Genomic DNA, 72,089 nt, shown 5'->3' on the forward strand with positions numbered 1-72,089 from the left:
AATATGATCCAGCAATTCCACTTCTGGGTATATACCCAAAGGAATGAAATCAGGATCTAAAAAGGTAGATCTCCCATGTTCATTGCAGCACTATTCCCAATAGCCAAGAAATGGAAGCAGCCTAAATGTCCCTTGATGAACAAACTGATAAAGAAAATGTGGTATATACATACAGTGGAATATTATTCACCTTTAAAAAGAAGGAATTCCTGCCATTTGCAACAATATGGATGAACCTAGAGAACATTATGGTAAATGAAATAAGTCAGATACAGGTGGATAAATACTATGTGATACCACTTATATGAGAAATCTAAATAGTCAAACTGATAAAAGCACAGAGTAGAATGATGGTTGCCAGGTGCTGGGGAGAGGGGAAATGGGGAGGTATTAGTCAAGGAGCACAAGTTTCAGTTATGAAAGATGACTCAGCCCTAGAGATCTACTGTAAAATATAGTGCTTATAGTAAACAGTACTGTAGTGTATATTAAAAATTCACTGAGAGTAGTACTTATATTAGGTGTTCTTATCAAAAAAATAATAACGATGATAAATAAAGAGGGCAAGAGTGAGATATTGGAGGTAATGGATATATTTCTGATTGTGGAGGTCTTTTCACAAATGTATACTCATGTCCAAACTTATCCAGTTGTATACATTAAATATGGACAGCTTTATGTATGTCAATCACACCTCAATAAAGTGGTTTAAAAAACATATTTTAACTGCCCAATTTTGTTTCTACTTGAACGGATAATATTGGTTCACTGTCATATGGGAGGACTAAATGATATGAACTCACTAATCTGATAATAATTTCAGAGGACAGGAAAAAACAAAACTGGTAATATGACCATGGTCCTGTTCTGACAGGTGAGTAGTAGAAAGAGGGAAGAAAGGAATTAAAGCCCAACTACAAATTACATTTCTTATCTTCGCTATCTTTGTTATCCTCAGTAAAGTGAGTCATGTCATTTTTGGCATCTTTTCTCCAATCTGTTATTAACAATTCCACAAAGCCAAATGCAGACACCCCCAAGATAATCTAGCTTGCTGCAAACACTTTGAAATTGAACAGGGACCAATCTAGCTTGAGGCTGTCAGGGTCAGAAAATTGTTTCCTGGAGAAATTGAATAGTCAAAGGAAATTTAAAAACCTCTAGATTTTTGGGATACCTGAAAGAAAAAAATTCAGTTTCAACCCATTAACCCTACAGTGAGGCACACCAATCAACAAGGTCTGCTGCTGAAATCTGCTATTTTACTGCCTCTGGCATATATATAAATAGGCTATCTAAGGATCACCAGACACCTAAGGCAGGTATCAGACAAGAGAGACAAAAACAAACAAAAGAAAAGCAAAACTTGGAAAAAAAAGACACATTGCTGAAAAAAATAGGAAAAAAAATCCAAACCTATAATTAATATCCTCTGAGACATAAAAATCAATTTATAAAACAAGAATACAAAACTACAAGAAAGAGTATTTGGGGTGGTGGGCAGGAGTTGAAAACATAATAGCAAAAGTTTTAAATTAAGTTTGGGTATGAAAGATAAATTGAGAAAAATCTCTCAGAAATTTTAACAAACAAAAAATACCAAGAAGGAAAATAGGGAAGAAAAGGTATGAGAGGGTAGAGGGGAAGGAAAAGGGAGAGAATTGAAAGAGAAAGGTGAATTTGAACACCCTATTAGGAAGGGAATTCTGGTTTACTTTGGATGTTGTCAAAAGTTCAGAAATAACAGAAGTAAAACCAATTAATCACCAAAGTAGTAAAAGTTTTCTGTGCACACACCAGAAAGACAGTTTGAGAATTGGGAACACTCAAATTAAATGTTGAATGAGCCTCTGGGTAAATTATTAAAAGTAATGACTATTTTTTCTTCACAGTGATTGGTTATAACCTTAGAATTTTCTTAAATAATAGAGAATTGGTTAGTGGCTACCTCATATCCATTTTGGGAACCAGTTTAAGTTGTGCTTATGATTCCCAGACGCATAAGCAAGAAACGACCCAAGTCAATATCACAAACAAGCTAAATTAAGCTTTGTTTGTATGACTAAACTGATTTTTGTCTGCTCAGGGAATTTTCAAGGCTGCTTGTCAATTTGTGTTTGATTTTAACACCATTAAAATGAGAAGTTATATGTGCAACCAGTGTTGGACTCACTGAGACACCAGGCTTCTCTGGTCCAGAGGAAACAAACCTAGGAGGTCGTTTTTTATTTTGCAAGAATGGAGGAAGGATAGAGGGAAGGGGATAATTGAAGCACGTCTACTGAATCTCTATGTTCAGTTTCACAGGTCCTGAGTACTCTTCTGTAGAAAAAATGGTCCATCTCTGCTATGAAGAATTACAGACAATTTGTGAGATAGTCCTGTCAGTATTATTTGCAAACTATGGCTCAGCTCTAATTATAAATGGAGATAACGCTCTTATTTTGAGAGATCTCTCTGTATCCCAAAGTAACTGAACCAACTCTATGGTTATTCCAGGCCTCAAAACTTCTCTAAAGAATGGATTCTGAATTTTCACAAACTCTAATCCAAAACAGGTCTCTTCATAACACACCATACTGAGACCTATTCATATCATTTGTAGCTAGAGCAGACCTGTATTTTTTAATTTTCTATGAGCCCAAGGATAATACCAAATAAACAAGCACCTTTCTTCCAAATCTCAAAGCTTAAAGTATTTTTTTATAGGCACAACAGATGATAAAGTTTAATTTGATTGATCTCTGAGAATTTGGCCTCTCAGTGAGGGAGTTAGCCTTGCAGAACTTCTGAGAGAGTGCTGAGGTGGGGATCAAGACTGGTCCACATGATAAATCAGCTGCAGCTACTTGATTTGGACTCCCTTATGATACCCAACCACGGCAGAGGAATAAGTGGTGCTTCCTCAGCCAAGATGAGTGAGAAAAGGAATAGGGCTGACTGCCAAGGATATGACACATCTCACTGCCGTCAGCATTAGATTATATTCAGGAATGACAATCAAATGTGTAACTGGGATGGCATGAGACCAACGTAATCAGAATAGTAGCTGGGATAGATTGTAAGGATTTCTCCCCCAGTTTTCCATTCCCTGCTTAGTTGATCAAACACTTATCTAGGTACAGCTGTGAAAGTTATTAAGGTTGCTAATCAGCTGACCTTAAGATAGGGATAGTCTCTTGGGTTATCCAGGTGGGCCCAATGCAATCACACGAGCATAAAAAGCAAAAGAGGAAGATAGAAGACGCCGCACGAAAGATGCAGCAGAGATGGAGATCGGACAGATTTTAAGCATGAGGAAGATTCAACACACAATTGCTGGTTCTGTGATGTAGGGACCCATGTGGAGCTAAGGGTAGGCCCTAAGCTGACAGCCAACAAGGAAATGAGGACCACACTCTACAACCACAATGAAAGGGATTCTGCCAACAACCTGAATGAGTTTGCAAGTGGATTCGTTCCAGAGCTTCCAGTTAAGAGCCCTTGATTCAGCCTTTGAGACCCAGATCAGAGAACCCAGTGAAGCCAACCCAGACTTCTGACCTACAGAACTGTGAAATGACAAAATTGTGTTATTTTAAGCTATTAAATTTGTGGTAATTTGTTACAGCAGCAATAAAAATCTAATATAAATGCCCAACCTATCAGTAGAACTTGCACACAGGCTACACACAGTAACTGCTAACTACCAGCCCTGGCTATGCCATGTAATGTTTTACCTGAAACTAGTGTTGCTGCCTATCTAACTACTGAAATACAAAATGTTTGTTGCTGCATATTTCCTCCTACATTCTATTTACAGTCAAATAATGCATAAATTAAATACATGAATATTCATTATCCACGTACACTAGTCCCATTTGTACAGGTATTTAGTGGCAAGGGCCAATAGTACTGATACCTGTAATAGTAATGATTTCATACCTAGGATTACCTGTAATAGTAATGATTTCATACCTAGGATTCTAATCCATTTAAAACATTCTAGAGGCTCACAGGTTTCATGTAGGAGACTGTTCACAGCATTTTATATAACAATAAAGAATAAATAAAATACATCATGGCACAATTATTACATGAACTATTATGTAACCCTTGAATAGATTTTTGAAGGAAATAATCTCCAGATGCTAAATGAAAGCAGGATACTAAATTGTATCAACTGTCTGAGTCTAATTTTATTAAAATTACAAATACAGGGCTTCCCTGGTGGCGCAGTGGTTGAGAGTCTGCCTGCCAATGCAGGGGACATGGGTTCGAGCCCTGGTCTGGGAAGATCCCACATGCCGCGGAGCAACTAGGCCCGTGAGCCACAACTGCTGAGCCTGCGCATCTGGAGCCTGTGCTCTGCAACAAGAGAGGCCGCGATAGTGAGAGGCCCGCGCACCGCGATGAAGAGTGGCCCCCACTTGCCACAACTAGAGAAAGCCCTTGCACAGAAATGAAGACCCAACACAGCCAAAAATAAATAAATAAAATTAGACCTACTAGAGAATGGACTTGAGGATATGGGGAGGGGGTGGGGTGAGATGTGACAGGGTAAGAGAGTGTCATGGACATAGATACACTACCAAATGTAAAATAGATAACTAGTGGGAAGCAGCCGCATAGCACAGGGAGATCAGCTCGGTGCTTTGTGACCACCTAGAGGGGTGGGATGGGGAGGGTGGGAGGGAGGGAGATGCAAGAGGGAAGAGAAATGGGAACATATTATATATGTATAACTGATTCACTTTGTTATAAAGCAGAAGCTAAGACACCATTGTAAGGCAATTATACTTCAATAAAGATGTTAAAAAAAAAAATTGCAAATACACTTGCACACACAATGAAGACTGGAAAGAAATACATTATGTTATAGTGGTCATTAATATGTGGTAGGTGATTAGTAATTGTTACATATTTTATTTGTATATTTTATCAAATTTTTATATATTATTACTTTGCAATTTGATATTTTTTTTAAAAACACTGAATATTAATCTGTAGAATTAGTTTGCTACTTATACATATGGCACTAATTCTATATACTACTTTGCCAAATTGACCTTTTAGCACATTGGTTCCCTCATCTTCAAAAATAAATTGACCCAAAGGACCTAACATCTCTTTGAACACAAAAATTCTAAGAATATCTAAATATAGAAGTGTCACGAAAACCCTAGGTTTACAATGTATAGCCCTGGAATCATCACTTGGTCTTTGGCACTTTGCTGTTTTTCTCCTTCATGTCATCGTTGCATAGGTCCTTTATGAGCATTTTTTGAACTCTGAACATGAATCATCTCTTAAACCACAATAAATGATCTTCTTATCATCCTATCACTACATGAGTTTTGAAGACAGTTAAGAAAGTACAAACAAGAGCACAAACTATTGGGAAATTGCTATCTTAATTTTCCTTTATATTTTTTTAAGTAATATTCTTACATAAATGACAACTACATAGAATTATTTGTGATTTTCCTTTTCAAAATATTTATGCTCTTATCATTGCCTTATATTAACATTATGCATACCAAAATAAGGTTTGCATATATGTTTGTTTTTAAGAGTTTTTAATTGAATTCATTATTTTAAAAATTATCAAAACTATTTTGTATCATTAAAATTATTTTAGCCATCTAGTTTAAAACTTAATAAACACTATGCATATCTGTTTTCATTTTTAAAAAAATCCTGTCTTTCGTATATTTCATTCTATATGTAGGAGTATAAATAAAATTTCAGGTGGAAGCAAATTTGGTACAATTCTTTTGGAAAGCATTTTAGCAAGATACACAAAGAGAATTAAAATGATTAAGCAATCTGACCTAAAAATCCACCTGGAAATTTATCCTTATGAAATGATTCAAAAGAAATAAAAGATCAATGATGGATATTTACTTCCATTTTAAAAACTTTCATTCAGTTATGAGCTTAAAAAATCTATTAGCATTCATCTTGAATTGTTTGAATTTCTCATCTACAGAACCCAGATTAAACCTAATTTCTTAATGTACTAATTTGCATTAACCCTCTAAGCCTAAAGAATGCATTAGAAATTCGGTACTCAGTGAAGGAATGGTTTGGAATCTATTTACCAGACTAATAAGTGCAAATAACATTCCTTGGAATATCACTACATTTAAGTTATTACAAATGGTTATGAAACTTTTTTCTTCACTATTATCTCTTCACAGATGAATATAAGACCAAATAAATAAATGCAATTCCTGTTCTGGTATGAATTTAAATGATATTACTTTGCAAACGAATTCAGTTCACCATCTGAGTTTGCAAATATGTGCTGTCAGTACCAAGCAGTTTCTTTCTTGTACCACAAAACAAAACAAACAAAAACAAACAAAATAAAACAAAACAAACATAACAACATCATTATTGGAAAGATCAAGACTAAAGTTTTCTTTGTTAAAAAATGTAGATAAAATGTTGAATTACTAAACTGGTGAAAGAAGAGCTAACATTTAACAGAACCATGATTAGTTGTTGCCGTATGTTGTGGTTTGTTTTCAATGTTGATTCCACTGGTAACTTGATTGTAGGTGATACAAACAAGCAAAAACGTGATCAGAGGAGAAAGCAAGCAAAGGGCAAACATGATAAAGTGTAATTAAGTAACTGAGATTTTTATCTATTGACCTTATATAATACACTATCTATACTGAGCTCAGATTGACATATGACATTCTTAATATAATGACTTACTGAGGAGATGAAAGAATTATTGACCTGCTGTGGGGTTTTGTTTGTAATGACTTTGTTTTGTTTAAATTTGGCATTCATAAAGGAGTATGACACTCAAACTCACCCTCTGACTCAGTAACCAGATATTTGTACTTCATAAGCATGAACCCTTATAATCTGAATATGAGTTCCGCAGTTAACAGGGTTTCAAATTGTTCTTAGAGTTTTATTAAAGTGTCTCTTCTCTTGTTTTCGCTTGTGATACATCCAAGAAAGTTAATGTTTTCAGTTAACAAAGGGTTAGTCCAATGAACTTGATCCCCTTTAGGGTTTTTCATTACATCTTCATGGTTAGTAATCTTACAATTGTTTATAATTACTTTTAAGTAAGCTTAATTAGCAGTCATTTTACTTACTTTAAAAAAAAATCCTAAAGTCGTCTATATTTCATTGCCTTCCTTTTTATTCTGTAAACCACTGAAATATGGTTTCCATTCCCACCATTCCAATAAAATTGTCCTTGCTAAGACTGGTAATGGCCTTTTTACTTGTTATACCATCTGGAAACTGTTAAATCTTTAACTGACAGCCAGGACAAATGTATATTAAAATATCTCTTTTGTGCTCTGATTTCTTGGATTTTTTTTTAACCTAATAATTATCTCTTTAGATGGTTATTTGATATTGGCTAAATAAGTAGAAAATTTAGGCCCCAGATTTAACTATTTTGTTTTGCTGGTTTGGATTTGGGGTAAGTGAAAATTGTTTGACTTGTGCAAAGTGAAGAATCAAAACAGATAAGCTCATCTGATGGTGACTGATAAAGCTATAGCTACAACTTTAAACCTCAGGAAAAGATTCAGCCCTGCACCTCCTCACAGGGCAGCCTGGTGCAGCGTCCTGGCCACTCCCACCCTGCTCACTGAAACACAGCTCTCTATCTCTGTCTCTGTCTAAAAGAAAATGGGAACTAGTACATCACAGGGACCTGAAACTATAGAGCGAAATCCTACTGTCTTTCCACTCTGCTCATATCTACTTACTAGGGTTCCGATTGTGGATAAGATCGTGGGATATATTTTCTGTTTAGTGACTTCCCTTCCCTTCTAGAACTGGGGGAGTGGAGGGCACAATAAGTTAGGCATTGCGTTTAACCAGAAGGTCTCTGTTCCTTGTCATCGTGTGCAAAAATAGGACATGATCTTATGACCTAAGTGCAAGACTCAGCCACCGCAACAACTTCTCTTTTTTCTTGCAGTTGTGACACCATTAAAAGTTTCATTAAAATTTAAATTTTAAAATTTAAAAATTTAATAATGACACCATTAAATTTTCCTCATTAAAAGTCTCTTCCGGAGCTTCCCTGGTGGCGCAGTGGTTGAGAGTCTGCCTGCCAATGCAGGGGACATGGGTTCGAGCCCTGGTCTGGGAAGATCCCACGTGCCGCGGAGCAACTAGGCCCGTGAGCCACAACTACTGAGCCTGCGCGTCTGGAGCCTGTGCCTCGCAACAAGAGAGGCCGCGATAGTGAGAGGCCCGCGCACCGCGATGAAGAGTGGCCCCTGCTCGCCGCAATTAGAGAGGGCCCACGCACAGAAATGAAAACCCTACACAGCCAAAAATAAATTAATTAATTAATTAAAAAAGGAAAAAAAGTCTCTTCCTCCTTAGTTTCAGGAACATTACACTTCTGCTTTACACGGCGCTCTTTGTCCTTCCTCCCTTTCAGTTTCTTTAAGGGAAGGATACAGTACCCACACTCATTAAATACCGCAGGTGTCTCTCATTTCCATGCTTGACCCATTCTTCATGCTGCAAATTCAATGGTGTGAGTCTGTTTCTATAACATCAATTACTGTGCATATTTCAAGTTCTTTCAACAGGTAGGTAGGAATATCTTAACTATCTACCTTAACTACCTACCCATTGTCTCTACTTTGATGTCCCACAGGCATCTCACACTCAACAAATCTAGCTAAACTCTACTCCTATTCTCATTCTGTGATGTCTATATGTATGCACTAGCATCTATCCAATTGTTCAAAATGGAGACATACCCCATTCCCTCAAAGGGAAGGGGAAATAATCCCCTTCCCTTTCTCGCCCCAAAATCTGTAGTCACCAAGCAGCACCTGTCCTTTTTTTTCCCATCCTTGGAATTCATCTCCTCCTTTCTAACTTCACTAAACACCATCTCACTATTTTTTTCAGGATAGTATCTTTGTCACTAAAATGATCTCCTTTCTTCTCCTACTCTACAAAACATTCTTCTCCCACTCTACAAATCATTCTTCTCCCTGTCACAATTCAGTCTTTCTAAAACAAGAGCCTAATAGTGTCTTTTTCATACATAAAATGATATCATACTTCAATCCAGTCCCCAAGATCAAACCCAATCTCTTCAGCACAGTGTATGACCTTTTACTTATGGCTCCTGCCCAACCTTTCCAGAATTGATTAGTTTGGATGATGATAGCTCCTATAACAAATTTTAATGGCTTTTATTAATACAACTTTCTTTTTCTTTCCCATAACTATCAAGGTGAGAGTTTCTAGTCTCTGGGCAGCTTTCGTTCACACAGTGTTTCAGGGCCACAAAAGCCTCTGTTTTGTAGTTCCGTCATCCCTTAGGGTCTCAGCATCTTCTGCATCAAGCCAATGGGAAGGAAACAGTATGGTGAAGGCTCACTTAGTGCTCAAGATTCTTAGCTTGGAAGTAATACCTTTGTTTCTTCTCACACTCTGTTGGCTGAAATTCAGTCATATGGCCAAATGGTAGCTGGCCACTTGTCAGCAGTAGTTCTATACCAAGGAAGAAGGAACACAAATTTTGGCAAACAGTTCATTTTCTCTGTGTTAACATCAAAAGTCTCCTTCTGTTCCCTATCTTGCTCCCTCTTGCGTGGCAGCCATACTTAACCCTCATACTCCTGAAATACGCTATGGCATCCCTTGGCATATGTTGCTGCTTTCTGCTCATCTTTAAAAATGCAGCTGAGAAATCTTTTTGTGTAGAAAGCCATTACAGAACTCTTATTTCTGGATTAATATCCTCCCTATGTGTTCTATATTTTTTTGTTGCAATAGGTGCTTGGAAGATCTTGATAGACTCAGTTATGTACATTATAAGTTCAAAAATGTCCATCTCTCTTCTCAGTGGGACCTGAAAAATATGAGCGTTGAAAATGAAACCTGACTCATTTGGAGTGATTCTTATTACAAATTTATGAAAATATTTTTGGTAAAGTAAAAGGATTTATGATTTTATACATAGCTGTTATCATACAACTGGTAATATACAATTTGCTAAACAGGAGCTTTTTGTGTGTTTTTAATCTTAAGTGAAAACCTGTAGAAGATGGTATAAAAATCTTTCGCTTAATAACACTCACTTCCTTATTTTTCTGAAGAGACACCAGACAGCATCTCTCAGCTTCCTTTGCAGTTAGGTGTGGCCATACAATTGAGTTCTGACCAAGGGAATGTGGACAGAAATGATGTGTCTCAATTTCAGATCTGGCCCATAAAAACCTCTCATATGCAACCAACTTCTTTCCCCTGCAGACTTAGTGTCAAAGCCCAGAAAAATCTCGAAAGCCATATGTTAAAGATGTCAGTGTTTCCATGAGCCTGGGTCCTTGAGTGGTGCTGTAAAGCAGAGCCCCCAGCCTACCAAAAGGGAACACTTCCATTTGGCTGTTATGTCGTGAAAAAAAAAAACCCAAAAACAAATTTTATTATGTTATGTCATTGAAGTTTTGAGGTTGATAATGCCACCAGCATTATTCCAAATTATACAGCCCGGTGTTGATGACTAAAGAATTCATGTTTGGTGATCTCCTGGAAAATTAAAAATCTTTGCTAACATTAATATTTCAAAATAGATAAATTTGCCTGACCAATGGTGAACCTGAGGCACTCAGATGTCAGGACCTTCTCCTGCTGCTTCCCACGAAACCCTATTGTACCAATTTCACCTCGGGGATGTGGGACTCTCTTGGAGCTATCAGCTACAGCAGTTGGCCTAAACAAGAAAACAAAGAGCAAAAAAGAGGATTTTGGAAAGAATATATTAAGAGTCTCGGCGGTACAATGCTAAGATTATTTTAAAAATAACTTTAAATAGCTTAAACAAAAAGAAAGAATCAGAAAGAGCTATAACCATGGTGTAAAATTATAAAGACATAAACCCCACCATGCAGAAAAGGACAGCAATACAGAATCCTGTTTATTTTTAGTATGAAATCAGATGAAAGACAAAAATAAATACTCTTGGTGAGTCCATAACCACAAGCCAACTTACACATAACAAGTCATCTGGAACTATGTAAGTCAGGGTCAGTGCTGAGGCTCAAAGGGGTCATTATGTTCTTGAGATCGTTCCACAATTCCTATATGTATGTGTGTGTGCATGTGTGTGTAAGTGTGTATACATGTATGTGTGTAGGTACGTACATTTGTATGTGTGTATATACAGAAATATATATATATACACATACATATATAAAATTAGGCAGGAATGCTTTTCTCGAAGTCCTCAAGAAGATTTTTCCTCAGCCAAATCTGAGAAATATGCCCACGTGTGCACCAATCACAGGCAAAGGAGACAGGCCGGTGTCAATACAATTGTCTACCAATGAAAATTCATACTTCAGGTCAGGACCCTTGTTCCATGAACACATTGCTCCCCAATACGTAACCAAAATAGGATTCCTTTACCAAGTGGTTCTCAAAGTGAAGTCCATGGACCAACATTATCAGCACCACATGTGAACTTATCAGAAAAGCACATTCTCAGGCTCCATCCCAAACCTACTGATTCAGAAAAATTGAAGATAGGGCTTCACAAATTGAGTTTTAACAAGAGTTTCTGGTGCTTCTGATGCACATTAAAATTTGAGACCCACTACTTTACCATATAAAAGCAGATACTGAGTTTTGGGTAGGCAACTTACGGTTTATGCTATGCCTAGATATTTTCTAATTAAAGATATTTTCTAATTAAAGGTACTTTTCTTTAGAGATCATAATAAAATGAAAGCAAATACAGTTAAAACAAAACAAACAAAAAACCAAAGATATAAAAAGCAAAAGAAGAACAAGAAAATGTTAATGTACAGAGGGGAATAAAATCTTAACATGTTTGAGAAAATGGAAAGAGGCAGATGTGGTAACTATTTTATAACAGGAAGTTATAACGTGTGTATAGACGAATGTAAGAATAAAGAGATCCAACTTACTACCACAGAATCCCAGAGAGACTGAGGACTTAGTGACTTCAAATAAAAGGGAGAATAAAGTTGAAAATTAAAGATCAAAATGAGAAATGCTTGAAAGTCTATATTCACAGGTCTATTCACCAACCCTCATTCACTATCGCCATGGAGAGACTGTGGCAATGGTATATACCACCCTAAGCAAGGTGTAGGAACCTTCTTCTGTTTAAAGGATAACAGAAACGTCTAGAGATTCAAAAACAATATTCATGGAGGAGGAGAGGTTGAAAAAAAAACATTGAAAATGGAAGGTACTGGATCTCTACAGTTTTCCTATTCCTTCTGCAGCAGATATCAGCAGTCAGAAAGCTAAACGGCAAGGTACATATCACTTCTTTTCTCCATATCCAGCTTTGTTTGGAAGATCATGTGTTACTTTGGTAAATAAAAATTTTACTAGAAAAACAACAACAATGAATCCTTCAGTTCAACAAATATTTTCTTACTGCGCCAGTTTGCCAGTAGGGGCGCTGGAAACAGTAAACATTCTAAACACATCTGGTTGATTGCACTCTTCAAAGGGGTTAACATCGTTTAGTGGAAAGAGAGAGACAGAGAGCGAGCGAGAGAGAAACAGAAAAGACACCATAAAGAAAAACAAGTTTGACTCGCCCTCATTTGTACTCTGTACCGCCCCCTGCTCCCTGGCTTGAAAGCAACGGAAATCTAAGGGACCGAAGTCGGTCAAGGCCCAGGTAAAGGAAGTTCTCCTGCTAGAGGAGCAGCCAGAGTCCACCCCGGAGGCGGCCACTCCCCTGCTAATGACCAAGTTCCAGCTGGTTTCGATCTCCCAGTTCCTCGAGGCCCTGAACCTCAGAACCAACGTTTTTGGAGCCTCTCCAGGGGTCAGAAAGGGAGCTGACAGTCTCTCCGCGCCGCAGCGGGGCGGCGGCCCCGCCTCCAGGTCTCAAGCCTCCGGCAGCGACGCGGAAGCGCCAGCCCGGGAATGAGGGCGGGAAGCCCCTTTGTAACTCAGGATCTAGGAAACGAAACAAGAAGCGACGGGTTTCGTCACCGAGGTCTCTCGGAGGCCTCTTTCCTGGTACCTTCAGGGAAGGTTGTGTAAGGAGGACTCTCGACCGCCAAGCGTCGGAAGCCGAGCATCGGCCCCGCGCCCGGGTTCCCCGAGCTCGTCTCACCGCAGGCAGCGCCGGAGCTGCGGCGGCCACAGGTGGGTGGGCGGCGTGTTCGGCCTCCTCCCGCGGGGGCCGGGCGCGGGGCTGGCGCGGGTTCCCAGGCCGGGCGGGGGGCACTGGGGACTACTTGGGAGCGAGGGGCGCGAGGGCCGGCGGGTTGCGTTTGCGCTGAGGTTGGAGGTTGGGGGCAGAGGGGGCGGGGGGGGGGCTTGGGCCCCAGCGGCCTCGGGAAGCGACCGCAGAAGCCGACCGGGGACTCAGCAGGGGGCCCGGCTGACCTAGTCCTATCCCGGCCCATCCCAGGACCTTTCCAAGGCCAAGGTGTTTTCTGCCTGAAACCGCCTTGTAGGTTCGAATGCGCTTAGTCCATCTCTTAATAGCGCGGAGCTGCGCTGGATCATGGCCAGAACCTGGGCTCAGCGGTATCTGCGAGCATTTAGGGGTATTCAGAGGGACGATTAATAAATAGACCCTGCTAGCTGTCGTTGAACAGTCAGTATTAATGAGGAGTGTGGCTGGAGCCAAAACTATGCTAGGCACCCTGGGACACCAGAAGAATTGGGAAGACAGGTGGTTTATCACATAGAGGCTAAAAGCCATTAGCTCAGGAGTCCACCTGCCTGACTTGAACCTGCCTCTACTACTTAATATCTGTGGACTCCCAGGCAGTTTCTTCCTACATGTGCCTTCCTTGGCTCATCTCTGAAACTGGGTAACGATCAAAAGTTACAAGAGTTAGAGTGTGACATATAACTTTGTCTGGCACTGCAGAGTGTACTCAGTAAACGTTAGATTTATAACTTTAAATATTTGAGCAAGTCCCTGCTCCTCCAAGCTCACCGTCTGGTTCCCATGTGGTTTTATTTAGACAGCTATTCCAGCAAGTCCTGGAATGGCCACTTCCCAGTTCCAGGAACAGGCAGTCAGTGTTTCTCCTAGTTGAGCAATTTGAGATACATGGTTAGTGCAAGTGTCACTTGCTTAGTGTGAAGTATCAGGAGATTCAGGGTCCTCCTTGTTCTTCCTGGAGCTTTCTTAACAACGGAACTTTCTCTTAATACCACCCGGGCAAGTATGACAATTGTAGGCCCTTGAACACTGAACAAACACAAGGAAATGAAAAATAAATGAAAAGGGAAATGAGTGGGTTTCTGCAGTTGGATAGAAGTGTCACACGAAGCAGCTGAGTCACAGATTAGCCAGCCTTCACGTCTGTAAGGTAACTGTCCTTTCTGACTGAAGGGAGTGAAATAATACTGTACACAACTATTGAATCAGCAAGCACCAATTAAGTGTCTTGTCCTGACAGGCCATGCTCTGGCCTTTGAGAGCTTAGACAGGAAACCTGTAAGAACTGTTCCCTGTTCACCTCTCCATCCTCTGGTCCAGTGATCTCTCTCTCCTTCTGTGCTCTGTATCCCACAGATCTTTATTCCCTTGAATGAGCCACGCTCCCTCCCTCCAGCCTCAGGACTGCTACCTATGCAGTTCCCCCTGCCTCTAATGCCTCACCCCGTCCAAATACACACCTCTGTAGCCTGGTTGATTTTAAACTGCCTTTGGCTCTCAGGTCTGACTTTCTGACAACCCCACTACACTATCTCAATTAGTGCCTCCATAACTCTTTTTATAGAACCATTATTTTTATTCATAGCACTAGTATTTGTAATAATATATTGTTAAGTGTCTGCCATTTTGTTCTAGTGATTGTTATAGTGCCTTACATGCTCTATGCCTTCAAGCAATATTCCTTGGAAAGAGGCACAAACTTTATAGTGAGTCACTATTTACAGACATACTTATATATATATATGTGCATTTATATATGTATACATGAGTGTGTATACTCTATTGCATTTTCTTTAATAGTGCTAAATTTTAAAAAACCAAAGCATTGTAGTTAAGCAGTGCTAACTATTGTGCTTTACATTTTTCAAATTTTGAAAATACTAAGAAGTACTTAGTACAAAAAACTCTTGCCTGGCCTAGTAAAAAACAAATAGCCAGGAGTAAATCTGAAATTCCTGCTCTCTGCCTCACATAAGAAAGACACCATAAAGATAGTCTCTTAACAAATTTCACTGAAAATTGGTGATTTGGGATAATGTCTTTTTTTTTTTTTTTTTTTCCCCAGTGAATCAAGGACATGACTGCAAAGGAAATGAATCGTGAATCATTCATATGAGCTAGTTAGTGAGCTGTATAACATTAAGTAACCATTAACCTCTCTGGCCATAGTTTCCTCATTTTTAAGGAGGAAAGGAAACAACACAAATTTGTGAGGGAGCTCTGAGTTGTCAGGAAAGGCTTTTCAGGAGTAATAAAGCAACCAAACTAGGATAGCTGACATAAAGATTAGTTTATGTGTCTTTGGTCTCTTTGGTTTAGTTGCTAGTTTTGTACAACACTTGACCACCTCTCTCTCAGTTGGCCCCAGTTGATGAAATGTCTACATTGTTCTTCAAGGTTTACTATGAAATGCTATCCCAATGTGGTTCTGAGCATATTCGTTTTGATTTCTTGAATCTAAAATACAGAAGTGGTATTTTATAGGCAGAGTCTCTCTTATCAGGTTCGTTGCACTGATGATGGCCTCAGCCACCCACTTCCGTCCCCTGTCTTGGACATACGTGTACTGGTATACTCAAATCCTCACCAACATCTTGGCCACCTACTTGTGTGAACCCATCTGTTCTTGCTCTGCATGTCTTTTACCAAAACCACAGTTCAACAGATGAAGTGCTTTTGACCTTAGGTGTTAACCTTTCTAAATGCATAAAATTTACATACAAACGTAAGCTGAACAACATGGAAATTGCTTGATTTGTGACTTAACCTCTGCAAGGGTTGGGTTCTCAGCTAGCTCTGTCTAATTCCTCCCCTCCCCCTAGTCTAGTATCTCATTTTCATTTATTCATAGGAAGTTAGGGATATAGAATTCTGGGATTGTGTTTAGAGCAGTAATGTTTTGTTAAAATAATTAAGGACACGTATCTCCATCTTGTGACTCTGAGAAAAATGTTAACTGGCTTGGTTTTTGGCAATTAAGAAGTAAAATTGGATAAGTAATCCAAATCTAGTTTATGCCTAGTTCATAAGCTTAGTAGTTTCAGGATCTTTCAGAATTAGGGATGTTTCCCCTTTGGGTTGCAGGTTATACTTTAATCTTTTTGACGAAATAAGATAGAAATTTCAGGACCCCAAGAGACGGGTCAAAGGGTTTCCTGTAATATGAATTGTGGAGCCATAACTGGATATCACGTGCACTATTTCTCCTTCTCCCGGGTGGTAGAGGTTTATGATTATCTAGTATCCCATAGCACCAATAGAATAGGTCTTAATGGTGTCTGATAGAATATATTTAACAGATATATGCTTACATGTATATAGTATATGATGCCTTAATTTCCTCAAAAGCTCTCATTTAACAAGTTAGGATAAGTGTGTAGTAATCAGATTATAATTTGGAATTCTGTATTTGTCCTGAAGTAATTATGATTCCAGTGGTACAGTGTATAATATGACTTCATTAGAGATCTTTTTCTTTTAGTACAGGATAAATATGATTTTCTTGCAAGTCTTTCTGTGCTTTGTTTCTTACTAGGAGTAGTGGAAGACATTATTTAAAAGTTATCATATTAAATTAATTAACTAATAAATTAATTCATCCAGGACACACAGCCCGATCATTCCCAAAACTGAGTGATGTTATGTCTTGTAATAGAACCATTAAGTTTGAGAAAACCAAAACATCCTTAAAACAGCAAAGGAGAGAGGACAGGGATGAACACGGGGGATGTCTTTAGTCCACAAGTGCGTTATTCTACCTGGCACACATACAGGTTCAACTGTCACTTCACATTTTGCACCAGAGCTTATGACGTAACCTTTTTCATGCTTGAGATATTAGGAACTTGTGAAAATTCTAAAACCTACAGGAAAATGAGGACCTAGATTATATTCTACAGTAGTTTTGCCAACAGGTACTCATCCTCACAAAGCTATAGTTTAAGACTCAAAATAACGTGACCAAGTAGGAAGGAAAGAGTAAATATGAACAAATGAGCTCTGTTTTGAGTCTGTTTCATTTCCTTTCCTTCGATTTCTGTGCAAGGAGAGAATTGTCTCTGGCTTCATGAAAAGTACTCTTATATTCGTAGTTGGTACTCATTCTGCAAGGACTTGGGAACTTATTGCTCCAATGCTTAAGAACCTCCCCCTGTTCCTAATGTGATGCATAGTATCGGTATATGAATTCCCTCTCTTTATAGCACATTTTAAATTTCTGACTGGCACTGAATTTCCCAGGCTCAAACAGCTAAATGCTAAGAAGAAATATATTTTAAATTAAAACTAAATTTTTTTTCCATCTCAGATGTATAGACTTGCCCTCCAGAAACTATGGAATTTTTTTGCCGATTCAGTGATTTGTTCATGAAAATAAATTGTTTAATTCTAAAAATTAGACCTCCAGGTATTATTTAGGATTTTTCCTTGAACTGAGTGCCCTTCTGACATTTTAGGCAAGGCAGGAATGACTGAAACAGTAGTCCCTTAAAATTGCTAAGTTGGTTGAAGGGCCATATAACATTTTTTAGAAAAACTAATCATATTATGAAGTGATCCCATGAGAAACAGTAGTTAAGTAAAAACTTGAGCTGTTTAGTCCAGTTTGTTAACTAAGGGATACTACCCATTTCTTCTCCAGAAATGGAGTAGTTTTTAAATGTTTTATGTATGTTAGGGTACTGAAGAGGATGGGTATGAATTTTAATATACAGTCTGATCACAGAACTGCGTGTTGACAAAAGTAATCATGGCCTATTGTATATAAGAATTTAGTCTCCTTTCTTAGTTGTCCTTCATATGATAGAACATAAAACACAATAATGGCCTTTGAAAACTTTTGGTATGCTTTTGTTACATGGGTTTATTAGCTTATTGTTCACCTTCTTGAATAATTGCAGAAAAACATAAATTTTCATCTTTTCGTACTTTTGTCCTGAGGAGATCCACAGCACTTGGGTTCTGACCAGTTAATGCTAACAGGGGGTAGTATTGTACTAAGAAAATCCGGGAAGTCAACTCTGTAACAAAAAACATATTTTTAAATTTATTCCAGGGCCAAGAAAACCCATTACTGAACTCCTTGAGTATATATAATTAAGAGGTGACTGTAATTGGAATAGTCTTAAAAGTTTTACTATGTGATTAAATTTTATGCTTATAACAGGCAATGATAAATCGATAACTTAGAGAAGGAGAAGAGGGATATGGTTTCCTCTTGGGAACACCAGATTTTAGTTAAGGATATGGAAGGATCAGTTGACTTTTATTTACCATTTAGGATAACACAGTAGAAGGAGCTAGTAAAGGGGGAGCAAAAACTGGAGAGGGCCTGGGAAGGGCAGAGCCAATTCATATTAGTGTGTGGGTCCCAGATAAAACAACTGAGTAGCAAGTTTTTGCCTAATGGGTTAATTGTAGTTAACAGGCAGATAGGGGTTGGGATTTAAAGTGGAGAGATTGGAAAAGTAGTGACTGGATAATTGTGGGAAAGACTAGGATGGGATCAAGGCAGTAGAAGGCAGAAGTATTGAGTATAATGTTTCTTATCATTATTTTTCTGTAGAAATAAGCAAGACAAAGTTTCAGTTGGATTATCGTGGTGTTACAGCTACCATAACCCCTGAGTATATGTTTTTAGGCTAAAATCATGTATTGATACACAAACAGGGGGTCAGGCCTTCTCAAATTTGTTGTTGAAGCTGGGCAGAACATGTCCTCAGGACCTGGAATTTCCAGAGATACTTACAGCAGTGTGACCTGATAGCTAACCTTTCTCCTTCTCCTGCTGGATCATGCCTGCAGCCCAGCCCTGCAGCTGGATGCTCGATTTCATGCTCCCTGTAGATTGTGTAGGTTGGAAGGCTCCAGTTTTTAACTGGAGGGCCTTGGGCTCACAGTGTTTCTGTCTTTCTCCCTCATTGAATCCTCTCTTCCCAAGATTTTTAGAAATTGTTCACCATCCTGGACTGACCTACAACTTGTAAAATCCTACTCAGAAACATAGCAGCAGGGAATACGGTCAAGACTGAAGGGTTTAAATGACCAGATTCTGGAAGACTAGATGAATAGAGGAATATCTCATGTGTATATAGTTTCAGAGTATCTTGTTTCAACTGTCATATTTGAATTATATATTTATATCAGGTCTTCTTTTTCAGAACTGTTTAAATCATGGACAAACAAAGTAAGTAATTTAAGTGTTTACTTTCCACCTATAATGTTAAATCTCTTGTTAACGTGTTATTTGTCATAATGTTCTATTCAGTTTCTGAAAGGATATAATTTGCTTTGTGTTGTTTATGTTCCAGAATCCTAAGTCTGGGCCAGTGTTTTGGCTATGGAGAAGATGTACACAAATATCCATGACCACTAATTTTTCCTTTAAAAATAAAAGAGCCTTAGATAAACCTAAGAAATTTTAGGCTTACTGGGAAATATGTTATATAATTTATATTACATTTCATCTGAATCAAGTTTCCCTTTTCTATGTGCATTTTATATACAAAAAGACTGTTCCAATCATATTGTTTAACAATGACTTTAATATGCCAGGACATTGTAATAAAATGCTCAGATACATCCCCAATATATATCTCATAAAATACACATGTGAATAGGTTTAAATAAATACAAATCTTTATTTTATGGCTTTTTTTTTTCAAGAAAATTCTAAATAAGATGAGTATTAACCAAACATGTAATAAAAGCCTTTGTCTTTTAAAAACTCCAAGTTTCTGAGGAGAAAAAAAAAAATCCTATGGGAAAAATAGGGAAAACAAAATCCTGTTTTCTGAAGGATCTCTATTCTCTATGTTTGTTTAGATAGCCAAAGAGATGTTTATGTCTACCACAATGCCAGCCTTGTTACATATACTAGATACTCTTTAGGACCAGAAACCTTGACTTTCATTCACGAAGTTTCATGATTTTTCTTAATGCTTGCTATACTAATTTAATTTTATTAACAATACTTACTTTACTTTTTAAACGTAAATTTATATAGTATTAAGCTATTTTCTTTGCTACAAAAATAGGATGCTTCAGATCACTTAAAAAAAATTATTGGGTCCTGGTGACAATTACCTTTTAACTCTTCAGCTTCCTATATACAAATGCATGTGTTTGTATGTATATGTGTGCATAAATAGAAATAGAATGTATGTATGTATATAAATATATATATAGAGAGAAATAACAATAACTTGTTGACAATATGAAAGTCCTATGATTTTTGTAAGTTATTCTAAGTTGCATTTCACAAATGCAGAAATCCATCCATAAGTCATATGCTCTCTGATCTATGTGAGCACTTGCACATGCATTTATTTTCTCTTTGTATAAATTCCCCTGGAATTCCCGAAACCAGGATCATTGCTCTGGTACCAAAACCCCAGGGATTATGAGCTCCTAATTTCTTGAATCTGTCAACTCCTTGATATGTGTGTGTATTTATTTACTATTGTTTAAACAGTGGTACCTGTTAAGAGGTGCCAAAATGTGACATATCATTTAAGAATGGGTCTTTAAGTCACACTTGCAGTGTGTTTCCTTGGGATCTGTTGAGTCTGATCCTGTTGCTTTCAACTCAGGTTGGGAGTGGGGGCCGTGGATATAGAGCCTCGAGAGCTAGAGAACTAGGAGCTCGGCCACTCACCTGAAGGGATGGTTGGGATGGAATGACTTGTGATATAGCAGAGATGTGTGACAATTCGGGGTATGCTGTGGTGTCTGTACGGGGAAAAGCCCTGACTCAAGTAGAGGGTTCTGTGTTGCCTGAATTTGCAGTGTCCATGGACTCCATTCTGCTGAAGTTATTATGAAGCCAATAATGGAGAAGAAAGGGGGTGGAGGTGGGCACAACCCAGCCTTCCTGCTGAGATCATATGACTTGAGTTGTCTTTCAAGACCCATGATACATACAGGAAATGTGTCAGATTGAAAGTTTGGTCAACTTTTTCTTCTACACTGTTGCCATGTCCCCATTATTCAAAAATAAACTATTTTGAATTTACAGTTAATAAGCCATCGGGAAGAGAGGAGAATATGGTGTAAGTGTAGTGTCCACTAGACCATAAATTCCATGAAGGCAGAGCCAGTGTAGCCAGAGAGCCTAACTGAGGGGTGACACAGGAGATGCTAGTACTAAATATTTATTTTCTGGCCAGGGTGGTTGCTAAAGGAATGATTAGAGAAACACGAATATGAAGAACTAGGAAACTGAACCATTTGTACATACATATTAAAGATTATTCAAACTACATTGATTAGCAGATAACAAAAGTTAATATGTTTATTTATTGTAACTAAGTCAGTTATGATTTTTATAGTTCAAAATCAGTCAAATACTGGGAATTTCCTATAGTTCAAACTTAATGGGGTAGTTCCAGAATAAGCATAAAAAGGATATTTAAATACTGAATTGCATGTATTATTTTAAATATTTAAAACATAATTCTTATAGCAACAATTATAGATATCTTTAAAATCACCTGTTATCCTTCCATTATCAAACCTACATCCAACTAGGTTCATTTATCTCCTTCTTCACAGTCTATGTAGTTTTTTGTTTTTGTTTTTTTAACATCTTTATTGGAGTATAATTGCTTTACAATGGTGTGTTAGTTTCCGCTTTATAACAAATTGAATCAGTTATACATATACATATGTCCCCATATCTCTTCCCTCTTGAGTCTCCCTCTCTCCCACCCTCCCTATCCCTGAGAAGACCATAATTCAAAAAGAGTCTATGTAGTTTTGAAACAATCTATTTTTCCTAGTAACAACAAAATCAGTGTATGGGAGAGAACACTCATCAGGCATATTTGAAAACTAGAAACTCAGCCCCAGTAATTAGCTGCCTATTTTATCAGAAGGGAATTTGTTTGAAACAGGATTCTACTGTAGATTAACTCTGATAACAGGCATAGCTTTTGTTAAGTGAAGAATTCACTTTGTTTCAATACAACACAGGAGCATATAAATGAAATTATCTAAGAACAATGCATTTTTTTTCTGATATGTATTTTTTTAAGAAGATATATGTTTACCTCTCCTTGAATTGCAGATGTGCAAATGAATGATCCTCACCCAGGAACACAGTTGCCAGGTGGGTATCCCTCTGAATATCCTCCGGCAGCTTTCCCAGGTAAAACACTGGCTTAAAGAATAAAAAACCAAAATTTATCAGTTATTGATATTCTCCAAAGGGTGTGTGTGTGGGTGTGTGTGTGTGTGGGTGTGTGTGTGTGTGTGTCTGTCTCTGTGTGTATTTTAGTAGTGTCTTTTACTAAAAGTTCAATAATGAAATTTGCAGCCTAGTTCTGGATTTTTTTCTTTGACTATATGTTATCATAAATATCATTAAAATATTTTTTATTTATACAGAATAGCAAAAGTGTTGTGTTAATAAAAACAGTAATGAATTGACATTTAGCAAATAAGATATAAGGTTGCACATAAATTAAACCCCAAAATACACATATTAAGTAACAGATTTTATCGATTCTCCATTCATTCTGAAAATTATGGTCATGCAGTCACATTTAGGAGATTTATCTCTGGGTGTTTTTGAGTCATTTATTGTCTGGGGTTAATTATGTTCAGTGATTGTCATGCAAAAGAGATGACTGCTTAAGCCTGGAAGCTTCAAGCAATAGAAACATAGCTACCTGGGATAATTCTCATTTTTATTTTGTAACATACAAAAATGTGAAAGCTTTGCTTTTATATACATGCTCAGTCATGCCTTGCCTTTCTAAGAAAAGTAACTGAGTCATATCGCTACATACCAAGTAATATATTATTTCTTTTGAACCACTGCATAGAAGACTTCAGAGATTTTCATTTAGACAAATGCAGTTATCAACATTACCAGCACTTGGGCTTCCCTGGTGGCTCAGTGGTTAAGAATCCTCCTGCCAATTCAGGGGACACGGGTTCGAGCCCTGGTCCGGGAAGATCCCACATGCCGCGGAGCAACTAAGCCCGTGCCCCACAACTACTGCGCCTGCGCTCTAGAACCCGTGAGCCACAACTACTGAGCCCGTGCGCCAAAACTACTGAAGCCCGCACGCCTAGAGCCCGTGCTCCACAACAAGAGAAGCCACCACAGTGAGAAGCCCGCGCACCGCAACAGAGAGTAGCCCCCGCTCTCCGCAACTAGAGAAAAGCCCGCGCGCAGCAACAAAGACCCAACGCAGCCAGAAATAAAATAAAATAAAATAAAAAACGTTACCAGAACTTTACCAAATGGCAGAGTTCATGGTGCACCTACATTTGCAAGTAGGCAGGCTACCCACATCTTGAGAGACCATCCTGAGGACTTCGGATCAAAAGGAGTCTTGTTTGGCCAGAGGGTGTATGCATTTTTATTCTACTCTGAGCAAACAAATCTGTTCAGGAGGTGAACGGCTTGTTTAGTTGTCTAGCCAGAAACCTCTCAGTGGAGCCTGGATCTCATCCAGATGTTTGCATTTAAACGAATGCGAGGTAGAAAGACTCCCAAGGCTCTAAGATGATAGTTCTCAAAGGGGCCTATACTTAAGTATTACTTGTAAACTGCTGAAAACACTAGTACCAGGGCACTATCCCAGGAAAACTGAAACAGAAGCTCTGGTTGTGGGACCCCAGGATTGGTAATTTTTTAATTTTGCAAGTGATTCTAATGTGCAGCCAGGGCTGAGAACTGCTGCTCTCAATTTTTAAATGGTTGGTGTTTGAAGAATTATTAGCAAGTCTATAGTATGCACCCAAGGCACTTGGAGGATATTTTAATCCACCCATGGCTAAATAATAGTAGGCGATACATAATTAAGTTATAATCGGACTTGAGAGTTTGTGAGAAAAATAGCTCAAATTTATTTCTCAAGTCGAAGGCCAATATAGCACAGGTTTTTTATGACAATGATGCTAACAATAATGATAGATTAAAACTGAGAGTTTATTGTGCCTAATGTGAATTAACTCATTTAATTCTCAGACAATATTACGGGGTAAATACTATTAATTATCCCCATTATGCAAGTGGGAAAACCGGCATAGAGAGGCTGGATCAGGCTTCAAGTTCTGGCTTCTGTACTTAATAGTTGTGTTGTGGTTTTAAGCAAGTTGCTGTACCTCCAAGCCTCAGTTCTTATCTATAAAATGGGCATAATATTTTCTAATTCAAGCGTTTTGGAGATTAAATGAGAGTATGTGTAAAGCAACTAGCACAATGCTTTACAATTAATAAATGACAAATATTTGCTGACTATTATATTAATAATATATTAAATCAATTGGACTTTAGGTAAATGAAATATTACCTAAATTTCAGGTAATTCTATATGCTTAATCCATTGATTTGGGAAATAATTATCCTCTCCAAGAATCTCGTGAAGGTTTAATAATGCTAATAATGTAAACAATTAATTCACATCTCCTCCCCCTCACTGGCTTGCCTATGGTTTCATCTTTGCACTGTAGTCAGTGATGTTTAAAAATAGTTATCTGTTAATATTACAGACAGTACCCAATGGGTACATCATTGGCTTCCTTTTGCTTTCAGGATAAAGACCAAAATGCTTAGTTTGGTCCACCAAACCCAAGGGGCTCCCCTGCCTTCTCCTTGTCTGTCTCTTAAGACTGTCTCTCCTGTTCAGGTAGACTGGCCTTTTTGCAGATTTTTAAATGCCCTGTGTTTGTTACTATCCCAGGGCTTCTTTCTGAAATATTCATTCCCTGCCACCCACCTACTCAACTCCTTTGTATCCCTCAGATCTCAGCTGAGGGTGGTCCTCAGGGAGGCTGTCCCAACTCCCTCCCTCTGTCTCTCCCCATCTAAACACCTTCCTTTGGCACATAAAACCCTGGTCCCTCCCTTCAAAGCGCTTGTCTCTGATTTTAGTTAATCACTTACTGACACTGGTGTTGTAGATCCCTAGAATAAGGGTGAGTGTAAAATTCTCTCTCCCATTAGGCAATGAGGGCAGGGGTTGCATTTGCATTTCCCATTTTAAATCCCAGTGCTTGGTACTCCTAAAAACTTTGCAAGATATCACACAGATCATGGAACTCAGTCTTCTGTTTAAAATCCCTAAAGCCTGTCAGTCACACTTGGAATAAAATCCAAACTCCTTATTAAGGGGCTCTCAAGATGAATTGATCCTATTTCTTTACTGACAGCTGTTTCTGTTCTTCCTCTCCTTTATAATGTCCCTCTCTTTCTCAAACATGTCAGATTTATTCCTAAAGTCAGAGATTTTGTATTTGGTATTCCTGCCTCCTGGAATATTTCTTACCATATCTTCACACACACTTTTTCCCTTCTCAACTTTTAGGTGTCAACTGTAAATTTTATCTATCTAAAGTAACTGGTTGATAACTTGCCCTCTTCCCCATGTATTTTCTCCATCAGGTCAATCTGAAATCTTTTTTTAAAATTTATTTTCTGTCTCCTCTAAGCTCCCTGAGAGCAGGTTGCCTTGTTGATAGCTATATCCTCTGATTCCATCCTCTGATTCTAGACCCAATCACATTATAGATCGTCTGTAAATATTTATTCATTTAAGAGGGAATAAATTATAAAACTATATTTAAAAGACACTGCTATGAGGTTTAGTCTGTCTTCCGAGTCTTACTTTTTATTGGTGTATGTATTTTGTTGTCAGTATTCCACTTAAAAGTATTCACAATTTTCCTGCTCTAAGTGTTAAACTTTGCATAGCCTTAACTGTTAAAACGTTGTGGGACACAGTTCTTTGCAACTACATCCTCCATTCCTATGGAACAGCTACTCTGCAGACTATTCATTTAAGTTGTAAAGTTATGAAGCGTCATATTTGTAATCACAAATTCATGTGGAATAGAGTATATACTCATTTCTTCCTCTACTGTGCTTAATAAGTACTTGAGACAATTTTGCCTACTATAAGGTTTTACCTTCCTTGGTTCTCAAACTGTATTTTCCAGAGAGCTTAGGGTGCCAAACCGTGAAATTTACATTTGTAACCTAATATCATAACTTAACTTTTTTTTTTTTTTCATGTGGAGGGTTTTAGGAATGGAATACACCATGAGTTAAAACTTCAGGTAAATTGTTAACCCAGAGGAGTATCTGGGCAGTACTGGAAGGAATGACATACGCTTACCGCTATACTAGGGTTTCTCAACAAAGGCACTACAATATTTCAGGATGGATAATTCTTTTTTTTTTCAGGGCACTGTTCTGGTCCTTGTAGGATTTTTTTTTTTTTTTTTTTAAATTCACCAGTTTTGTTTTTTTTTTTAATTAATTAATTAATTAATTAATTTATGGCTGTGTTGGGTCTTCGTTTCTGTGCGAGGGCTTTCTCTAGTTGTGGCAAGTGGGGGCCACTCTTCATCGCGGTGCGCGGGCCTCTCACTATCGTGGCCTCTCTTGTTGCGGAGCACAGGCTCCAGACGCGCAGGCTCAGTAGTTGTGGCTCACGGGCCTAGTTGCTCCGCGGCATGTGGGATCTTCCCGGACCAGGGCTCGAACCCGTGTCCCCTGCATTGGCAGGCAGATTCTCAACCACTGCGCCACCAGGGAAGCCCGGTCCTTGTAGGGTATTTAGCAGCATCCCTGGCTTCTACCCACCAGATGCCAGTATCCCCCTCCCTTCAATTATGACAGCCAGAAGGGTCTCCAGACCTTGCCAAATATGCCATGAGGGGACAAAACCACTAGCAGTTCTATACAGATAAGAAATGTCACTTGTTGGAATTCTAGAATTATCATTTTTTACAGGGTGGTTTGGTCCTAGAAATGCTGACTCAAAGCCTTTATTTTGGGCTTTCTACTCAATGCCATCCCTCTTTTCCAGGAAGCCATTTTTTTTTTTGTACCTGACTCTAGATCGTCGTTGACTTTCTTTCACTTTATTAGATTTCAAGCATATTTTCACCTGAGTTTTGAATGATAAGGGTAAGGCTGTGGGGCAACTCCAAACACAGCCTAAAACCCTCAAAATAGGAGTGGACCTGAAACCACAGGTATTTCATTGAAAAATCACTGAGAGAGAAAAACACAAACCTTAAGCTTCTTAGAAACAGGATTTCTAAGTAGAAATTGTAGTTTGTAGATAGCTGGGGTGATCCTAAAAGAGTTGAAGTTTGCATTTTTCTCTGCAGTTACACATAATTTCACATGTTCATATTTCAGGACCTCCAGGATATACCGGCTATCCTGGCACCCAGGCTGGCTATCCAGTCCCGTCAGCTGGCTATTCAGGTGCTGGCCCAGTCGGCTTTCCTGTCCCATACCAACCAGTGACTAGTCAGCCAGGCGTGCCTGCAGGGGTACCATGGATGCCAGCACCACCACCTCCATTAAACTGTCCACCCGGATTGGAATATTTGACTCAGGTAATTCAATGCATAAAAGACTCATTAAAAACAAAACTGTGCTTCCAGTTTACTTAGTGAGATTAACAATTGGCCAATTCACAAAAGCCTGAAATGGTAAAACAACCTGTTTTGCTTACAGATTACTCTAATTCTTCTAGGTCAGGTTTACTTTTAAAGCAAAATGAAAATGTCTTAGGAAATTGTATTTTCTATGATCTTGAATATAATCTGCAATGATAGCTAATAGCAAACCTTTATTAAGCTTCCAGGCTTTGTTCCTAAGTATAATTCCTAATATAATTCTTTTTAAAAAATTCTGTGATATACAAGTGCTATAATTATCACCATTTTACAGAAGAAGAAACTAAGGTCCAGAGAAGTTACATAATTCGCCTAACATCAAAATGCAGAGGAACTGGGAATGGCTTTTTACTTCTGGAACCTTAGTTCTGGATCCTGTGCCCTTTAATCCCAATACTGAATAATTTCCTAGGAGTTGGAAAGAACCATCAAACTCGATTTAGTGTTGATTTTCCATAAGTGGTACCAAGAAAGGGGTTATTGATTTGTGTATAATATGACCTACCTTTCATTATAATTAAGAAAATTACATTTTTATGTTCCTTTTGTTCTTTAGAAGACCCAATTTTATTAATGCTACCAATAAGAAAAAATAAATTCCTGGATTTTAATGAACTACATGATAGCTTATCTCAGCAATGTGAGATTTAGTATTTGTCTGCCATTAGAAATCTGGTAGATTAGTTTTCAGTAAATGAATTGTCTCTCTTGCACTCTCTGCACTAATTTAATTTACCACAATGCACTTGGGCAGCCTATAAGAATTTTGCACTGTTGGTGGGAATGTAAATTGATACAGCCACTATGGAGAACAGTATGGAGGTTCCTTAAAAAACTAAAAATAGAACTACCATACGACCCAGCAATCCCACTACTGGGCATATACCCTGAGAAAACCATAATTCAAAAAGAGTCATGTACCACAATGTTCATTGCAGCTGTATTTACAATAGCCAGGACATGGAAGCAACCTAAGTGTCCATCGACAGATGAATGGATAAAGAAGATGTGGCACATATATACAATGGAATATTACTCAGCCATAAAAAGAAATGAAATTGAGTTATTTGTAGTGAGGTGGATGGACCTAGAGTCTGTCATACAAAGTAAGTCAGAAAGAGAAAAACAAATAGCGTATGCTAACACATATATATGGAATCTAAAAAAAAAAAAAAAATGGTTCTGACGAACCTAGGGGTAGGACAGGATAAAGACGCAGATGTAGAGAACGGACTTGAGGACACAGGGAGGGGGAAGGGTAAGCTGGGACGAAGTGAGAGAGTGGCATTGACATATATATGCTACCAAATGTAAAATAGCTAGCTAGTGGGAAGCAGCTGCATAGCACAGGGAGATCAGCTTGGTGCTTTGTGACCACCTAGAGGGGTGGGACAGGGAGGGTGAGAGGGAGACGCAAGAGGGAGGGGATATGGGGATATATGTATACATATGGCTGCTTCAGTTTGTTATATAGCAGAAACTAACACAACATTGTAAAGCAATTATACTCCAATAAAGATGTTAAGAAAAAAAAGAATTCTGGTAGTTCCTAAATTCTCTAAGAAATACCCTAAGCAGATTTTTTTTTTTTTTAAATTAGGCCCTTACAAAATGTTCGGGGAAGTTATCACCTACTACAAATGATATCAAAAGAAAGAAAAAGAAAATGTTTAGATTTGTAGAAAAAAGCTCTTTAAATGGCTGAAAAGGTCTTAATATTTCTTAGGCCCTTCTGGAAGGTACATTTTTTTCTAATTTTTATAGGGATTCCAGTGTAAGTCCATTTTGTTTGACCTGAATTTGCCCACATTAATAGTGAACACGTTCAATATTTTTTTTTTCAGTTAAAAATATATTAACTTTAATTTTATATCTAGAAGTAATATAAACAATTATTAAATATCGATAATATTGATAAATGTTGATAATTGATTATATACATTCTTTTAAAATATAAGAACACTCATGTTAATTTGTTTGGCTTAATAACATATGATACATAGTTACAGCTTAATTTTTTTTTATTATAATAGATAGATCAACTATTGATTCATCAGCAAATTGAACTTCTGGAAGGTATGTATTCATTGTATTTATCATATTTCTAGGAAGAGAGGACATTTATGCAGATAAAGGCATATCACCAACCACAGATATAACACCTTCAGTGATGCTGGATATTAAAACTGGTTATTTACAAATGTCTCTCTTTGTGATAATGAATTGATAAGGATTATCAGCAGCTCATTTCTTGAAATTAGGAGTCAAGCGGTAAAATACTATTATGCTGGACATCTCTCCTCTTGATACAGACCCTAACTTAGAAGGAAACCAGTCAAAACTTACTGTTGGGCTTCCCTGGTGGCACAGTGGTTGAGAATCTGCCTGCCAATGCAGGGCACACGGGTTCGAGCCCTGGTCTGGGAGGATCCCACATGCCGCGGAGCAACTGGGCCCGTGAACCACAACTACTGAGCCTGAGCGTCTGGAGCCTGTGCTCCGCAACGAGAGAGGCCGCGACAGTGAGAGGCCCGCGCACCGTGATGAAGAGTGGCCCCCGCTTGCCACAACTAGAGAAAGCCCTCGCACAGAAACGAAGACCCAACACAGCCAAAAATAAATAAATAAATAAATAAAAATGTAAAATAATACAGACATACCCTTTATTAAAAAAAACAAAACAAAAACAACTTACTGTTGTTCCCCCTTCTCTCTAGAAATCATTTCAGTGAGTCTGTCACTTTGCCTAACCTCTATCCCTTCAACTGTTTTTTCCCCAGTTTGTGATGTCCTTGCAGTTGTCACAGAGCCACATGCAGTAGTTCAGTTACCTTAGTAAATACATTTCCAAAGCAAGTGAACTCTGAATTTGGATGGATGGGGATGTTTTGGAAAATCACATTACTGCCCACAGTTTCTCTTGGGAGTTCAGAGGAACCCTATAAAACCCTTTGTTCCACGGGCTGTGGATTATCATCTTGGGCACACGGACACTGCACTGGAGGGTGTTGACCAGCCGGCCGAGAGGCCTGACTTCCTAGAACGCCACTGGTGCTCCTATGGATGGGGCCTGACTCCTACAGCTGTTTCCTTAGGTCCAGTGCTCGTCACGTGCAAAGTAAACTTAAGAAGCCACTAGATGTTTCAGGACTGCTGCCAGGGGAAAGGCAATCTGGGTAGATTCATGCACTACAGTATCCTCCTTATAGGTATAAAGAGTTCAGTGAAAACTCTAATAGATTTTAGAATATATCTATTAACTCTTTCTTCACATCTTTGCAAAGTTCTTTTCCACTGATAGAAATTATAATGTGAATTGTACTACTGTAGAAATATGGTTGGTATTTGGTTAGAATATATAATTGTTGCTTATTACACTTAAATTACTTGTAATGTACACTTCGATATTTAGGATGTTCTCATTTTTATTAGTTTGTTTACATTACATTTTCTCTGGAAAGGAACTCTTCATAGTATGATAATTTATATTCTCAACTTTTTTAATGATTCATTTTAGGGAATTTATTTTTGACATTATAAAAACCAAAAAACCAGACACTACACATTATATAGCACTCCATTTATAGTTTTAAGATTTATAAGTTTTATGTATATATTTGGAAATATATATGTATTAATCATGAAATATAAATTTCAAATTTAGTAGTTATAAATTCTTGAGTTTTTTAAAGGAAGTCTAATTTTCTTTTCTTTTTGTCTCCAACTGAAGGTTTATATTTTAACGTTACGAGCAGTATAAAGAAATAAAGATTACTCAGTTCATTTTTAGCACCTGAGACTATGACAGGCACTTAACATTTCCCAATTCAAAACTTAATAGACAATAAAGACATAACCATAGAATTCTCTTGTTTTATTTGTTTTCCTTTTTTCAGTAACTAGAAGGAAGCTTAGATTGTGTAAGCCCACTGATCTCATTACACAGATAAACAAGCTGAAGAATTTTCAGATTAAGCTACTTAATGAAACAGTTAGGTAATAGATCCCATTTCATGAATCAGTTTAATTTTTTCACATGAAATATTTGACTGGCTGATATTGAGGTAAAGGGTGGTTCTTTTAAAGGCAGGGTCAGGGCCTGAGTCGGAGCAAAGATACTTAAGGGAGGTCATGGCGATAAAATATGTGAAGAACATCTCTATCTGACTAAAAGTCCATCCACACCAATATTAGAGAGTGATTTTTGTCTCTCTGTTTCTTTTAATTGCTCATTATGTTGGTGGCTTCTAATACCCTATGACCCATGTTAATGAGGGCTGTGGACAAGTGACACCATGAATTGCTCCCTCCTGGCTTTAAGCAAGGAGAGGTTTCCAAAGTGTGGTTCAATGTGGGAAGCCCTTTGGTAAGATACCACGTGGGTGTCAGTATTTAGCACATCTCTGTTTCCCCTGTGAAGAGATTAGCCCCTGCTAAGGTACAGAGTTCACTTAGGATGCCAGTGGTCTGGCATCCTCCGACTTGCAGCCTTGGTTGCCAAGCATCTTTCCCCTTGTCTAATACCCATTTCCCACTTCTGAACAACCACTGCTGAGCTAAACAAGGGTGCCCTGGGCCCAGGGTGACGTCCTACCTCACCTTCCATTTTCACTCTCTCCCTCTTCACATGTGTGCATTGAGAGAAAGCCCTCTCACACCTTCTTCACACAGCGCAGAAAGAGAAGCCATGACTGTGGTTTATAAAACTATATCTCAAGCCAATTTACTTAATATAATACTATATGGTGCATAAACATAGCAATCATCCTATATTCCCCTCCATAGCTGAATACGTGACAAGTAGACATTTTCTGCATTCACCTAGCACGACTGTGACCATCGACAGCACGGCACCATCCCTCACAGCAAAGTCTCCCTTTCTGACACGGGTCCATGGAATTGGGAAGATACGAGTTGTTGTCTCTTGCATGTCTCATACAGGAATTCCTAATTTCTTTGTACTTTAATACCCTCTCCTCCATTCCCTTTGCCTTTTTTTCTCTGTTTAGACCATCTCTAAACATCTTTCCTTTTCTTCCTCCTGTGTTATATGAAGTATCATCTTAAAATGGTATAACTAGATATTGTAGTATCTTAGGATAGATTGATTATTCTTTTAACACAATAGTCATAGTGATTCTCTCTTTTATGTTTTTAGTCTTAACAGGTTTTGAAACTTGTAACAAATATGAAATTAAGAACAGCCTTGGACAGAGGATTTACTTTGCAGCAGAGGATACTGATTGCTGTACCCGAAACTGCTGTGGGCCTTCTAGGCCTTTTACAATAAGGATTCTTGATAATACGGGCCGAGAAGTCATAACTCTGGAGAGACCACTAAGGTGTAGCAGCTGTTGTTTTCCCTGCTGCCTGCAGGAGGTCAGTGAGCAATTACCAGGGTAATTTTTACAAATACTTTGCAAAGTAGTTCTGCAAGAATTTTCACCTTATTGGTGAATTTATATAATCAAATGAGATTTAAAGGAAAAGTGGTCCACCAGCTATTGGTTTATGCTTGAGTGTAAATTGTAGGAAGGAAGGCAGGTGGAAAAGAGTGAGCAGTTTGCCCCATGTCCCTGAGCAGTGTGCCCCCCGGGGGTGAAATCAGAGATCTCAGAGACCAGACTTCTTGATCTTCAGAGAGAGCTGAGAACATAGGTCACCTCGGTCAAGTCCCTCACCTGAAATGACCATGAGGGCCTGGCCAAAGCCAGAGGAGGGCCCCATAGAGAATATCCTCGAATGCCATGCCAGAGGCAAGTGGACAGAAGAGTGAGGAAAAGAACACATATGTTCATCTCATTATTTTAGCCAACCTACAAGGAGCAAACCTAGGAGAGGCCCCCTCTGAGAAATGTCAACTCCTGTGTTTTTCAGTTCTCCATTTGAAAAAAAAAAAGTAATATATTTGAGTCCCTGTAATAGGGGTATACAAATTGTGAGCACCGTCAGCTCCATAAAGACCAGGTGTCTCTTTCATAGTACTTGACAGCCCTCTGATAGAGAACACGGATCTCAGGGGAGACGCCAGGGCACAGAGTGTTTATAGGAAGTTGGCCTTTGCCTGTATCTCCATTGGCCTGAAACCAGAGCTGCCTGGGTCACTCAGTCATCCATACGGGTAGCTGTGAGAGCAGGGCACACAGAGATACAAGCACGTAGAGATTTGATGTCTAATACTGCTCTTATTTTGAAAGGATAACTGAAGTTGTTCATACTGAATTATTTTGTTTTCCATGTCAATTAGTTTAGATGTAATAATATTCATCGGAATAGCTGAGGGAAAACTGAGAGTTTGATGGAATATGCTCGACAATTTATAGAGCACATTAGCATACATTATACAATTGGTCTTAATAAAGAGATCTAGGAAGTCCTCAGTTACAGATAAACATGTTGAGATGCTCTCAAAGTCACCCAGCTAATGTTCAGAGCCAAGATTCCAGGTCCCATTTTCTTTCCATGCTAGCACTATTGCCACTCATATTTGAAAACTGCCCCAGTGATCAGCGCTCTGTCCATACACTTAAACCACTGTTTTTAAAGGAATTTGAGGAAATAGCTATTAATAATTTAGACATTTTTTGTAAGTATGGAAATATTAAAATATACAAGACCAGTAGAGCAGTGCTTCAGAATGGAGACAGTGCATGCAGCCTCCCCGAGTTTGTGTCTCATCTCTTCCACTTTGCAGCTGGGGAATCTGATACAAGTTAATTAACCTCTCTGTTCCTCAGTTACTTCCTGTATAAACAGGGATAATAGTACCAACTTGGTAAGGATGTGGAGTGAGTTAAGTGGTGCTTAGAACAGTGTCTGACACTTAGAAAGTATTCAGTAAATGAGAGTTCTTATTAGACATTGTCATGATTACAATTTATATATTCTTTTTGCTTTTGTAGATAGAAATCCAAGCTCCTCCTGGTGTACCAGTAGGTTATGTTACTCAGACCTGGCACCCATGCCTGCCAAAGTTTACACTTCAAAATGAGAGGAGAGAGGATGTACTAAGAATTACCGGTCCATGTATTGTCTGCAGCTGTTGTGCAGATGTTGATTTTGAGGTAAGAGGTGTGATAACGTTTATGGGTTTTGCTTTCCTAGTATAAGAATAACATAAGCTGGGAGGATGTTACAGATGTATTAAATGAATACGTATGTCCTGATATCTCAAGAGGGACTCAGTGTCCCTCATATTTATCTTTGGTCAGAGAGATGGTTATTGCTCTGATTAAGCATCAGTGTTGATTGTGCTAAATGGAAAAAAGAGAAGCAGAGATTTGTAGTCAAATAAATATAAACAAAGCATCTAACATTGGTGGTTTCTGTATAGAGGTACCGTATGTTATACATTTTAAGTGGAACATTAACCTTGTCATCAAAGTCTGATTGCCGAAGCATATGGTTCTTCCTTAGCATGAAACACAGGCTGCCAGTGCTCTAGGCCCTCTTCAAAATCTCTGACATCTTTGAGTTCCTACAAAAAGCCCAATTATGCAAAGAGAATTTTAACAAATATATGACGTACTACCTAATCATGCTTCTCTGTGATCTCTCCTTTATCTTTGTATTAAATTCATTTATTAGAAATCACAATATATCTGTGTATTTACTACCTGGAGGAATTTCATCACAGCAGGTTTTCAACAAATGGGGCCCAGACTTATGGCCCAAATTGTTTAGTTGCAAATGCTTAAAAGTCGAGAGATTATAAAACTTAATCTTGATACCATGATTCTCTTGTATAAGCATAAAATCTGGTAAGCTGGACAATTTCCACAGAAGGGACAAAAATCTAAAACTGAGCAGGACTGCCCCCTTATGATAAATAAGTGGGGACTCTGCCACTGCCCCTGACTTGCCAAGGTTTTCCACTATCCAGCTTCATTCTTTTATATTATCTGCCTGGCTTTGCTAGTCATATGATTTTTAATTCCTCTGTTTATATATATAAAGATGGATCACTCCTCTCACTGACTTCAGTGTCTAATGAGGCAGACAGGCAATCCTAAGAAAAGTCCATATGATGTAATTAGAGACTTTATAAAGACTCTTACAAAGAATGCATAGTATGTGGGGGGGATATAAACTATGTATGTTTAAAGATTTTATAGGTTTATGTATAATAATAGTTCTCTATGTAGGGGTTATCATACCCATAAAAGATCCAGAGGATTGAAAGGTAATTGTTGTTTCAGGGAATATTAATGGAAGTTTTGCTGACATATATTTTATCTATGTAAAATAAGTAAAAATACTGGTGAAGTAAGTCATACTGGAGTGTGAAACCCTTATATTTAATGATAAGAAAGTTGGAAATCATTCAGCAACCCTCCTCAGTGGATACCTTAAAGCATCTATTATAGGCAATGAATTAACTTCTCTCCTGTGCATCTAGAATGGTGCTAACTAGATAACATCTTTGAGGGAATTGAGAAAATAGTACCTTGAATCATTTTCTATATACTAGATAATAGAAATTTTGAAAGCAGGAATTATCAGTATGAGGGACCACTATGGAACATGGAGAAGAGTCATTCTAAAGGGAAAAATAATTCAGAGACATTTATAAGTGTACCCAGTGGTACTGATTCATAGATTTGATGTCAGTGGAGGAAGAAAGAAAATTGAGACATGATTCTAAAGTCTTATTGGTCTGATGTCTGATGTTTAAGAAGCTGAATGATGATGCCATTGACCAGGGTAAGAATCTTGAAGGAGAAACAGTTGATTTGTGGGAAGCTAATGATTTGTTTTTGAGTCATGTTGGTTTTTAGGTGTGTAAGGGAAAATGTTAGAGTTTTCGGCATACGGATGGTAGGTGAAGCCATGAGATTATCCCACGGGTGAGTAGAAGAAGGACAAGTAGACTTTGTATCCCTTAGAGATAATGAGGGAATCTGTCTTATTCCAGGACTATTAGGAGTAGGAAAAAATATGCCTACATGAAACTGATATCCCAATCTAGCCCCCTCTATGATTTTGAGGTCTGAATTCATAACACCAGTATGATTCATGAATCTTAAGACATAGAAACTGATCTTGAGTGGTGATACAGATGGGAGAATTGAATGCAAAAACATACTAGATGGAGACTGATCACCAAGGTCACCCTCTATCACTACAGAACAAACCTATCTCCACATAAGCAGATTAAAAAATTAGTATACTGTTCTAGGAACTAATCTACCAAAACCAAACTGCATATAATAGAACAGTGTGTAATCAATCATACAAGAAATACCTAAATAGACATTAAAGAGCCTAAGAAAGAAACAAAAAGGGTCATAAGGGGAGGATGAAACAATTAATAAAGGCCAGGAGGATATAAAAACAAGCCAAATAGAACCTCCAGAAATGAGGAACAGTCATTGATAAAACCTCATTTGAAAGGATGAGCTATAGATTAGACACAGGTGAAGAGAGAGTTAGTGAACTGGATCACCCATATTAAGACTATAAAGAGGAGGTGGGGAAAAGATATAAATTTGAAGGGACATGGAAGCTAGAATAAACTATTGCATATGCCAAAGAGGAGTTACAAAAAAAGAGGAGACAGAATGTTTTGATATAATATTCAAAGAGATACATAGCTAAGAATCTTGCAGACTTGATGCCATTCTGGTAAGAAAAAGAAATGACACCCAGATACAGCTTAGATAAATTGCAAACTGCAAACTAAAATAGGAAATCTATAATCATCAAGTGGGAGTGGGGAAGATTATTTCTAATACGTAATTCTCTGACCATTAGGGATTATGAACATTTCTCTAAGTTTACTAGCTACTTGTATTTGCTCTTTGAATTATCTTTTAATATCCGTTGCCTGTATTTTCTATTGGGTTGTTTATTTTTTTCTTGTCAATTCATAAATGTAGTTTGTGTGTTGAAGACATTGACCCTGCATCTGTATTTCTGTCCTCTGATCTGCAAATATTTTCCACAAATCTACCCCTTTTGTACATTGTTTTATAAATATATATCTCAGTTGGCTGGACAACTGTGTCATCATAATTTATTAAGTAAACTATTCATTTCCTCCTAAGTTGAAATGACATACATTAAATTTCCACAAGCAATTTCTAGATTCATTCTTCTATTGCATTGCTACCACTTTTCTTACAGTAGTGCCTTATAATTCAGTTATGGTAACAATGATGTATCCTATATTTAGTCATAGCCACACAGTCACTGATCATTCTATTTTATCATATTTTCTTGCTATTGTCAGATGTTTCCTTTCATGTGAACCTTAAGATCATTTCATTAAATTTTTCAGAAGTTAGAATCCAATTAGTATTGTATTGTCTGTTTATGATTTTTTTTTAATTAATATATTTATGATGCTAAACCTGTCTCATCCCAAAAGTGTAATGTATTTTAATTCATTTATATCTAATTTTGTATTCTTCATAAGACCATATAGAACTTCTATCTCTTTTGTTGAATTTGTCCTAAGTAATTTACAGGCATTATCACTACTAATCAGGAATATTTCTATTTGTAGGTACTTATTGTTAATATTGAGAAAAGCTATTTATTTTTGTTTACCTCTTATTCAGCCTTGTGACTATATTCTAGTGTTTAATTTGGAAGGCACTTTTGCTATATTTACTTGGTTTATCTAGGTATAAAATCACATAGCAAATGAAATCATGGAAACTCTTCTAATTTGCCAATTAGCTTATTTTCTTTTCCAGCCTACTTCTTACAGCAAAACTGAATAATATTTGCCAATTTTGTGTACACCTACTAAGTTGATGATTTCAATTGAAATAGCAGCAAATGTTTCATAATTTAGAAAGATACTGGCTATTTTTCATAGTATTTTACTATTCCTGTTTTATCTAGAGCAAGAATCAGCATACTTTTTTTTTTTCTTTTTTTTTTGGTAAAGGAAGAGATAGAAAACATTTTAGAGTTTTGGGCCATATGGTCATTGTTACAACTACTCAGGTCTGCCATTTTAGCATGAAAGTAGTCATACACAATACACAAATACTGGGTGTAACTGTGTCCAAATAAAACTTACAAAAACAGGGTGCAGACTAAATTTGCTGCAGACTCATTGACCCTTGCTTGCTGACCCTGACCTAGATTTTTATTACGAATTGATACTTAACTTTCTAAACAGCAGAGCATCATAACAGTCATGAATACAGACTCTGGAGAAGAACACCTGGGTTTGAAATCCATTTCCATGACTTCTTATCTGTGTGAACTTAGACAAGTGACTCACCTCTCTTTGCTTTGATTTTTTCATATGAAAATTGTGTGTAATAATACTATATATATCCTATAGAGAAATTATGAGGAAAAAATTACATAAGACTTGTAAAGCATTTATATACCTAGCATATACTAAATGTTATATAAATGCTTAATAAAATAAATAAATAAAATACCTTTTCAGGACCTATGGATACACTCATGTTTTTGAATTATATGATTTTTTTTTAGTATTTTATACTTTATTATAGTATTTTTTATACTGGGCTCTATGTGCTAATGTACTATTTGGATTTTTGTATTTATATTTATGTTGTGAGATGAACCTATAGATTTCTTTTTAGAACACCTTTATCAATTATTTGTATTAAATTTATAGGTTTATAAATTTAATAGTAATATAATACCAGTTTATTGCTTCCAGAAGTTGAAAGCATTTTATTATGTAGATTTTCTGTTTTTAAAATATTTTCTAGAATTTAGCTAAAAATTATCTAGTCCTGTTGACTTTTCAGTTGTAGATCCTTATTCACTTTTCTGTTCCTTTCCTTTAAAAAATTATATGTCTACCTCTTACATAAAGTTTTGGTGAATTTTAAAATTTCTTGCTATAGTAATCAAAAAGGGGAAGGGTTAATATCTGGTAAGTGTAGTAGTAGGATTATGATGGCTGATTATCTTTTGTATATTTTGTTAAAAAAATTTTTTCAAAAATTAAAAATAATTGAATTAAAAAATAAAATGTAAGGTTTTATTACCAGCTTCAAATCCTTACATGACAGCTATGAGCAGATAAAACATGAAGGTGTGCAATAGGGAATTTGTATTAGTTTGTTTTGCCACAAGAGCGTAACAAATAATCCCTAAAGCTCAGTGGCTTAAGAAAACAGGAATTTATTCTCATCCTTATGGGTCTGAAGGTCAACTGATATACCTCGGCTCAGATGGCTCTGACTTAGGCTGCCAGTTGGTCTCAGGTCTGCTCCAGGTATGTTCATCCTGGAGCTTCAGCAACAGAAGCTCCCTGGATCATGCTTTCTAGTGGCTGATCACTGGAGAGCAAGACCAAGGCAAAACCACTCAGCCATGTTTAAGGTCTCTGCTGGTGTCACATCCACTAACACTCCACTGGTCAAACAAGGCACAAGGCCAAGCCTAATTTCAATGTGCAGGAAAGTATACTGGGCTTACAGAGGGAGGGGACTGAAATGACTATTTGATGAACAGTAATCCATGCTATCACAGTTTTTTCATATTAGAAGTTTATTTCAAGTTTTTAAAGAACTTAACCACCCACATCCAAATAAAATGAGTCAACTGTTTCTAGTTTGCCCACATTTATGTAGCTGGTCCCAACCTAAGCTAGGTCTTCAAAGGTTGTTGCCAGCACGTGTGGTACCTTGCACACATCTGAAAAGGACACTTCTCTTCGTGGTTGACACAACTCTGCCTATACATACCCTGGCAAGTGTGGACTACGTTCAGCCTCCACATGCCCACTTGGTGAGGTGCATTTCTCTGGCTATAAGCTGTTCAACTCTTTATCATGGCCCTTGGCCTTCCTCAGGCAGAACGGTAAAATTAGAAAAACTTTACTTTGGAGCCTTTTTTTTCATACGCATTTCCTCTTTCGTTGTTCATCCTCCTCCTATTGTCGAGTCGTACCCCAACCTTTGACCTGAGGCATCTCATCAAGTTACTATTGGTTACTTACCTTCACTCAAAACTGCCAGTCCTCTTTTCCAGGCTCTTGGCATTTCATGTTTTCCTACTGACAGTGGGTGATAATGGGGCCTCCCATCACCTTTAAAACTCTGCCTATATCAACTCTCTGTGCTTGTGTTAAAGCAGAAGTCAGATAGGAGTTTCACTTACTACCTTCCTGATGGCTTCTAGAAATTTCATCACAGAAATATTTCCTGCTTAAATTTTATTTTGGCTCGATTCAACTAACTTATTACTGTATGTCTTAATGGAGAATAGAAAATGTTAAATATTTCAGCTAAACTACTTTCATATTAGTTCTCTGTACCAAAGAAACAGTTTTTTTTAAATGAATCTATAAATGGATATGGGAATCTACATGCATGTAATAAGTGATATAATGTTCATAGATATGAATGGCATATAATTTTAATATAATATTTGTTTTATTTTACTCCTACTTGGAAAGCAGCTTTATTATTAGTTTTCTAGAATTCTTTGTCTTTTTTTAAAATTAGATTAAATCTCTTGATGATAAATATGTGGTTGGCAAGATTTCCAAGCAGTGGACTGGCTTTGTGAGAGAGTTATTTACAGATGTCGATAACTTTGGCATCCAGTTCCCGTTAGACCTTGATGTGAAAATGAAAGCTGTGATGCTCGGCGCATGTTTCCTCATTGTAAGTTTATTCTTGCTAATCTGGGGTATAGTTGGTTTCTCTAGGATCATTCTGAAATAATTTGGTAAATTTTACATTTTTAAATGATCTTAAATTTGTAGGTTTTATTGAAAGTGGTCCTATTTAATTTTAGCTCTGAAATTCCATTTTCTTCTGCTACTCTGGGTTCACAGATGACTAGCTTCTCCCTGGAGGGTCTATGCAGTTTCACGTTGTAACAAGAGGATCTTATATATTAAGGAGAGGCTCTGGTTTTAGTAAAAAAAAAAAAATTGGTGCTTTGGAAAAGAATCTGAATCTTCCAATGTGTTTAAATGGAATAAGTCTCAGTGAAACAAAGAGATTTCTGCCTGATTCATTATTAAATTAAATCATCTAATACAGAAATACAAACTGGAATAAGAATCTACATTCAATCAAGCCTTAGACAGAACTACCAATTAAGAGGAAATATATGAGATATAGCAGTGATCTTGAACTTGTCTTCACATTAAATTACCTAGGGAGCTTTTAGTAGTAGGCCATGTTCCAGTTTAACTAAATCAGAAGCTCAGAATTAAAAGTTTGTGTAGCTCCTCAGATGATTCCATATACAGCCGATGTCAAGGACTCCTGGGACAGAGCAGTGGTTTTCAACCTTAGTTGCACAGTAGAAACACCTGGGTAGCTTTCACACTCCCTATGTCAAGACTATGTACCCAGATCTAGTAAACCAAATCCTGAGGTGGATCCAAGCCTTTAAGCTGTTCGAGCTATCATATGATTCCAAAGCAAGCAAGGTTTGGAGTTACTAGATCAATACCTTAAATATTGGCATATGGATGCAATCAGAAAAAAAATAAAAAGTAAAAGAACATACAGAAAAAGGATCCAGTTACTTCAACAAATAAATATCAGGAAAATAAAAGATAAAAATAAAATAAAAAGAGAGAGGGCTTCCCTGGTGGCGCAGTAGTTGAGAATCTGCCTGCCAATGCAGGGGACACGGGTTCGAACCCTGGTCTGGGAAGATCCCACATGCCACAGAGCAACTAGGCCCGTGAGCCACAACTACTGAGCCTGCGCGTCTGGAGCCTGTGCTCCGCAACGAGAGAGGCCGCGACAGTGAGAGGCCCGCGCACCGCGATGAAGAGTGGCCCCCGCTTGCCACAACTAGAGAAAGCCCTCGCACAGAAACGAAGACCCAACACAGCCAAAAAATAAAAAATATTAAAAAAAAAATTAATTAATTAAAAAAAAAAAAGAGAAACATCAGCTTAATGTAGTTTGTAGACCATGTTTGGATACTGATTTAAACAAACCAATATAAAAAGACATTTACAAGACACTCAGGGAAATGTGAACATTGGCAATTTGATGATATTAATGAATTATTAAGGATTTTTTAAAAAAATATATGTTATTGTGGTTATACAAAAACAGAACAGTCCATTTTCTTTAAGGGCACATACTGAAGTATTTCAGTATAAAATGATATGGTATCATAGATTTGCTTTTAAATAATGGGGGTGAGGGAAGAGGGACACAACGGATGGAGTAATTGGTGAACCAAGCTGGGTGAGTGGTCATTGGGACTTTATTATACTATTCTATCTACTCTGGGACAGGCTCAGTATTTTCTATATAAAGTTTTAAATATAACCACAGTTCTGTTTAAAAACTGTGTTTTCAATAAGTGTTTATTTCACATGAGAAGAAAATTTTAACCTTAACTTGGGGAACTGTTTAACCAAAGGTTTACACACCATAACCAAAGATACGGTGTGTACAGGGTGGAGAGAGTAGTCTGGGGTGTTTGGATAGGTGAGAAATGGGATTGGGGTGGTGGTGGTGCAGTTATTAGGAAGTGAATATGGGGTAGATTGGGCAATCTTCCCAATCTTATAGACCTTGGGAAGATACTGAAAATTGTTTAGTTAACTGGTTAATTTTAAGCTAGGTATAAATAAAATAGTTATAAACCCAAATTTTAGAAAGATAAATCCTGGTGACTGTGTACAAAATGGATTGAAGAGAGGTAAAATTGTAATAGTGCAATTGCAAGTGAATGGTGATAAAGATTCAATTATTTCTTTGTAAAGAGAAAAAGGAAAATGATAGATGTGAGAGGGGTACAATCCACAGGATCTGACGGAAGTTATAAGGGAGAGGGTCTGGTTAGAAACTGATGGAGTAAGACAAGCTGAGGAACCCAGTGGACAACAAGATTGGAAGAGAAATCATAAAACTGGGCCAAAAAATGCTAAGGTGTTATTCTAACTCTAAGATGGCTGTCATTCTCCAGAAACAATCTAAAAATTGTACATGGAACTCCAGTCACAACACAAGTTATATTACTAGAGAAGGAGTACAAAAAGTTGAGGAAGAAAGATTGAAAGAGGAACATTCTAAGAGGCATGAAAAAAGTGAAATTTAGAGAAATTACCAGAGGATTAATTAAGTTCATGCAGGTATCAATATGTGAATAGAATTACAGGATTTAATTGCCATTAAAATGGAAAGCTGAAGCTATCAACCATTTCCCAGATCTACCTATTAGTTGATTTTTCTTGTTTAGCAGATACGTTATTGTGTTTCATCAGATCCCTTAGCATTTATGCATCTGAGAGCTGATCTCTGTTTTGTTGCTGAAAACCCATTTCCGTATTTTGTTTTTATCTAGGACTTCATGTTTTTTGAGATGACTAGAAGTGAACAGAGAGCAGGAGTGTGGTAATGCATTCGTTGACATCTCCTCAGAAAATCTGAAGTCCCTATATTGATTGGGACTATGTAAAAGAAAACTGGGTGGATTTTTCTCTTTATGTAAATGACTTATTATAGCATATGTGAATTACACTGTGATGCCTGAAGCTCCAGATATATGATTTTACTTTTCAAATTAAAGAGTTTATTTTTAATATCACTTACTTATAAATGTTTTTATACATTTTCTTTTATACATTTTCTTTTTCATTGTGTATTTTGGAGAAAGGATATAGAAATTTTTACATTTAAACATAACTTCCTATGATGAATTACTTTGAACTACAGTCTCTGCTTTATTTTCAATTTGTATAGCAAAATTAATTAATGACTTTTAAAAGTAATTTTAATATAAACTTATACATTATTTTATTAAATCTAGTTACAATTTATTTCATATGTAACAACTAATGTTATTTTGCAAATACCATATATTCAAAAGAATTCAAAATGAACGTAATTTCAGTGTTTTTTTACAATTACATTCAAATAATACTCAATATTCATATGTCAAGGGAAAGTAAAATGTATTTTTTTGATCAGAAAATCACACTACATTTAACTTCTCCTATAATCTAATCTGCAACTATAAATATCATTTTCATTTTGACAAGACTATAAATTACCAATTTTTGATAATGATTTTTCGTGAAAAAAGAATGATTCTGTCCCCAAGAAAGATACATTTAAAGACTCACTCACTCTAAAACTGGGATATTGTTATAATTTTTGAAGTAATTATTTATATATGGAATGGTTAGCTTCTGTTCTGTATTCTATCATTCATGGAACATAATAGTTTTCAGATCACTCAGGTGTTAATTAAATAGAACATATATATTCTGAGTATAAATGTCTACAATGGTCTATTAGATTATTTTTACCAACAATCAAATAACTAAAATAAAAAATTGCTGATACATTTCTTTGCATATTTGATTTTTGTTTTTAAACAAACTGTGAACAGTCAACTCACATGATGGTTCTGAACTTTACACATTTACCTCCCCTTCCCTTTCGAATCTCCTTTAAAAGAGCAAAAGCATATGATAATCCTTAGCAAAATATATACCTGTGCTGGAAACTAAGTTTTCTTCCTGTCAGAAAGTTAAAGGAATTTTTATACCCTGTTTTGTAGGGAAAACTGAATCAAGTGAGAGGAGATGTCCAACCCACAATTTACCTCATGGAAAGGAAAAGCGTGTTTAGGAAATAAGAACTTAGGGGAGAGATTCCCTTTCATCCTCAGCAGAACTCCAAGACCACCAGCTCCTAATGCTGAGAACACTGGGAGGGCAGGAAGCTGCAGAAAAGGTGATGTCCAGACCACCTTTCATTAGCCTAAATAATTCACCAGATGCCAGATTCCTATGATGAGGTGTAACCGAGGCACTCACATTCCATTTATAGTTGGTACAGACAGCATGCCAGGTAAAGCGAGGTACCTGCACAGCTGGACCCTAGTGGCATTAGTTATGCCAGTTAGAGAAGGGAGGGTTTTCCAAGCCCGCTGTCAGGTACCACAACCAACCCAAAATGAGGCTAAGAGACTGACATTATCCCTGTGACAGCTACATCTTGCTTTCACTTTCCCCCTCCTCCTCCCAATCTCCCCTACTCCTACTCCTTCTTCGCATAGGACTCAAGATCTCTGGTTAAGCAAAGCAAAACTGCAACTTATCTGAACAGCTCCTTCCTTCTTCAACTATGCAAAGAAGATTTGAGCAGAAACCCACACACTATCAGCAGAATCCATTTAAGTTCAAATACTAGAAAAATGTGCTCTCATTAAATATTTACAAAGAAAAGACTCATCATACATGGAAAATTAGAAATTTAAGTGAGAAAAATACCAGGACTTGCAACAGATGTCTTCATTTGTAATCTCAATGAGATTTGAGGAAATGTTGCATATTTATTTCTGGAACAGGCAGTAGAGAAAAAGGCACATTCTGATGAGGCAAAATTTTAATAAAGTCGAAAAGTATGATAACCACACTTTAAAGTATGATGGTGGCACTGGTATAGTAGATTTATTTAGGTAGAAAGATAACACAATAAAAGAGATTTTTAAAAATTCTCCCAGAAGTCAGATAAACACAAAGTATAGAGAGGAAAAGGTGATTCCTGAGGAACAGATACATTCACTTCATGTTATGCACAACAGAAATTCCACAAGCAGAAATTAGATGGGGTCAAGAGAATACTTTATTTCCAAACAGGCTGCCATCACTAGGTGAATGGATTTATCACATACCGGACAAAATTAATGAAAATGACCCATTTCTTTGTTACTTTTGAAGAATAATTTCACCATATACAGAATTCTGGGTGGGTGGTTTTTTTCTCTCACTCTAAATATTTCACTCCACTCTCCTCTTGCTTGCATGGTTTCCAAACAGAAGTCAGGTATTATCTTTGTTCTTCTATAGGTATGGTGCTTTTTCCTCTGTCTCCTTTCACAATTTTTTTTTTTATCTTTGATTTTATGTAGCTTGAAAATAATATGCTAGTGTAGGGTTTGTTTTTCATTTTTTTCCTGCCTCATGTTTGCTAAGCTTTCTGAACCTGTGGGTAGGTGCCTGACAGTATGAGGAAATTCTCCGTCATTATTGTTTCAAACATTTCTTCTGTTTGTTCCTCTCTTTCTCTTCCTTCTGGTATTCACATTACATTTATGTTACACGTTTGAATTTGCCCCATAGTCCCTGAGTATTCTGTTCTGTTTTCTTTCAGTTTTTGTTCTATTTGCTTTTCAGTTTTGGAGGTTTCTATTGAGACATCCTCCTCAGAGATTCTTTCTGTTAGTTGTGTCTAGCCTACTAATCAGCTCATCAAAGGCATTCTCCATTTCTGTCACAACGTTTTTTATCTATAGCATTTCCTTTTGGTTCTTTCTTAGGATTTCCATCACTTTGTTACATTACCCATCTATTTTTGCATGCTGTCAATTTCATCCCTTAGAGACCTTAGCATATTAATCACGGTTGTTTCAAATTCCCAGTCTGGTAATTCCAACACCCCTTCCATGTCTATTTCTGATGCCTGTCTCTTCAAATTGGGTTTTTTGACTTTTGGTGTTCCCTGTAATTTTTTCCTGAGAGCTGGGCATGATATATGGGATAAAAGGAATGCTGTAAATAGGGCTTTTCATAATGTAGCAGTGAGATGTAGGGGAGTGGGAAGTGTTCTATACTCTGCTGATTACATCTCAGTCTTTTACTGAGCTTTCCCCTCTGGACTGGGAACCAAACAAGTGTTTTTTCAGTATTTTTTTCTCCCCTCTTTGATGGAACAGGATGGCTAGACTGGGCTGGAGCTGGGTATTTCCCTTCTATCACATGTAAGGCTAGAGCTGACTGGAGCTGGGTATCTCCTTTCCACCAGGTCATTTAGGCTGTGGTTAAGTACTTTTTCCTGAGGGCAGACCTTGTTAAGAACAGAGTGCTCTGGTGTGTTTCAGAATGATACCTTTTCTCCTCCCCCTGCAGGAAGCACCAGGGGATTTTATCTTTTTAATTTACTGTGAGAACCTGATTGGGCTCCTGAGGGAGAATCTCACAAAATTGTGTCCCCCATCTCCCCACACCCACCAATGACAGGGTCCTTGTAGAGTTTCTGACTCACTGACTTGTGCACACTGAGTGTCAGTACGTCAGTACATTTTCCTTTTCTGGCACTGGTTCCTGTGGTGGTTTCCACGCCTGAGCCTTAGCTCCAGTAAGCCATGACTCCGTGTTCACCTGTCTCTCCAATCTTGGGGGCAGCAGTTGGCCTCGTGTCCTCACTTCTGTTACAGACCCTAGAAGAGCTGTTAACTTTTCAGTCAGTTCAGCTTTTTACTTGTTAGGATGGAGAGGCGACTTCCAAGCTCCTTACCTGTGGAACTAGAGTCAGCAGTTCTCTTCATTTTTAATGTCAAAATTATTGCTACATCAAAATTCTTCTCTAATTTTCTTTCAGTCTGTATTTCTTCTTTTCATGCCATAAATAAAATGGTAATTTTATTATGAATATGAGCACATTTTACCCTATACTATAGCTATGTGTCTTCTGTTTATGATTTGTTTTCTTTACTACAGTGTGTACTCCTTCTGGGCAGACTCTGCCTCAAAATCATTTTTGTACCTATCCCCAATGATGCCAAAACACTGTGACTGGCATATAGTTAATTTCAATAAATATTTCTCTTCTTGTGGTGGAACAAATGAAAATTTTAAACAGATACATGTAACATCTCAGACTTGACTGAAAATCATCAAAATTTTGAAATTGAGAGATACCAACATTTCATGTAAAAGGAGAACAGGAGTTTATTTAATGACAAACCCAAGAAACCTCCAAAAAAAACTACAGTTTTTAAAGATGAACTGACATAAATATAATGGGCACAACAAGATTAGTAGCTATGGCACTGGATGTGTCTATAATCCTCATCCTGGGTGTTATAAATACTATAATAATACTATAATAAGAGTATCCAAGCTCTTAGAACACTGGCACCTGAGAAAATACGATTAAAAGGATGAAGAGTGTGGAAACCATGTTCTTTGAAGAATGACTAATGGTATACAGCCTCAAGGAGGGAAAATGTGGGTACTGAACTATGGAAGTGGGATAAGTTTATTCTTTTTTTTTTTTTTTTGACATCTTTATTGGAGTATAATTGCTTTACAATGGTGTGTTAGTTTCAGCTGTATAACAAAGTGAATCAGCTATACATAGATATATATCCCCATATCTCCTCCCTCTTCCGTCTCCCTCCCACCCTCCCAATCCCACCCCTCTAGGATAAGTTTATTCTTAACTGCTCTGTAATGCCCCAGATTTCTCAGCTATAAAACTGATACAATAATTGTATAATCCTCATAGAGTTGTTGTGAGAGTTAAGTCACTACATGTTAAGCTCTTAAAATAGTTCCTGGCACATTGTAAACACTATAAAAATGTTAGCTACTATTACCATTATTATTCCTCCAAAGTGTTGAACAAGGACCAATGATATACATAGACAGATTTTTCTTTGTATGAGAAAGTGCTTCATCATAATTAGAATTTTCCAACCTCTCAAAATAGTGAAACAGTTCAACTTTCAACTTAAATGCTTCTAGGTCAGAAACTTAGAGTATTTTAGTCTTGGGAAGAAGTCAGACTGCACAGCCTCCCAGACTCTATGTAGGGACTACAGTGAGCTGAATGCAGCTGTAACCACAAGTGACAAGTGCCTTGGAAAGTCACTAGTGAGCACTCTGCATGTGTTTGCAAGATGGTCTGGAGCGTTCCATGTTCCCCTCCCGGCGCTGAGCTGCAATTACTTATGCTTTCAGTCAGCGATGTCTTCATATTGCTAAGTATGTTTTCATGGTGAGATTTATGACCATATGAACAGAACACTAAAATTAGGATTCTTTAGACATAATGAACAATGAGAGTATGGGTTTAAGAGAAAGCCAGAAGGAAAAAGTCAGGCATTGACAAGGTGTCTACTTCATGACTCTAAAATACACTCTAAAGTACACCTTTTTTATAGAGGCTAAGCAAAGGCATTAGTTGGAGAATATGCCATTGAAAGCATAATGTCCCTAATCTTCCTGGAGTGTCTGATCATCCAGGAGATAGCCAACTAGAGTACCTAACAGTGTTTTATTTCTACCTAGAAAATCCACAGTCATGTAGAGGACACGCTATGTGCTGTTGTACATCATTTGTGTGTGTGTGTGTGTGTGTGCGTGTGTGTATTGGGGTTACTAAGAAGAACTATGAACAGAATATGTTCTTTTTCCATATTACTTATTCTGTAGTTAAAAAGGATGACATGAGAGACACCAGGATTCAATTCAGCACTAAGAAAGTGAGCCCTAATTCTTCATAAAGGAAATAGTTCATGTCATAAGCTCAGTAATTACACTGAAGTCATTAATTCCACTTACGTTACCCTAAAGTCTACTGTCTCAAACCATTCAGTTATTTGCACATGGAAAGATGTCAAATAAGTTCTCTCCCATCCTACACTTGGCAAACACCATAATGAAAATAATAATCAAGTAATATTTAATACGGGCATTACACATATGATAAAAATGCCATCTTAAAGCAGTGGTGAGAAGTCAACTACTTTTAAGATGACATTAGGATAATCAGAAAATATTTGAAAAAAGAAAGAAAAAGTTAAAATCCTTGTATGTGTCACATAGAAAAGTAAATATCAAATGAAAAACAAAATGCAAAAAACAAAACTTTATAAAGAGTAGAAAAACCAAAAGAGATTACTTATTTGTAATCACTCTTTTGATGAAGGTGTCCCAACAAAAAACTCACGAAAATACTGAAAATTTTTAATTTTATATTTAGAATCTTATATTGTTGACACGAAATGCCCTAAATTAAAAGCAAAAAGTTTAAAGAAAATATTGGTATCAATGAGCTATTTAAATTTCCCAGAAATATATAAAAGTTAAATACAAGTCAAAATAAATAAACAGGAAATATATGATAACAATCATTAAGTATCCAGTGTATTTACAAATAAACATTCAATCTCACTAGCAATCAGAATCATAAAGACTGTGAATTTTGGTTCTTGAAAGAAAATCCTGTACATATTATTTCAAGCAGAAGATGTAAAAGAAGTTGTCTTCTTTTACATGTGTCAGCAATGGTTGTTTTATATACTTTTAAAGTATCTTAACTGTCTGCTTTTCCAAAATTATAATGACTTCTGAAAACTTGAAATTTTCAAACAACATTAAAAGCCTTATTAACTTACAATACATTTACAATTTCAAACCTCTAAAGATGTAGCTATTTTAGAAGGCTAAACTTCTCATATTGAAAAACAAACAAGAAACAAAAGTACTACCTTGCACACATTTTTTAAATTACCGAGTTTAAAATGGTAATATACGTTACATATAGTCATTATAGACATACAACTTATGCGTCCCTGCCACTAGACTGCACTACTTTCAGTCAAGAACAGAGTCCCTTTCAATTTTTATTCCCTAGTGCAAAGCACGGTACCTGATATGTTAGAAGAAGCCTGATAAATACCAATATTTGCCAAATGAAAGTCAATCTGACTCAGAATGAAAGCCTCTGACTCAGAATATATGTGCCAAATTTCCATTATACTTACTCCCTATAAATATAAATGGAATAAATAGCACAGATAGATTTATTTGGATTATGTAATAGTGGATATATATATTTTGTAATCCTCATCTGATTGTGAATACCTATGAATAAATTCTGGTATTATGATAGAGCTACACCTATTAGTAGTTACATATGTATTATCTCAAGTTGTCTTCAGAATTCAATTTAATACAGAAAGGCAATCTGGAAAATTTCTAGACTGTTATCCCAGCTTAACTACAGTTAGTATGTTTGCTATCAACTGATTTCTAAAGCACAATAACAACAAAATATAAATTAATAAGTAAATAAATGTAAGAAATGTATTCATGTTTGTTTTCTACAATGGCCAGTTTTAATGAACTCAATAAACAAATTAAGAAAACCCAGAGGGTACAGGCAGTAACTAAACAGAAACAGATTACAATTAAAAAGCAAGCTGATTTCACATATAAATTTCCCAAATCTTTTAGGTTTCTAACTGGTGGAAATGAAAAGCATCTCCCAATTGTAAATATGATATTTTCAACCATAAACAAAGATTGCAGATAGTATAATTCAAATTATAGATAAGGAATGTGGCTGCTTAGTGCATTGTGTTCATCTTTCCAAGGTGATAAATTCACCTCCTACTTTGTCTAGTCAGCTGTACTTCTTCTCACTAATATAAACTGTTCGTTTAATTTGGCAAACCTTATTCTACAAACATGGCACTGAGAAATGAAAAAGGGTGAGAAAGAAAGAACCTCTCAGCAATAAATCCAAGCACATTTTCTACCCCTGGTAGATAATAATGATGATAATACTTAACAGATACTGAGCATTTAGTATGTATTAGACATGTACTAAGACTATGTATTAACTTATTTGACTCTAATATTTTTATAATATTATCTCCACTTTAGAGATGAGACAGATGAGGAAAGTGTGCAGAGTGGTAGAGCTAGCACACAGCATCTTTGTAGACTTTACAATTGAGACAGCACTGAGTCAGTTAAGCTCACACCTCATACTACTTGTACATGAACAACCAGTGAATGTTAAGAAGTTTGAAATGTTGTCATGGCCCACTGACCAAGTGGTTCAGTAAATGTAGCTTGCAATACATACATCTATACATATATGTGCATGAGTGTGTACTCATGTATGTATGGGATCTTCAACTTAGAAAGTTTTTCTTTTTTTTGAGAGTGAGGGTGGAGAAGCACTGATGATGCCATCTAGTTGCTGGGGCAATTACAGAGATTAAGGCATCCACTGAATGATCTGCTCTTATCCTTTCTTCTCCTTTCTGTGTGACGTGCCCCATGTGACTAAAGAAAAGGCAAAGCAGCTGTGCTGAGATGGTGGACATTTATCTCATATTGAAGTTACTTTCCCTGACTGATTTTATGAAAGGGGGTTTCTTTTATATTTTGTTGCACATGAGTTTATCAAATAAACACATCCTAAAACCCAATTAAATCAAGAATTTTATATGTTGGAATCATGGCTACTTTCCTCAGTAAAACAAGGGAAAAGTTGAACTGGTAAGTCTCATAAATGGATATATTTGATGTCATTTGAGCCAAGAAGGAACATACAATGTTTAAGAATGTTGGCCCTGGAAGGTGTACTGCCTGGCTTCAATTCTATCAGCTGTGGTCACATTCCTTAACTCTCTATAAACATCCATTACCTGTCAAATCATGATAAAATTCAACTAAAACAGGGCTTCCCTGGTGGTGCAGTGGTTAAGAATCTGCCTGCCAATGCAGGGGACACGGGTTCGATCCCTGGTCCGGGAAGATCCCACATGCTGTGGAGCAACTAAGCCCGTGTGCCACAACTACTGAGCCTGCGCTCTAGAGCCCGCGAGCCACAACTACTGAAGCCCACGCGCCTAGAGCCCGTGCTCCGCAACAAGAGAAGCCACCGCAATGAGAAGCCTGCACACCGCAATGAAGAGTAGCCACCGTTCACTGCAACTAGAGAAAGCCCGCGTGCAGCAATGAAGACCCAACACAGCCAAAACTAAATAAAATTAAATTTAAAAAAAATTAAAAAAACATTTAACTAAAACACAGAGAATTAAATTTTTATAATCAATATAGCACTCAAATCAAGTGATTTGATTTGCAGTAAGTGCTGAACTGCTATTTTATTTATAAAAATATGCAAACTCTTTCCTTTACAGCATTTCTAATCTCTTAACCTTTGTAAGGGCTCTGACTATTCACTAACCGACTACGTCTGGGGACTTATAAGAGTAAGACATAGGTAAAAAACTATGAAGTTCATATTATTTCTATTTGTGTCTGCTATTAGCATTCCACAGTTATCCTGAAATAATTAAAGTCTAAACCCTGAAAGAGAATCTGTGAATTCATTTACTTTGATATCTAGTTGATACCTAAGATTCAATATCATATATTTACAACTCACTTTTTTAATAAAATAATATAATTGCATTGCATTTTTTTCACTTTGGAGCTCACAGATGACATCTTTCATATATGGATTTAAATTAACATTTACATCAAGGAACTCTTTAGAAATACTGCCAATGAAATATGAAGTTTATTGGGAAACCAATTTTAAATACTTTTTCAAAAGTCCACTAGTTTCCCTGTATCTATTCTGTCTTTGTATGTAGTCTGCATACCAAAAAATGATTATCAAAGTACAACTGCCTACAAATTTCAAATATTTAACATATCTGTAATTGTAATTAATCCTGATTACATACATCACATGATGCACATATATTCATACAAATATGAACATATATCCACAATATTCAGTATAATCGAAAAACAATAGGAGAATTAAAAAAAAAAACCCAGGAGGAGCTTCAAGATGGCAGAAGAGTAAGACGTGGAGATCACCTTACTCCCCACAGATACATCAGAAATACATCTACATGTGGAACAACTCCTACAGAACACCTACTGAACGCTGGCAGAAGACCTCAGACCTCCCAAAAGGCAAGAAACTCCCCACATACCTGGGTAGGGCAAAAGAAAAAACAGAGACAAAAGAATAGGGATGGGACCTGCACCAGTGGGAGGGAGCTGTGAAGGAGGAAAGGTTTCCACACACTAGGAAGCCCCTTCGTGGGCAGAGACCGCGGGTGGCGGAGGGGGGAAGCTTCGGAGCCCCGGAGGAGAACGCAGCCACAGGGGTGCGGAGGGCAAAGCGGAGAGATTCCCGCACAGAGGCTCGGCGCCGAGCAGCACTCACCAGCCCGAGAGGCTTGTCTGCTCACCCGCCAGGGCAGGCGGGGGCTGGGAGCTGAGGCTCGGGCTTCGGTCGGATCGCAGGGAGAGGACTGGGGTTGGCTGCATGAACACAGCCTGAAGGGGCTATTGCCCCACAGTTAGCTGGGAGGGAGTCCGGGAAAATGTGTGAAACTGCCGAAGAGGCAAGAGACTTTTTCTTGCCTCTTTGTTTCCTGGTGCGCGAGGAGAGGGGATTCAGAGCGCCACTTAAAGGAGCTCCAGACACAGGCGCGAGCCGCGGCTATCAGTGCGGACTCCAGAGACGGGCATGAGACACTAAGGCTGCTGCTGCCGCCACCAAGAAGCCTGTGTGCGAGCACAGGTCACTCTCCACACCACCCCTCCCGGGAGCCGGTGCAGCCCGCCACTGCCAGGCTCCCATGATCCGGGGACAACTTCCCTGGGAGAACGCATGGCGCACCTCAGGCTGCTGCAACGTCACGCTGGCCTCTGCCGCCGCAGGCTCGCCCCGCCTCCTCCGTACCCCTCCCGCCCCCTGGCCTGAGTGAGCCAGAGCCCCCGAAGCAGCTGCTCCTTTAACCCCGTCCTGTCTGAGCGAAGAACAGACGCCTCAGGTGACCTACACGCAGAGGTGTCGCCAAATTCAAAGCTGAATCTGAGGAGCTGTGCAAACAAAGAAAAGAAAGGAAAATTTCTCCCAGCAGCCTCAGGAGCAGCGGATTAAATCTCCACAGTCAACTAGATGTACCCTGCATCTGTGGAACACCTGAATAGACAACGAATTATCCAAAATTGAGGAGGTGGACTTTGGGAGCAATGATATATATATATGTATTTTTTCCCTTTTTCTCTTTTTGTGAGTGTGTATGCTTATGCTTCTGTGTGTGATTTTATCTGTATAGCTTTGCTTTTACCATTTCTCCTAGAGTTCTGTCTGTCCGTTTTTTTTTTCTTTTTTTCTTTTTTTAGCAGAGTTTTCAGTGCTTGTTATCATTGGTGGATTTGTTTTTTGTTTTGGTTGTTCTCTTCTTTCTTTCTTTCCTTTTTTTTGAGCACCACCAAACCAACTTTACAACAAATGCTAAAGGAACTTCTCTAGGCAAGAAACACAAGAGAAGGAAAAGACCTACGATAACAAACCGAAAACAATTAAGAAAATGATAATAGGAATATACATATCGATAATTACCTTAAACGTAAATGGATTAAATGCTCCAACCAAAAGACATAGACTGGCTGAATGGATACAAAAACAAGACCTGTATATATGCTGTCTACAAGAGACCAACTTCAGACCTAGGGACACATACAGACTGAAAGTGAGGGGATGGAAACAGATATTCCATGCAAATGGAAATCAAAAGAAAGCTGGAGGAGCAATTCTCATATCAGATAAAATAGACTTTAAAACAAAGACTATTACAACAGACAAGGAAGGACACTACATAATGATCAAGGGATCAATCCAAGAAGAAGATATAACAATTGTAAATATTTATGCACCCAACATAGGAGCACCTCAATACATAAGGCAAATTCTAACAGCCATAAAAGGGGAAACTGACTGTAACACAAACATAGTAGGGGACTTTAACACCCCACTTTCACCAATGGACAGATCATCCAAAATGAAAATAAATAAGGAAACACAGGCTTTAAATGATACATTAAACAACATGGACTTAATTGATATTTATAGGACATTCCATCCAAAAACAACAGAATACACTTTCTTCTCAAGTGCTCATGGAACATTCTCCAGGATAGATCATATCTTGGGTCACAAATCAAGCCTTGGTAAATGTAAGGAAATCAAAATCATATCAACTATCTTTTCTGACCACAACACTATGAGACTAGATATCAATTACAGGAAAAAATCTGTAAAAAATACAAACACATGGAGGCTAAACAATACACTACTTAATAACCAAGAGATCACTGAAGAAATCCAAGAGGAAATCAAAAAATACCTAAAAACAAATGACAATGAAAACATGACGACCCAAAACCTATGGGATGCAGCAAAAGCAGTTCTAAGAGGGAAGTTTATAGCAATACAATCCTACCTTAAGAAACAAGAAACATCTCAAATAAACAACCTAACCTTACACCTAAAGCAATTAGAGAAAGAAAAACAAAAAAACCCCAAAGTTAGCAGAAGGAAAGAAATCATAAAGATCAGACCAGAAATAAATGAAAAAGAAATGAAGGAAATGATAGCAAAGATCAATGAAACAAAAAGCTGGTTCTTTGAGAAGATAAACAAAATTGATAAACCATTAACCAGACCCATCAAGAAAAAAAGGGAGTAGACTCAAATCAATAGAATTAGAAATGAAAAAGGAGAAGTAACCACTGACACTGCAGAAATACAAAGGACCATGAGAGATTACTACAAGCAACTCTATGCCAATAAAATGCACAATGTGGAACAAATGGACAAATTCTTAGAAAAGCACAACCTTCCAAGACTAAACCAGGAAGAAATAGAAAATATGAACAGACCAATCACAAGCACTGAAATTGAAACTGTGATTAAAAATCTTCCAACAAACAAAAGCCCAGGACCAGATGGCTTCACAGGCGAATTCTCTCAAACATTTAGAGAAGAGCTAACACCTATCCTTCTCAAACTCTTCCAAAATATACCAGAGGGAGGAACACTCCCAAACTCATTCTACGAGGCCACCATCACCCTGATACCAAAACCAGACAAAGATGTCACAAAGAAAGAAAACTACAGGCCAATATCACTGATGAACATAGATGCAAAAATCCTCAACAAAATACTAGCAAACAGAATCCAACAGCACATTAAAAGGATCATACACCATGATCAACTGGGGTTTATTCCAGGAATGCAAGGATTCTTCAATATATGCAAATCAATCAACGTGATACACCATATTAACAAATTGAAGGATAAAAACCATATGATCATCTCATTAGATGCAGAGAAAGCTTTCGACAAAATTCAACACCCATTTATGATAAAAACCCTCCAGAAAGTAGGCATAGAGGGAACTTACCTCAACATAATAAAGGCCATATATGACAAACCCACAGCCAACATCGTCCTCAATGGTGAAAAACTGAAACCATTTCCACTAAGATCAGGAAAAAGAAAAGGTTGCCCACTCTCACCACTATTATTCAATATAGTTTTGGAAGTTTTAGCCACAGCAATCAGAGAAGAAAAAGAAATAAAAGGAATCCAAATTGGAAAAGAAGAAGTAAAGCTGTCACTGTTTGCAGATGACATGATACTATACATAGAGAATCCTAAAGATGCTACCAGAAACTACTAGAGCTAATCAATGAATTTGGTAAAGTAGCAGGATACAAAACTAATGCACAGAAATCTCTTGCATTCCTATATACTAATGATGAAAAATCTGAAAGTGAAATTAAGAAATCAGTCCCATTTACCACTGCAACAAAAAGAATAAAATATCTAGGAATAAACCTACCTAAAGAGACAAAAGACCTGTATGTAGAAAATTATAAGACACTGATGAAAGAAATTAAATGATACAAACAAATGGAGAGATATACCATGTTCTTGCATTGGAAGAATCAACATTGTGAAAATGACTCTACTACCCAAAGCAATCTACAGATTCAGTGCAATCCCTATCAAACTACCACTGTCATTTTTCACTAGAACTAGAACAAAAAATTTCACAATTTGTATGGAACCACAAAAGACCCCGCATAGCCAAAGCAATCTTGAGAACGAAAAACGGAGCTGGAGAAATCAGGCTCCCGGACTTCAGACTGTACTACAAAGATACAGTAATCAAGACACTATGGTACTGGCACAGAAACAGAAATATAGATCAATGGAACAGGATAGAAAGCCCAAAGATAAACCCACGCACATATGGTCACCTTATCTTTGATAAAGGAGGCAAGAATATACAGTGGAGAAAAGATAGCCTCTTCAATAAGTGGTGCTGGGAAAACTGGACAGCTACATGTAAAAGAATGAAAGTAGAACACTCCCTAACAACATACACAAAAATAAACTCAAAATGGATTCGAGACCTAAATGTAAGGCCAGACACCATCAAACTCTTAGAGGAAAACATAGGCAGAACACTCTATGACATAAATCACAGCAAGATCCTTTTTGACCCAGCTACTAGAGAAACGGAAATAAAAACAAAAATAAACAAATGGAACCTAATGAAACTTAAAAGCTTTTGCACAGCAAAGGAAACCATAAACAAGACCAAAAGACAGCCCTTAGAATGGGAGAAAATATTTGCAAATGAAGCAACTGGCAAAGAATTAATCTCCAAATTTACAAGCAGCTCATGCAGCTCAATATCAGAAAAACAAACAACCCAATCCAAAAATGGGCAGAAGACCTAAACAGACACTTCTCCAAAGAAGATATACAGATTGCCAATAAACACATGAAAGAATGCTCAACATCATTAATCATTAGAGAAATGCAAATCAAAACTACAATGCGATATCATCTCACACCGGTCAATATGGCCATCATCAAAAATTCTACAAACAATAAATGCTGGAGAGGGTGTGGAGAAGAGGGAACCCTCTTGTGCTGTTGGTGGGAATGTAAATTGATACAGCCTCTATGGAGAACAGTATGGAGGTTCCTTAAAAAACTAAAAATAGAAGTACCATACGACCCAGCAATCCCACTACTGGGCATATACTCTGAGAAAACCATAATTCAAAAAGAGTCATGTACCACAATGTTCATTGCAGCACTATTTACAATAGCCAGGACATGGAAGCAACCTAAGTGTCCATCGACAGATGAATGGATAAAGAAGATGTGGCACATATATACAATGGAACATTACTCAGACATAAAAAGAAACGAAATTGAGTTATTTGTAGTGAGGTGGATGGACCTCGATTCTGTCATACAGAGTGAAGTAAGTCAGAAAGCGAAAAACAAATACCGTATGCTAACACACATATATGGAATCTAAAAAAAAAAAAAAAAAAAAAAAGGTCATGAAGAACCCGGGACAAGACGGGAATAAAGACGCAGACCTACTAGAGAATGGACTTGCTAACATGGGGAGGGGGAAGGGTAAGCTGGGACAAAGTGAGAGAGTGGTAGTGTATATATGGACATATATACACTACCAAATGTAAACTAGATAGCTAGTGGGAAGCAGTCACATAGCACAGGGAGATCAGCTCAGTGCTTTGTGACCAGCTAGAAGGGTGGGATAGGGAGGGTGGGAGGGAGACGAAAGATGGAGGAGATATGGGGATATATGTAAATGTATAACTGATTCACTTTGTTATAAAGCAGAAACTAACACACCATTGTAAAGCAATTATACTCCAATAAAAATGTTTAAAAAAAAATAAACGCAAAGATTCCAGATCCAGGTGAGATGGAGTAAGTACACTGCTCTCTGTCTCTCCCACTTAATGTAGCTATAAAGCCTGGATTGGACATAGAACTGCTATTAAAGGAATCTGAAAATGTAATAGTAGAAGGCAGATTATGTTAAGACCCCCAAAAAGCTTTTGTTTATATGCATTATATCTAGTGATATTTACCAGAATTAGAAATTAAAACTGAGATATTGTTAAAACACAGACTCACACTCCAATAGCTGTCAGAGCAGTGATATCATCACCACATATCACAAACCTCTGGAAACTTCCACTGTGCACTCATAGGAGAAAGAGTGAAAAAAGCAAATAACATCTTAGTGATATAGTAAATAGTTCTGACCACACTTTGAGAACTCCTGCCCTATGTGCAATGAATGAAGAATATTGTTTTGAAGCACATATGAAACATTCACCAAAATCTACAACAAAGGATCTTTTAACAAATATTTTTAAAACTAATTTCACATAAAAAATAATGAAAAAGAACAAAACAGAACAAAACCAAGAACACACAACAGAATACACTAACAAAGAGCTATAAAAATGTTTGGAAAATAAAAGACGTTTCTAAGAAATAAAGACACATGTCTATTTTGTGTTTTCTTCTGCCTTGGTTCTTAGCACTTTACTTTCTCAAGTCTCTCCATTCACATAGGGTTAAAAGAATACCAGATTCATGCTTTGTCAATACCTTTTTACACATGTGCTTACATTGCTACTGAGGAAGACCTCACTGTTAAAATTTAGGTACTTATATTTAAGGAATTCTTTATATCAAGCTTACCCATTTTTTTTTTTTTAACAAATTCAACACTTACAAGGCCATATCTTGGGGAATGAAGGTGACCTGCATAAGCACTCAAATGCCCTTGCACAGTCTCAGCATTCCAGAAAGAAAGCCTATTTGTTCAATTTCTTGTTATCAGAGGAAGACTCTGAAAAAGACAAATGGTTCAACAGTTACCAAGGTATATCTATGAGAAGTTATCAGATATTACACCTATTAAAAATGATCAACTTATGATGACCCATCTAGAGTAATATTTTTGAAACCTGTAAGAAAAATATTATGTAGATTACCTTTGATTTTACATGGCAGCATTAATTTCTAATGTTTAAAAGACTTTTCAGCAAACTCGGCTTAAAATATGTCAAGGGTAGGGCATTTTCAATACTCAAATGACATGTTAGATTTTTTCAAAGAAATTTTTAGTTCAATAGAAAATATATAAACTTTAGTTTTAGAACATATAAACAAGTATAACACATATGGTAGAACATAAAATGGGTTTGAGCAATATTAAAATGTGATGTTAATTTGCAAGTTTAAAATATCTTATGATATTTTAGGTCTGGCTATGGAATCTGAACCCAGGGGAAAGGACAGTCTCTTCAGTAAATGATGTTAGGAAAACTGGATATCCATATGCAAAAGGATGAAACTGGACTCTATTATACCATACACAAAATTCAACTCAAAACGGATTAAAGACTTAAACACAAAATCTGAAACCATAAAACTCCTAAGGAAAGTATAGGGGAAAAGCTTCTTGAGGTTGGTCCTGGCAAACACCTGTTGGTTGTGACACCAAAAGAAGAGGCAACAAAAGCAAAAATACACAAATGGGACTACGTCAAACTAAAAAGCTACCGCACAGCAAAGGAAACCATTTAAAAAAATGAAAAAACCTAGAGAATAGGGAAAAAGTATTTGTAAGCTGTGTATCTGAAAGGGTTGATGTCCAAAATATACAAAGTACACCGCAATAGCACCAAAAAAAAAAAAAAAGAATGTGCAAATGAACTGAATAGACACCTTTCTAAAAAAGACATACAAATGGCCAAAAGACACATGAAAAGATGCTCAACATCACTATTATCAGGGAGATGCAAGTCAAAACCGCAATGAGCTATCATCTCACACAAGTTAGGATGGTTATAATCAAAAAAAGCAAAAGATAACAAGTGTTGGCAAGGATGTGGAGAAAAGGGAACATCTGTACACTGTTCATGGAATGTAAGCTGGTGCAGCCACTATAAACAACAGTATGGAGGTTCCTCAAAATACTAAAAATAGAACTACCATATGATCCAGCAATTCCACTCCTGGCTGTATATCCACAGAAAACAAAATCAGAATCTTGAAAAGTATATGCACTCAAATGTTTACTGTAACACTATTCACAATAGTCAAGACATGTAAGCACCTAAATGTCCATCAATTGACATATTGATAAAGAAAAACTTACTGAATTGTTACTTTTAAGTGGTATAAGTTGGAATATGAGTAGTCAGATGACAGACTATGTTCATTTAAACTACAGATATATAGATATTAATTATAATAAGTGAGATAACACGAGGAATCCAAATGTAAAATCAAACTCACACAAACAAGAGATTTTATCCAGTATCAAGCTTTACTAGAATTTTTCAAGATATAAATAGTCTATCTGCCACACAGAGGTGAAACTTCAGGAGGAGGCCCAGGAACACTGACAGAACTCCTTGGGTCCTATCTTTCCATTTCAGGACACACTCTGGCCAAAATTAATGTAACAGATTGCTAAATAATTTATGCACCTACATTACTTAACAGAAGGGAGTTATTTTGGTCTGAAACATTTCCATTTTATACCCAGACGGTTAAACAGCTCATTTGACATTTTCCAGGGAGAAGTCCTCCCTAAATCCACAGTCTCTAGGATTGCTCACAGTATAAATCCTAGACAAGACAGCTCCATCCTATTGTAAGCATAAACGGATAAAATCTTTCCTGCTAGCAAATACTTTTAGTTCCTTAGCCAGGAGATCGGTCATTAGTATTTTTACATGAAGATTTGACCAGGTCACATTTTTTCTTGAGGGCCAAGATGGTAAAGTGAAAGACTAAATCACAGAATTGCTACTTACATTTTTCCATCCCAGACTTATTATGAAGGAGTCAAAGATATTAGCACCTTTGATCTTGCTGAATTATAAAAAACTTTTAGACATACTCCCAAAATAGTGGTTTGGGGATTTTTTAAATTATTGACTTTTATTAAAACATTTTATTTTTTATTACTTTGTCATTAAGTTTATAAAGAACAAAGAGTGATCTATATTTTAATCAAACAATCCTCAAATAATTATTCAAGCACCCCAGCATTTATTTTGTAGAGACTGAAAAAGCTTTTTATATGTTGGAGACCAATTGAAGAGGCTTTGCTCTTACTCACTGAAGTCTGATCTAACTAGTACGTGAACCAAAGCACCTCACAAATTATCCATTTTTCAGTTTCTAATTTTTCAAAAAGGTTCATTTTAATTTCATTAGAGTTCTTCTCTAGATTAAGAATCCAAAATTTTTTTGTCACAATACTGTGAGAAAAATGGTAACATTTCTAATTTCATTGTATACAGTTAAGATAGGCCCTCTGAACTTCTACCGAACCGAGTTGTTAGTAGGAGAAGTAGTCATAATAATAATAGTAGTCAAAAGGACACATATACCCCAATGTTCACTGCAGCACTATCTACAATAGCCAGGACATGGAAACAACCTAAATGTCTAATGACAGATGAATGGATAAAGAAGATGTGGTACATACATACAATGGAATATTACTCAGCCATAAAAAGGAACGAAACTGGGATATTTGTAGAGATGTGGATGGACTCAGAGTCTGTCATACAGAGTGAAGTAAGCCAGAAGGAGAAAAACAAATATCGTGTATTAACGCATATATGTGGAATCTAGAAAAATGGTACAGGCAAACCTACACCTACAGAAATAGAGACATAGACGTAGAGAACAGACATGTGGACACAGTGGGGGAATGGGAGTGTGGAACGAATTGGGAGATTAGGATTAACATATATACACTACCATGAGTAAAATAGCTAGCTAGTGGGAACATGCTATAAAACACAGGAAGTTCAGCTCGGTGCCTAGATGAGTGGGATGGCCAGTGGGGTGGAAGGGAGGTCCAAGAGGGAGGGGATATAGGTATATATATGGCTGATTCACTTCATTGCACAGCGGAAACTAATACAACATTGTAAAACAATTACACTCCAATAAAAAAAATAATAGTAGTCATGGAAACTGTAGCCATAACAGAAGAAGTAATTTAATTGTTGCCATTTCCAAATCTACAAATGTGGATTGTTATCTCTCTTACTCTCCAGTTAGCTGTGTCAAACACTGGGGTCTGAGGTGAGCCTTTGAAAGTGGGTGAGAAGGAATAACTGAAGCATGTCTCCTAAAGCTGTGTGTTCTGTGTTTCAGTTCATGAGAACACTTTTTTAAATGAAATGGTCCATCTCTTCTGTGAAGACTTGTAGACAATTTGTGAGAAAGCACTCAAAATATTATTTTGCAAAGAATGGATCAATTCATTATTATATTAGGACACAATGCTCTTATTTTGAGAGATTGCTCCGTATCCCAATTCACTAAGCCAAATTCTACGGTTATCCAAGTTCTCAATTCTTCTCCAAAGAATGGATTCTAAATTTTCACAAACTCTAATTCAAAATAGGACTATCCATAACACACCACACAGAGAACTTCTGGTATCATTTGGAGTCACAGCAGATTTGTATCTATTTATTATCTATGATGCCAAAGTTAAGCCCTGAAAAAAGCAGCAGCACTTTTTCAAATCTGAAAGCTTAAAGTAAATATTTCTTATAGGCACAACAAATGGTAAAGTTTAACTTGAATGACCCTGAGAGGCTGGCCTCCCAGACAGGGAGTGAGCCTTGCAGAACTTCCAGTAGAGGACTGAGAGAGAATCAGGACTGGCCCACATGATAAAACAGGTGTAAATGCAAGGATGTACCCCACCCAGTCATGCCAGGGGAATAACTGGTGCTACCTCAACCAGGAGTAGTGAATAGAGAATCAAGGATATGACACATTTTACTGCTTACCAGCATCAGATTACATTCAAGAATGACAATCAAAAGCACAACTGGTATGTCATGGGGCCAAAGTGATCAGAATAAATGCTGAGGTAGTTAGAATTCTAAAGAGTGAAATCCTACTTTCTTCACACTGATACCATCTCCCTACCATGCTTCAGATTGTAGATAAGACTGTAAGATAATGTCTTCTGACTGGTGATCTCCCTTCCCTTCTGGAACTGGGGAAGAGAAGGGCACAATGAATTAGACATTGTTTTTAACCAGAAGGTATGTGTGAGCACTGTTTCCTTGTCATTAGGTACAAACAAAAGGACATGACCCTGTGACCTGAGTAGCAGGACTAGGCCACCACAGCCACAACTTCTTTTACTTCCTGTATCTTGTGCCTCGCTTGATCACCTCTCATTCAAAGTCTCTCCCACCTGAGTTTCAGAACCATCACACTTCTGTTTTACAAATTTCTTCTTGCCCTCCCTTTCAATGTTCTTTAGGCAATAGATGAAGAACCAGTGCTCTTTACCTACCAGTTGTCTCTACTTTGATGTCCCATAGGCATCTTAAATTCATTAATTTAACTGGACTTCACCCCAAATCTCATCCTGTGATCCCTCTCTGTATGTGTGCACTGCCACCCATTCAACTGCTCAGCTGGAAATCTTAAAATAATCGTCTTCCCTTCCCCTCTCCCAAATCTGTTTACTCACCAAACACCATGTTTCTTCTACTCCAATTTCTTTCCCTCCTCCTCCTCCTCCTTCATCTCTGAACGCCCCCCCCCCTTCTAATTTTACTAAACAATACCTATCTTTTTAGGATTACATTATTTTGTGTCTGGAATTGTCACTAAATGATTTCCCAGCTGCTATTTTACAAATCATCCTGCACCCTGTCACTAATTTAGCTTTTCTAAAGCAAGAGTCTAATAGTGTCTTTCTCACACCAGAAAGAATATCATTCTTCAATCCATCCTCCAAAATAAAATTCAATCTCTCCAGCGTAGTGTATGGCCTTTTATAAATGTTGCCTGTCCAACTTTTCCAAGACTGATTACTTCGGATAGTGGTAGCTACGATTAGAAAATTTCAATGGTTTCTCCCAGTAGCATTTTATTTCTCAACTAAAAACTATCAAAGTGGGTTTCTGATCTGTAGGCAGCTTTTATCCACATGGTTTCAGGACCACAATAACCTTCTGTTTTGTAGTTCTTTGTTTCTTCACATCTCATCTGCATCAAGCCAACTGCAGCTGGGGGGTGGGGGGAACAGCATGATGAAGGCTCATCTACTTCTAAGAACCTTGGCCTGGAGGTAACATACTTGATTCATCTCATGTCTGTTGCCAGAAATTCAGTCACATGGTCTCATCTAGATGCAAGGAATTGCAGTTCTAAGCTAGACATCCAATTCTCAACAACAATTCTATACCACGGAAGAAGGAACACAGCTGATGTTAGTTACCATACAATTTAGATTTGACCAACAGAATATGAAAAGCAGTGATGTGTGTGTTAATTCCAGGCCGGGCCCATAAAAACCTTCCATACGCAACTCTCTTCTCCCTTCTCCTTTCTGCAGACTCAAAGTCCAGAAAACTTTGGAAATCACATATTAAAGAAGCCAGTGCTTCCACTAACCTGGGTCCTGGAATAATTCTGGAAAGCAGAGCCCCAGTGCACCAAAGGGTAACATTTCCATTTGGCTGTTATGTCATGAAAGAACAACAACACTAAAAAGCCTATGCTATGCTATAGAAGCTTTATGTTTGCTTATGCTACCAGTAATACCCCTAGAATTACAGCCCAACCTTGATGATTAAAGAATTAGTGTTAGTGACCTAATTGAAAATTAAAATGCCCTACTAAGTCAATTTTAAAAAGAGAAAACTTTGCCCTACATCAGGTGAACCTGAGACACCCAGATGTCAGGACCTACCTTCTCCTGCTGATTCCCATGAAACCCTATTATGCCAGTTCCACCTTGGGGTTAAGGGACTCTTGGGGCTACTGACTACAGCAGTTGGCCAAGACCAAAAAAAAAAAAAAAAAAAGACGTAAGAGCAATAAAGAGAATTTTAGAAGGAATATATTTAAGATCCTCAGTGATACAATGCTTTTGACTAAAAATAACCTAAATCACAAAGAGCCAAAATCAGGAGAGCTACAACCATAGTACAAAAGTAAAAAGACTTAAACCCTACCATTCAGACAGGAGAACAAAGAAATCTGCTTTGAGTATGAAATCACGTGAAGAACAAAAATAAATATCCCCTGAGTGTTCATAACCATAAGCCAGCCTTCACTTAACGAGTCATGGGGAACCGTATGTCAGGGTTAGTGCTGCAGCTCATCTGTGTCATCAAGTTCTTGGGCTCTTTCCACAATTCAATCCTACAATCCTCAAGACTTTTCATAATGTCTCAAGATGCTGTCACAACTCTACATATCACTGCATATACAAAGGAGGAGACATATACAAGCATCTATGTATGTATGTGTGTGCATGTGTGTGTGCGCGCGCACATACATACACACATATACGTATGTAAAAGCAGGCAGGAAATGTTTTCCTAAAAGTCCTCAAGAAGATTTTTCCTTAGCCAAATCCGGATAATATGCCCACATGTACACCAATTCCAGGAAAAGGAGGCCGTTGTCACTATGGTTGTCTACTAATGAAAATTCATTCTTAGCATTAGGACCCTCCTTCCATGAACACATTGCTCCCCAATACCTGACCAAAACAAGATTCCTTTACCAAGTGGTTCTCAAAGTGAGGTCCATAGTACACCCTCTTGACATATTTCCGGATAAGGGAATATTTCTATATCTATATCTATATGTGTGTGTATATATATGTAAATATATATATGAATATATTTATGAATTAATTAAACATTAATTTCATACAAAATATGTATAAAGGAAAAGCATATTAAACAGAAAGGGAACCACTGCATAATGATAAATGTTCAGCTCCTCAGGAATATACAACTTTCAGTTTTTTCCTAATCATATAACCTCAAAATGAATGAAAAAAAATCAAAGCAAGAAGAAACAAATAAATCCATAATTATAGTTGAGATTTTAAAAATCCCTCTGAATAAATGACAGAACAAGCAAACAAAATAAACTGATCATACAATTAACAAATTGAGTCAATTTAAAATCTGGAACACTGTACCCACAATTGAAGACCACCACTATTTTTCAAGTAATTATAAAATAAGTACAAAACTTGGCTGTGTACCAAAGGACCATAATGCAAGTCTCAAAACATTTCAAATGACTGAAACCATTCATAGCATGTTCTTGGACTACAATTACAAATAATAAAAAATAAAACTAGAAATTCCCACCCCTTGGAAATTAGGAAATAAACAGGTGTCAAGGAGAAAGCCATAATAAATAGCCTAGGGCACAATAGGCTTTTTAAAATCAGGCACAGAAGTCAAAATAAAAAAATTAGCAATTATTAAAAACAAAAACTTATGAATCATGAAAGCAAGTTTAAATAAGTTAAAAACCAGAGATCCACTGAGCAAAAGAACTGTATCTTATTTAACAGATGAGGGATTCAACTTCACAATATAAAAAAAGAGCACCAATAAATCAGCAAGGGGAAAAAATGCTAATTCCGCAGAAAAATGGATATTAATATCAGATATATCAGATAATAAAATGGTAAATGACCAGTAATCATATTAAAAAGTACTCAGCCCTATTACCAATTAGATATTACAAACAAAAGCAAGAAAAAGATAAAAACTGCCAGTCAGAGAAGCAAACATAATTGAAATTACAGCACTGGAGTAATGTGAAAAAACTAGCATTCTCAGACTGGATTGGCAGAATAGAATGTTTTTCTGTAGTTTGTATAGAAAGATATGTACAAAGATGATGATGACAACAAAATTTCTAATTGTGAAAAACTGAAAATAAAGTACACATACATTATTAGATCAATGATGCAGTTCTGTATTAAAGACCTGGAGATTTTCAAGATGCATTTCCAAGATGCATCAGGGAACAATTTGTATAAAAATAATTCTATTTATGTAAAAAAATTAATAAAAAGCACTGTGTAGATGCGTATACATATGTATACATATATTTGTATGTGTAGCATGTACTGAGTGCTTACTCTGTGGCAGGCACCATTCTAAACCCTTTACATATTTATCTTCCTTAATCTTCATAAAAACCCTATGGATAGATAGTATTACTACCTTCATTTTACACATTAAAAATGAGGCACAGAGATGGTCAGGTAACTTTCACAACGTCACAGAGACAGAAAGTGAATGAGAAGGGATTCAAACTAAAGTGCCTTGCTCTCCTCCCTTCTCTTCCCATCTTATTTTGTCAATTTCTCTCTCTCTATTCCCCTCCCTTCCAATCCCCTTCTCTCCTCCCACCTGCTGCTCTTAATTAAATCTTCAAATGTCTGCTAACCATGGTTAACAGTGGAATAGGAAGAAAAACAGGGAGTGGAGAGGGTAAGGTTTCACTTTTTTCTCCATATTCAGCCTTACTGTTTAGAAGATCATATATTACTTTTGTAAATAAAAATTGTTAAAGGAAAAAAAAATATCAATGAACACATTTCAGTCCAGTTTAACCAGTATGTATTTATGCATGGTTGTGTGCCAATATAGGGCCGGAAAATTAAACATTCTATATACCTGGTTGCTTTGACTCTTCAACTATTTTAAAACCTCATCTGGTAGACAGAAATAGGCAGAGAGCATGAGCTAGAGAGAAAAGAGACCGTAAAGAAAATGAGCTTGGCCCGTCCTCATTTTTACCCTTTACCACCCCCCCGCTTCCTGGCTGAAAAGCAACAGGAACCTAAGAGATGGAGGTCAAGGCCAGAATCAAGGAAGTTCCCTTGAGCCAGCGCTGAGAGCCCACCCCAGAGGCAGTTACTCCCCTTTAACTACTTCCAAGTTCCAGCTGGTGGCCACATCCTAGTTCCTCGCGACCTGATCCTCAGAACCAACGTTTTTGGAGTCTCTCCAGGGGCAAGAAAGGGAGCGGGCGGCCTCTTCGCTCCTTGAGCCTCACCCAGGTGATGGTCTCACCTCCAAGTCTCAGGCCCTCCAGTAGCGACACGGGGCCGCAGGGGAGGAGAACCACAGCAAGCGCCCAGGACCCCTGACCTCAGTTCGCTGTATCCCGACTGCCCAGGACCAACGCAGAAGCAAGGCGCACGCGCAGGACTGGGGGCGCTGGGAGAAAGGGCGGGGAGGGCAGGGGGCAGAGCATAGTGTTGGCTTCACAGAGTGGGGGCTGGCATCCCAGCAGCCTTGGGAATCGACCCCAGAAGCACGGCGGGGGACTTATAGAGCCGTGCAGCTGGCCCAGTCCTATCCCGGCCAGCCCCAGACCTTTCCAATGCCAAGTGGGTTCCTGCCTGAAGCCGCCTGGTAGGCTGGGCTTAGCTTAGTCCATCTCTTCACAGCGCGGAGCAGCGCTGGATCATGGCCAGAATCTGGGCTCAGGGGTATCTGACAGCATTTGGGGGTCTTAGAAGGGACGATTAATAGAGCCTGCTAGCTGTTGTTGAACAGTAAGTATTAATGAGGATTGTGGCTGCAGCCAAAACTATGCTAGACACACTGAACACCAGAAGAATTGGGAAGACAGGTGGTTTTACCACATAGAGGCTAAAGCCATTAGCTCAGGAGTCAACCTGCCCGACTTGAACCTGCCTCTACTACTTAATATCTGTGGATTCCGAGCCGCTTTCTTCCTACATGTTCCTTCCTTAAGCATCTCTGAAGTTGGGTAATGATCAAAAGTTAACAAGAGTTAGAGTATGACATGTATTAGTGTAACTCTGTTCAACAGTGTCTGGCACTGCAGAATGTACTCAGTAAATGTTAGATTTATTATTTTTAATATTTGACCAAGTCCCTGCTCCTCCAAGCTCACTGTCTGGTTCCCATGTGGTGATGCAAGTCCTGGCATGGCCACCTCCCAGCTCCAGGAACAGGCAGTCAATGTTTCTCTTAGTTTAGCAATTTGAGATACATGGTTAGTCCACGTGTGATTTGCTTACTGTCAAGTGTCAGGCAATTCAGGGTCCCCTTGTTCTTCCTGGAACTTTCTTAACAACCGAACTTTCTCTTAATACCACCCGGGCAAGTATGACAATTGTAGGCCCTTGAACACTGAACAAATACAAGGAAATAAAAAGGGAAATGAGTGGGTTTCTGCAGTTAGATAGAAGTGGCACAAAAAACGTCTGAGTCACAGATTAGCCAGCCTTCACATCTATAAGGGAGCTGCTTTTTCTGACTGAAGAGAGTGAAATAATACTGTACACACTACTGAATCAACAAGCACCAATTAAGTGTCTTGTCTTGGACAAGACAGACATGCTCTGGCCTTTGAGAGCTTGGGGAGCAGGTAGAGAGACAGTAAGCCTGTAAGAACTTTCCCTTTCCACCTCTCCATTTTGCTCTGTAACCCACAGATCTTTATTCCCTTGAATGAGCCAAGCTCCCTCCCTGCTCAGCCTGAGGACTGCTACCTATACAGTTTCCCCTGCCTCTAATGCCTCACCCCGTCCCACCCCATTCCCCCCACCCCCGGAACACCTCCATGGCCTGGTTGATTTTAGACTTCCTTTGGCTCTCAGATCTGACTTTCTTGACAACCCTAGCCACCATCTAAAATGGTGCCTCCATCTCTCTTTCTTATAGGACCATCATTTTTAATTACAGCATTTAAAGTACTTATAATATGGTACTTAATTTCATTTAATTACCCATTTCTCCATTTTTGTTCTACTGCCTAGTATATGGCATTGCATGCTTATGATTTTTAAGTGAAGAGGAGGGTCTTCTTGGGAACCCTTAAATTTTAGTTAAGGGTATTAGGGATTCGCTGACATTTTTTAATTGAAATATACTTGACAAGTAATATTATGTTACTTTCTAGTGTACAGCATAGTGATTTGACAGTCAAAAACATTACAAAATGGTCACCACAATAAGTCTAGTAACCAATATAACCATACAAAATTATTACAGTGTTATTGACTAAATTCCTTATGCTGTATATTTCATCCACTTCTTTATGTCCGGAAGTTTATACTTCTTAATCCCCTTCACCCATTTTGCTGAACCCCATATTCCTGTCCCCTCTGGCAACCAGCAGTTTGTTCTCTGTATAAGTCTTTTTCTATTTTGTTTTATTTGTTCATTTGTTTTTTAAAGATTCCACATATAAGTTAGATGACAGGGTATTTGTCTTTTTCTGACTTGTTTCACTTAGCATAAAAACCTTTAGGTCCATCCATGTTTTCTTGTCACAAATGGCAAGATTTCATTCTTTTTATGGCCAAGTAATATTCCTGTGTGTGTGTGTGGGGGGGTGTATAAGTGTGTAAATACATCTTCTTTATCCATTCATCTATTGATGAACATTTAGGTTGCTTCCATATCTTGGTTATTGTAAATAATGCT

At 37.5% G+C, this 72,089-nt stretch overlaps 1 protein-coding gene across 4 annotated transcripts; it reads left to right on the plus strand.

Annotated features, from left to right (window-relative positions):
* The first annotated feature begins 12,777 nt into the window (after positions 1-12,777).
* On the plus strand, positions 12,778-44,873 carry PLSCR1 (phospholipid scramblase 1). 4 transcript variants are annotated; one of them, XM_082394476.1, is made up of 9 exons: positions 12,996-13,134; positions 19,327-19,352; positions 22,233-22,313; positions 27,330-27,532; positions 29,629-29,671; positions 32,754-32,974; positions 34,498-34,659; positions 41,047-41,208; positions 43,871-44,873. In XM_082394476.1, the coding sequence occupies exons 2-9, from the start codon at positions 19,340-19,342 to the stop codon at positions 43,922-43,924; spliced, it is 939 nt and encodes a 312-aa protein (XP_082250602.1). In that variant the 5' UTR covers positions 12,996-13,134; positions 19,327-19,339; the 3' UTR covers positions 43,925-44,873. The 4 variants fall into 4 exon arrangements, with proteins under 4 accessions (XP_082250605.1, XP_082250602.1, XP_082250603.1 ...); XM_082394477.1 differs by having other exon boundaries at positions 22,233-22,274; XM_082394479.1 differs by lacking the exon at positions 19,327-19,352 and having other exon boundaries at positions 12,778-13,134.
* The last annotated feature ends 27,216 nt before the right edge of the window (positions 44,874-72,089 follow it).

This window comes from Balaenoptera borealis (assembly GCF_965194805.1).
Source record: "Balaenoptera borealis genome assembly, chromosome: 5".
In the NCBI taxonomy this organism is placed as follows: domain Eukaryota; kingdom Metazoa; phylum Chordata; class Mammalia; order Artiodactyla; family Balaenopteridae; genus Balaenoptera; species Balaenoptera borealis.

Coding starts and splice junctions, on each gene's coding strand:
- PLSCR1 (XM_082394476.1), top strand. Junction 22,314..27,329: donor TCCTCCGGCAGCTTTCCCAG/GTAAAACACTGG, acceptor TTCATATTTCAG/GACCTCCAGGATATACCGGC. Junction 41,209..43,870: donor TCGGCGCATGTTTCCTCATT/GTAAGTTTATTC, acceptor GTTTTTATCTAG/GACTTCATGTTTTTTGAGAT.